The sequence below is a fragment of the Miscanthus floridulus genome, chromosome 5, assembly GCF_019320115.1.
Source record: "Miscanthus floridulus cultivar M001 chromosome 5, ASM1932011v1, whole genome shotgun sequence".
NCBI lineage: Eukaryota > Viridiplantae > Streptophyta > Magnoliopsida > Poales > Poaceae > Miscanthus > Miscanthus floridulus.
Window position 1 is genome coordinate 89,824,199 of NC_089584.1, and position 71,473 is coordinate 89,895,671.

Sequence of the window (71,473 nt, forward strand, 5' to 3'; positions counted from 1 at the left end):
AGGACTCTCGCCGCTGACTGCGAACTAAGGCGACGCTGCGCTGGCACTCGCGTGTCGTTCAACGGTTGAGTCCCTAGGCCATTGGGCGCACTGGTCCTGCGTCGATGACGCTGCTTCCCCCTTGTAGGCACCGGATGGGAACCCCCACGGCGGTTGCGCCCTGCGTCACGTCTGGAGCCCCTGCCCGGCGGTGGAGGTGTGGCCGGGAGAGCCCTGCGAGCGGCGTCCAAGTACGACGGATGCCTGGCGGAAGAAGCGAGTTCGTCGTTAGAGCTGCCCGCACGTGGGTCTTCCTCCCAACGCTGGAACTTACTCCTGCCAGCTGACTGACGGGCGGGGAAGAAGGGAGGGGCATACGTGGAGAGGGGGGACGGCGAGGAACTGCCCGAACGTGCGGCATCCTCCTCCTTGTCCTCATCTTCCAGGACGTCCTCGACGATGACCGGCGTCTCGTCCACCATCCTTCCATCCGTGGAAGGCACCGGTAGGTCGGTGACGGATTTGGGCCCGGTAGGGGTGGCGCACGGCGGCGGTGGCGTCGCTGGCGTTGAGGGAGCCCACAGCGGCGCCCCAATGCCGGATCCCACACCAACAGAGGAGGCTCGGGGAGGCTGGGTGGCCACTGGTGCTGGGGTGGCGACCGGCGGGCTAAGAGGGGAGCGGGCGAGGTGGGGGGAGCGGAGACGTTCCGAGGTGGCGGCGCAACCCGAGGAGGCGAGGTCTACTGGGGTGGACGCAGAGGGAGTTGGAGGAGAGTCGGACTTCGTGGGGGAAGCCGGATCTGTGGACGCAGAGGTTGCCGGGGAGGAAAGAGAGGTGGAGGAAGGGGCCACAGGCGGCGAGCTGGCAGCTGCCGGCGGCGGTAGCGTGGGGTGGGGGAGCTGCCCGGGGCTGGCCACGGACGACCCTCGCGACCTGGGTTGCGGGAACCTAGAGCTCCGAGGTTTGGGCAGGAGTAGGGGTCTTGGACCCATCGGTGGAGAGCCTGGACGATGGGGTGCCGGATCTGGGCTCAAAAGTGGCGGGGCTAGGGTGGATGGAGCGGATCTAGGAGAAGGATTGGAGTTGGGAGGAGGAGGCTCAGGGGGGTGACGAAGGGGAGGAGCGGGTCTCCCATCGTACAGCTAAAAATATGAGCAAACTGTTCGGCTGATGTTTTTTTCAGCTGACAAGCAGGGTGCCTTCGGTTGATGTTTTTTTTCAGCTAATAAGTAGGATGAATAGGGCGGAGATCTTTATGAATGACTTTTTGGGATGGTGTAGGGTCGGGGCAAACTTTCTTCTGTTCCTTTCGGACCCATGCTGTACCTACGATTTGATGCTGTGCGCCCATTGTACCCTGTGGCATGGAGACAGCTTCATCATCGTTTCGTTTGGATCCGAGGACACCAATGGGCAATGGCTGAAACGTGGACGTGTCAAGCGGCTTTTCAAGCCGCCAGGGGCGCAAGTTAACGCTGCGTGGTCACTTAGGTGCTTATGTCACGTGTTGAGTGCGTGATAGCATGAGTTGCGTGGTCACCGCATATTGCATACACCATTTGGAATCGACTTATCGACGTCGACTTGGTGGCACTAAAACCTCCAGGAGCCGTAGCAGGTTGGTGTATCCTTCTTCTCTTGGTCTTGGTCTCTTCTCCGCGGTACCTTTCTATCGTGTCGATATCATTGTCGCATATGCAGTGATCGTGATGGAATTTACTCGCCGGCTTTACCATTTGGATTGGTCCGCCCCCACTGGATGTTCATACTTGTGGCAGTGTTTCCTCCGTTCATAAACACTTTATAAGTGTCTATAGGACATCAAGACAGATTAAGGAGAGGATAAATATACAATCGTCTCTTAACTAGTACTTTTTCCATCCCAAAATAAATGGTGTTTTAGGTTTATCTTAAATTAAATCTTTTGAAGTTTGACCAAAATTATACAAAAAAAAAGCTACTATATTTATTACTTAGCTATTACTTAGACGAAATAGATGTTTAGAACAGATAAAGACCAATTAAACGGAAGCAACCGTTTAGGTGAATAGGGTTCTTAACCAAGCATCAAGATTACATTACATAAACACAATAATGCTTGCCTATTTAGGTCAATTCCAATAGATAGCTTTTATAGCATTAATTAGGATGCTAAGTAGATAAAATGTTGATGTGACATTAGAATCTATATCTCTTATAAAGCTAAACCCACTATAATTTTTATCTCAACATGCGAGACATCTACATCATTTTCCACTATCTATCCATATCACCTCCCACTAATAGCCATGTCATCCCACTACTTTTCAATCTCTTAATGCAAGCTGTTCACACCATCTCCACTAAGCGCAATTTATTTTCAATATATAATAAATATAGAGGGCATTCATATATTGCCATTTGTTTTGCCATTCCATCGTCTTATAATTCGATCTAATTCTGTTAGTTTTTTTATTGGATTCTTTCATTGCCTTGTCTAATTTTAGTAAGAATAGATGTAAGAACATATAGGTTTAATTCATATATACAATAATTTTATTTCTAAGAAAGTTTCGCAGCAACGTGCGGGGAATCCTTCTAGTTAAGGAGAAGAGAGAAGGAAATAATTTCTTATATAAAAAACTATGACTTAATTTGGGTTTGGATAAATTGAGAGTGGGTAACTTGCGGTCAATGGTATGGTGACCCGCCCTCCCTCTAGTCTCTAGTATCATCTTATCATTTGATTAACGTCTTTCATTTGCGGCATCAATGATCTAAGGGTGGTTTTGATCATAAACTATAAGACAATTTTCATACTTGTCATACAATACATGGAAACTATATTAAATGGATATTTTTTTTCAAATTATTATTTGTTTTTATAAAATCATCTATCTTCTCTCCTATCACAACGTATGACAACTATTTCTATCTTTGTCAATGTGTAGACCAGATCTTCTTGCTAGAATATTTTGTTTGAGTGCTGCGTGAAAGTAAGAAGCCTGCTGCTGCCACGCTGTTATCCATTCGGCAATACGGTAAATGCTAAGAATTAAGAGAACAAATTATCTATGCATAATATTATTTCTCTAAAATTCAGTAAAGAGTTATATTTACTTATTTGTATCCTGAAGGATAAAGACTAGTATTCTCTAAAATTCAGTAAAGAGTTTTATTTACTTATTATAGTATCCTGAAGGATAAAGACTAGTACCCAGATATCGTTAGCGTGTCCCGTCACTTCTGTAAAGTTCAGCAAGGTGTTATATTTGCTGATTAGTATCGTGATTCGTGAAGGACCAGAACAAATATTCAAACATTGTTAGTAGTATCTCAGGCTTCTTTGTAGTTACTCTCTTTTTGTTTTTTGTTTTTTTGCGACAGCCTCTTTATAGTTACTCGTATCACATAATTTGTCTCGCATGAGCTCAAGTTGGATTAGACTCATTTTGTTTGGTTTCTTGTATTTGAACATCCTGACCGAGTAGATACATTGTTTGGTTATTCGAATAAGAATATGTTGTACTCCTATATGAGATATAATACAAAAGTAGTTATTATATTTATTATATATAAGTATGGTTTAGTAGTCTTATTTTTTTTTTCAAGCCTTACTTAGCTCTTAAATGCACTAACATCTCTTAATATATACTAATGTATCGTTAGCTAGGAGCGATCTCACATCCAGCGAGCTAGGCTCACACAAGACGGAATGGAGCTCGTTTCTGGGGAGTTGGCTGAGGGAGCTCTTTTGCATCTCCCTGTGACACAGGTTCATGCCTTTGTACAGGACTAAGGATGTCTTGTACCGTGCCTGTTGAACGACACAACATATAGTTAGGCCTCTCTTTGGCAGGATTTCAACTTCAAAAGTGATGAAATGGCTCCGACTTCTTTGTTGTTTATTTGGCTCTAGCTTGACGAGCTGTTTTTCGGTGTGCACGTTCAACGTATGGCGATATGGTGTGCCGTCTATACAGGCAAACTTAGTATATGTTTGAATGCCATAGGCTAATTGCTAGTTAGTTATTTTTAGTTTAAATTAACTCTAGTGCATCTAAAGGCTAATAGGTAGAGCTAATTTTTTAGCTTAATCTTCTAACTTATTGTTATCCAACAAGCTAGCTAATCATACCTAATTTAATCTAACTTTTAGCATCGACTAGTAACTGACTACATGTATTAAGGGTCTGTTTGATCCTTCTAAACTTTATAGCTCTAAAAACTTTAGAGCACTTTAGTTGAGTTTTAAGATCTAATGCTCTAATATGAGGTGGGCTAAAGTTTAGAGCTAACTTTAGACCATCTGTTTGGAACTTTAGCTCTAACGGTAATGCTATGAATCAGACGTCCATTCGTGGCTCCGCACCGGACGCCCCTGTTGGTGGATCCGATGTCCAGAAGGCTATTTATCCTATCCATTCCTATCCGCTCCCACTGCTCCCCTTCAGTCACCGTAGATTAAAAAAAACTCACGTATAACCGTGATTGTGCTCCGCCGCGCCTCCCACACGCCTTCCTCTCCACTGTGCCTCCCTTTGGCCTTCCTTTCCACCGCTACCGCCCCCACTTTGTCGGTGCAGCTTTGACGCGAGAAGTCACACCCACCTAACTGTTGTTGTTGGCTCCACCGTGGGCACCGCTCGTCGGGCCACCGCGTGTGCCCCTATCACCAGGGGCAACGCCGCTGCTCACCAGGGGTCATGCAGCCGCCCATCCGTTGTCATCCTCCTTCTACACGGCGACCGCACAGCCGAATCCTGCTGTGCAGTGCTCCGCCTGCCTGACTGTCAGGTTTTGCTAAAAGCGCATGTTGCAATTGTATGTTTCGTATTTTAGATGTTTTTGGAGGTATGCTGCAAGTGTTTCAGATGGATGTTGCAAAAGTAGATCGGGATGTTGCATATGTTGAATGGTTATACATGTATGTTGCAACGGTCTGTTACCAATGTTTCATCTGTGTATTCGGACGTATGTTGCTAGTGTGTATCTGGATGTTGTATATGTTTCATACATATGTTGTATGTGTGTTTATCTAGATGTTGCGTATGTTTGCAAAGATTTTCAAGTGTTTTCAGGTGTGTTTTTCAAGTGTTTTAGAAGCATGTTGCAAAGTGTGTGTTTCGAATATTTCAGTTGTTTTTAGATATATGTTCCAAGTGTGTTATCTGCATGTTGCATATGTTGTTGTGGCTATACACATATGCTGCAAGGATATGTTCACTACCGAAATCCTCAAATTTGCCGAGTGTTTTTATGTTTGCCGAGTGTATTCTCTCGGACACTCGACGAATAAGATCTTTGCTGAGTGCTGCGCTAAAAACACTCAAAAAAAAAAACACTCAACAAAAATATGGTTTGCCGAATGTAAAAAAAAAACACTCGACGAAGAGAAGGTTTACCGAATGTAAAAAAAACACTCGGCAAATAAATAAAATCTTTTTCTGAAAAAGAAGAAGAAAAAAAATAAAAAAAAAACTTTACTAAGTGCTCAGATTAAAACACTCGATAAAGAAATAAAATCTTTTTTCTAAAAAAAAAATTTACCAAGTGGCCGATCTGGACTCGGCAAAAAAAAAAATATGGTACAAAAGGTGCTGCGCTGTGGGCAAGGGATGGAACGGTGGGGCCCGGATGTCAGCCACAGTGAAGAAGCACAAAAGGTGCTGCGGTGATGCGTCCAGGTCAGCGATCCGCGTGATGGATTGTATCCAACGGTTGCTGGCAGTGAAGAAGCACAAAAGGTGCTGCGCTGATATTTTCCAAATCCCAACCGCTAAACGCGCAAACCCAGCTCCGTCAAGAACCGAACGCCGGATGCGGGGCCATGCGTTACCTCTACTTCCGCCCCAACGCACGCCATGCCCGCCCTCAGCGCCACCCACTCCTCACTCACCTCGATGCCTGGTCCTCGCGGGCCCGTCTGGCGGAGCTCCACGCCCGCCTCGTCCGCGCCCACCTCGCTCCCGACTCCGCCGTGGCGGGCCGGCTCGTCGCGCTCCTGGCGTCACAAGCGGTGGGCCACGACATGCGCTACGCTCGCAGGGTGTTCGACGGTATATCCCAGCCTAACACGGCCGTCTGGAACTGCATGATCAGAGGGTACACCAACCACGGCGCGGCTTCGGACGCGCTGGCGACGTTCAGGGCCATGCTTTCGAGAGGAGTCTCCCCTGACAGTTACACCATGGCCGCAGCTGTGTCTACGAGCACCGCTTTTGTCAACTGGCAATGGCGAGCTACTGGAGACGCAGTCCATGCCATGGTTCGGAAGATTGGGTGTGCGTCAGATCTGTTCGTCATGTCAGGCCTTGTTAATCTATATGGAACTTTTAGAAGCGCCGAAGATGCAAGGAAGGTTTTTGTGGAAATGCATGAGAGGGATGTGGTGTCTTGGACGTCGATGATCTCAGCTTTTGCGCAATGTGGTATGTGGGATGATGCTTTGAGGTTTCTTGCTCAGATGCAGGCAGACGGGATTAATCCTAACAAAGTCACAATTATTAGCCTGCTTTCTGCTTGTGGGCACGGGCAGGCTGTTGACAAAGGCCGGTGGGTGTATGGTCAACTTAGTGAATATGGCATTGAGCCTGATGCGGATATAGGAAATTCAGTCATTAGCATGTATGCGAAATGTGGATGCATGTCTGATGCCCTGCAAGTATTTAGGGCTTTGCCTGTGAGAAGTACTAAATCATGGAACATACTGATTGATGGATTTGTGCAAAATCAGAGGCATAAAGAATCACTAACAGTGTTTCAGGAGATGATATCAACTGGCATAACTCCAAATGCAGTAACACTTGTAAGTGTCTTATCAGCATGTGCTCAGCTTGGTGATCTCCAGCAAGCGAGGGATATCCATAATTACATAAAAGATCATGGGATCCATTGTGGTACCCTCCTTACAAATTCTTTGATTAACACATATGCCAAATGTGGCGATATGGCAGCAGCTAACGTGGCTTTCCAGACTATGAATCAAAGGGATGTTGTTTCATGGACAACTATGGTTTGTGGTTATGTGCATGGGCGTCAATTTACAGCAGCCTTCAAATTTTTTGAAGAGATGAAGATTGCAGAAATTGTAGCAAGTGAAATGGCACTGGTTAGTCTACTCTCTGCATGCTCACAGCTTGGGGCAATTGATAAAGGAAGGGAGATTCACTCTTATATAGAAGAGAAGAATGTGAGAAAAGATGTATGCCTTGAAAGTGCCCTAGTCGACATGTATGCAAAATGTGGCTGCATCGACATTGCTACTGAAATATTTAGTAAAATGCAGCATAAGCAAACCATCACATGGAATTCTATGATTGGAGGGTTTTCAAGCAATGGACACGGGAAACAAGCAGTCCAACTCTTCAACCAAATGCTAAAATTTGGACACCCCAAACCTGATGGCATTACTTTTAAGGCAGTTCTTGGTGCTTGTGCTCATGTAGGAATGGTTAATGAGGGGCTCCAGCACTTCTATTCCATGTCGAGCTTTGCAATTGTCCCTGATATCGAACACTATGGTTGCATAATAGACCTCCTAAGTAGAGCTGGGCTACTAGAAGAAGCATTTGAGTTCGTCAAGAAGATGCCAATAGAGCCTAATCCTGTAATTTGGGGATCACTTCTTTCAGCTTGTAGGTTTCATCACGAAATTGATTTAGCGAGGAGAATTGGGCAACACATAATTAAGTTAGCTCCTAATGATGTGGGGGCGCATGTGCTGATCTCAAATTTACATGCTGAAGGTGGTCAGTGGGATGATGTACAGGAAATAAGAGAGCAGATGGAAAGCAGGGGTATAGAGAAGTCTCCTGGCCATAGCTCCATCCAAGTAGAAACGCTCATAATATAGTTTAGCAGGAATATGATATCTGCCTGTAATACACGACTGACAGGAGCAATGCTAACCGGTGTAGTTTCTGATCTACTGGGCATGGGACCTCACATTTCAATTTCCATTGACCTGTGCACATGTGATTATTATTCTTGTATTATTTTGGGTTCAACACTGCGTAAAGCATTATTGCAGACACGTCTTTTAATAGCTGGATACTCGCACTCAACAATGTTGCGAGTTCAGCTGAATGTATCTGTGGTAGCATGACTTGGATAACCTTTACGTGCATAACTGAAGCTGTGACAAGAACAAAAGACATTCAATATGAAATTTAGAACATACCTGTTGTTCAATTCCTAGATAATCAAGGGTTCTGAGTTTTTACTTAATATATGTATTAGTAGTTCTCAATTCTCATCCTCTCTGTTATGCATATATTATTGAACAATCATGTTACTTTAATCCTTGTACAATTGATTTGTAAAGACTGTTCATTTCAGTTGCTCCAAATAAATTATCATTTGCATTTTCAACAATGGCACTGTTCAAGGCTTCAAGCAGTTCACATTCTTCCATTATCCAAGCTTACAAATCCAAATAAATGACTGCTGAAATTAGAGGCAGAGCTACAACCAGCACTCCTGTATTTTGAACTTCCAGAGTTGGCATTCTTCCATTTACCAAGCTGCACATTGAGGTAAGATATTTGCACGTATTTCATCAATCTCCAAATTTTTTATGTCGCTTATGAAGTGTGAGCTTCCATTTTGGATATTGGATTCATTTTTCATATTGCTGGAAACGGTACTTAAGCTTTCAGGAGGGCGAAAGCTGAGATTAAAGGCAGAGCTAATCAAGAGGTATGGGTTAATGAACCTCACATCTTTCTGGCAAACATCTCTAAGGTTTAATAATTTGTGATGAAAGTAAAAAAGAACAGTAAATTTCACAAACCTACCAATATTTATTTTGAGCTAACAGTGACAAACAAATACTTTGTGCCCATTTCACAAAACAACAGCTTTATGATTATTCTTTTTTTAATGGCACTAGGCCACTAGGGCAGTGACGTGTTCATGACCAGCTAGGCCCACGCGTCGAAGTGCCACTGACATGTGGGCCTGATTATTCATGAAAGAGAAATGGTCACAAAGTTGTTTTGTGAGAAGACAATCCAAAATAGTATCAGGTTTGTGAAAAGGGCACAAAGTATGGTAGGTTTATCACTGTTAGCCCAAAATATTTGGAGGTACGTGGAATTTACTCTAAAAAGAATTTGGACTCAACTAAACATGCATGTTGAAGAAACAACATCCGCAGAGATTTATAAGCTCTATTTCATATTCTGAGAAACTCAGGAATATCCAAACCTATGCACACGACAGAAGACAACTTTAGCATTTGCCTCACGTTATGTATACATATTCTTCTTTTAGATTGCAAATGGTATCTTATAATCCTGGCTGTCGCAGGCCGTGTACTCTTATGTGGCTGCTTACCGACCATGACGGATCCCAGATTCCTAGGCAAACCAGTCCCAAGTAAGCAGCTGGAGTTACTGAATTGTGCCGCTGGCAACTATATAAGAATTTTAAATTCCAGAGGGACATGACTCGAATCAGCTGGAGTTACTACATTCCCTGGATAATGTTCATGAACATAACCGAAGCTGTGACAAGAACTAAAGGAAACTGTTTGAAACAACTAAGGTTTGTATACCTAATTATAGTGTAAGAACAGAACACGCCTAACATTTACTTGATTCAACATTTGCATATGTGATTAGAACTTACCGGTTGTTAAGTTATTAGGTAAGTGTCGGCACGAAAATTCGTCTTGTGCCGGGCACACGAGCAAAGCTGGAAGGATCTGCTCGATGGAGCTAGAGATCCGCCTGGCTTCAACGCAGGGATGATTGATCCTGCGTACTCCTCCCGAGACATGCCAGTCAATTTGACTCTGCAATTGATAAGGAGAGAAAATTTATCAGTAATTTAAGGTAGAACGTGTCGGTCTGTGTCCAGACAGTTTCAAGTGTGCCGCTTCAGGAGCAGTCATACGGTAAGAGCGACTGAATAGCCGATCCGCACAGAAATCGGCTATTACGGACTGTAAAACTTATGGGTAGCGATTAATTTTATATTGACAGATACAGTACACGTATATGTAAATAGGATCATCAACTAGACAGATATTGCTAGTGTAAACCATTAAGCCGATGAATCTAATCAGGAAAAGATATAGCATATGAATGAATCGACTATCTGATACGAACGGATCTACAAACGCTCTGAATCTAATCTTTTACCACCAACAGTGAGGTTCGACCGGATCGATGACAGCTATGATGATATTAACAAACTAAAACCGAAGAATCCGCAAACACATCCGTACTTCGACAGGCTTTTCGAGAGACATGTTATACGTGAAGGCTCGGATGAATCGACTAAAATAGCCGATTCAGGTGAAAAGAACTACAGCGTGCGAACAATCGACTATTTCACACGAACAAACCTGTGGACACCATATACTCAACCCGCTATCCCTAACAGTGAGGTTCGACCGGATCGATGCAGCCGTGAAAAAGACGACGAATCAAGCCCTCAAAGCACACAGATCTATTCACGCTTAACAGAATCATGGACGCACACTGTAGGCGTTAACGCACAAGCGATCGGCTATTTAGCTGATGGAAGCATAGTAAACAGCTAAGATCATGCCTAACCAGGAACAGATCTACTAACTAGCATTCTCCAATATACAATGCCATCAATGGGGATCGACCGGATCGTTACAGCCATAATGGTGAACTATAAACCAGATTCAAGTAGCCAGCAAACCTCTTCAAGATTATTCATGCCTCAACCGCATACTATGCACAATCAAGATCGAAGTAAAAACAGCCGATGAAGCATAAACCGTCGTTCAAGGTAGATAACATCATGTTGTAACGAAACTAACGACAGATCTATAGGATATGAGGCCGATCTAATTCGATCTCGACTGGGCGCATTGATGTTACTGTAAACTAATAACAATGAAAACATCAGCAAGGTCGGTAACTTAATGAATCTACTCGAATGACGTCACCCTTAGATAGAGCCGATAACTTGACCTTAATCTAGTTCAAGCAGTGGAGGTCGACCGGATCGATGCAGCCGTACTTGAACTAGACAAGAATCGATAACTAGCTTATACCAGAGTCGCAGTGGAGGTCGACCGGATTGATGCAGCCGTACGAACAGAAGTATAAGCCATGACGGTACTTACAGACAAGCCGGAGGTCGGCCGGACCGATGCAGCCCTGATTGCTGAAGAACTCGCCAAGATCTACTCCTACTCCACTTCTAGGGATGGCTGGAGCCGAAAAAGTAAGTAACTTGTATTTAATTGATTGTGTGTCCTTTACAATAGTCGGGGTCCAATATTTATACCCGGAACATACGTATGAATCCTACTTAAGCACGACTCATTATAATGTTTTACCTTAGAGAAAATATTCTTAATTTAGGATAACTTGGATCCTAATCTTTTTCTTTTTGTAGAGTCCAACATGTTTTTCCTGGCACCGATTGTAGCTATTATAGTTATCTGCTGACGCTATCTGAAGAGAGCCGATTCCAGTGCTGCATTCGAATCAGCTGATACCGACATTTATGCAATCGATTCCTTGATGACATGATTTTGAGAGTTTTCGAGTTCATGCAATCCTTTTTCTAAATTCTGGTATAAACAGTAAGAAACCATCAGATCAGTTAGTTTTTTTTTTCCTAATCGTGTATGTACACAATAGTACTCACGGAAGCTCTGTTTTATCTGATTTTCTGCATGTTCAGTCATGTATGATTACTTTAGAATCATGTTTCAATCCTTAATGATTAGTACTACTGATTTGTTGTTTTATTAGATCTCTTTAGTTTACTTCGTGCAAGCAAAATACTAAGAATTTTCCTTATTCATACTTCTGCAATGTATTGCAGTTGGGGTTCTTCCAGTCTGCAAACTGCTCAGTGCCCAGAACAACTCCAAATAAAATAGGATGGTGATAAGGCTACAATTAGTCCTGTGTACTTCACATGCAGCGTTCTTCCATTCTCCAAGGTTACTCCATCAAAGTAAGCTATCATCTCAGAAATTCAAATTTGTTATCAGATCCCAAGTTGCTAATATTTGGATATTTCCAAGTTTGGTACTCACTTTTCAGCATTCTTTGCTGTCATACAATGGAGTTAAGAAAATCTCCATGGGTGTTATTTGTTTAATCTTGGGGGAAATCAGAGTTATTTGTGTACTATAGTATTATGATTGTGTAGTGGGTGATGTTTAAATTTCTTTACATTTTTAAGTTCCGCCATACAGTAAAGAATGTTGAAAAATGTGTACTTCAGAAGACAAATTTTTAGCACCTGCAGAATCTCGGGAACTTATAATGACCGGGGCCATTAGAGTCTGCATTCTCCTTTTACTTAATGATGAGACGGCATCGTATGGTCCTAGCTGAAAGCTGGACCATGTACTTGGTAGTGGCCACTCATCTGCCACGGTGAATCTGAGGCGAACCAGGCCTGGAACAGTGTCCCAAGTTCAGATGGAATCGCCGAATTGTGCCTGTGCCTGCGTTGCTACCAGGAATCTCCAATCCACGACTCATTAACATAGTGTTTGCCGGCGCAGTCAGCAGATGTTCTACATCCCTTCTACAGAAGGCAAATGGTCGCATTCTGGATTCATGCCCTTAAGTCTGTGCTGTGAAAAAAATGTTGCTGAACAGAGTTAGGACTCGAGCCCAACGTTTTTCTAGATTCATATTTAGTAAAGTCACTCTTGTATCCTAATAGCCAATATAAAGTACGTACTCTATCCATTTCAAATTATAAACTGTTTAGTTTTATTCTCAGTCAAACTTATCTAACTTTGGTCAAAATTATAGAAAAAAATTTGCACAATATCTACAACATCAGGCAAGATTCATTAGACACACTATAAAATATATTTTGACACTATATTTATGGTAAAAGTTTATAAAAAAATGCACAAACAACTACAATACCAAAGAAGATGAATTAAAGACACCATGAAATATATTTTAATAGCATATTTATTTGATAGTGTAGATGCTACCATGTTTTCTATGAGCTTGATTAAAATTAAATAAGTTTGACTTAAAACTAAAACAACTTACAATTAAAAAGTAGGGAGTATCATACTGCCTTGTTCAATTTGTCAAACTTTCATCTCAATAAGTGCACTCCCAATGCGTGAAACTATTAGCAGTTTCTATGGTATAGGAAATTGTACCAAGAAACTATCATTCCCAATACAAGATTTTCTATATTACGGAACATAAGTAGTGATAAAAAACTATATTTACTCTCTTAATGGGTTACGAGTAGTTTCTTGTCCATGGATAACTGTGAAGACCCAGTTTCGTAGTTAGCCCTTGTTTAGTTCGCGAAAAGTTAGAAATTTGGCTACTGTAGCACTTTCGTTTTTATTTGGCAATTAGTGTTCAATCATGGACTAATTAGGCTCAAAACGTTTGTCTCGCAATTTCCAACCAAACTGTGCAATTAGTTTTTTTTCATCTACAATTAATGCTCCATGCACGTATCGCAAGATTCGATGTGATAGGTACTGTAACACTTTTTGGGAAAACTTTTCGCGAACTAAACAAGGGCTTAGACTTGGTTTCTTAAATTTTTTCTCTCTCCTCATTAAATCACTTGTCACATCAGCAAATTGCCTACGTGACAGTATAATTAATATCTACTATCATAATTTCTATATTGTGAGTGCCCTAAGAGCCTCAGAGTCCTAGGCCCGTGATAGAGTGGACGCACTTTTCAAGTGAGGGAGAGTAGAGCAGCGTTGTGTTTAAACTGCAGAAATCTCACAAAAAAGAGTTCGGTTTTACAGAAAACACATAAAAGTGGAGGAAAAAAAATCTTTGATTCCCAAATTCCAAGCTTGGTGGCAATTGTACAGGCCAACTGAATTGTCAGACATCGGAAATCAAAGCTTGGTGCAAAAAGGGGATAGCCGGATAGATTTGGTTAACGAAAAAAAAAATCCAAAAGCTTTTTGAGTCTCAACAATAGATACTGATCTTCTTTCAAAGGGTGCCGCGACTTGCTTATCGATTAAGATGAAAAAAACATTCAGGAAATCACGATGATGGATAAAAAAGAGTGTACAACATTCCATGGGGTGCCGCGACTTGGCTTATCGATTGAGATGAAAAAACATTCAGAAAAACACGGTGATGGGAAAAAAAAAGACTGTACAGCTTTCTCTCTAAAGAAAAGGACTGTACAGTTACTTTGTAAGTTAGATTAGCAGAAAAATCTACTAAACCCAAACGTCGAGTTCTATTTTGAACAGATGCCACAACTGGGCTCATCGACCGAGATGGAAACATTAAAAAAAACACGCAATAAAAAAACACGACAGTGGACAAAAAAGGTGTATAGAAAAAAATAAAGTAAAAAATGGACTCGTCGACCGAGATGGAAACATTAAAAAACACGGAATAAAAAATAAAAAACACGATGGTGGAAAAAGAAGAGGGTGCATAGAAAAAAAATAAAGTAAACAAATAGGACATGCTGGTCGACCAGAAAAAGAGCCTATATATAAAAAAAGAGGCCATACATTGCAGGTCGAACAAAAAAAAGTGTAATATAGCAAAACACGCAAACGTTAAGGATAGGGCTTAGACATCCGGCCTCAGGCCTGCGTCCGGACATAGCTCCAATTCGATGCACCTGCTACGTCCCGTCTCGTCTCCTGCGTCACCATGTCGTGATGGCTCCCGTGCGACAGCGATGGCGTAGGCGAGCATGCCGTTGATTAGGAGCAGCGCGACTCCAGGGCCGCGTACACCAGCGCGGACGTCCTCCGGTGTAGCGCTGCCGTCAACTTACAGCAGATACCGTCATGGCTCTATAGCTCTCTCTTTCTCGCTCGACCATCCTACATCGATCGAGATCTATTTTTGCAACATTATACCCTAGCACACAATGAAGAAATTTAACCACGAGGCCGGGAGGGCATGCATGGATCACCAATTCACCACGAGCGAGAGACGTGCGAGGTTAGAACAATATGGTTAGTGGTGGTAAGCCACTCCTGTCTGCGCTGCACGCCGCTGCACAAGTCAAAGACAAAGCTCCAGCTAGCTAGGGGGTAAGAGTTAGGGATAAAAACGGACTGAAATGGGCGAAAAAACGCTTCTTCCGTTTTCATTTCTATATTTTTTAGCGGAAATGGGCCGGAATCGAGAAGAAAACAAAATTAAAAACAGATGGAGATATACAGAAATACAGAGATACGGATGGAGAGCCAGAAAATTAAGTTAGAATAACATGATCAAATATTCTCCATGTACAAAGTCATAAAACAATATACACATACGAAGTTATCGGTCCAATATTCACTAGCATGCCATGTGTTAACACGTTAACATGTATAATTGGTGATTAGTAGGTTTATGAACATATCAATTTCTAGGCATATCTCACATGGATAGAAAACGGGATGAAAAACGGACTAAATACGGGTCAATTCCAGATAAAAACGGGATTCCGCGGAAACGGATGGAAAAATCCTCTCTCGTTTCTGAATGGATCCCACAAATTCGGAAACAGGCGGAACAAAATAGAAAACGGAACGGGCCAGAACAGGATTTTTCCCGTCCGTTTTGAACTTGAGGGTCCGTTTTCAACTTGAGTAAGAGTGTAATATAGCAAGCAAAAAAGAAATGGACCAAAAGAGAGAAAAAAAAAAAGAAAAGTGGCCCATGCAGGTCTCGAACCTGCGACCTTCGCGTTATTAGCACGACGCTCTAACCAGCTGAGCTAATAGGCCAGTTCAGTATGAAACATTATACCATGCTATATATATAATATAACAAATAACTCTAATAACCAGGCATGCATAGATCGGTTTTATTATTTTTTTTGGAAACATCGATTCGATTGACACCCTCACCGCCGCTGGGTTAACAGCCGGCCAGCCGGGACCGGGGCAGACGGACGCAGGCCGCACCACCCGACACACGGACACACACACAGTATGGAGTCGGAAGGCTGTACGCGCTGAACGTGCCGTGGTCCACGCCGCTCGATTCAGAGCGCAGGGAGGCCCTGCCTCGCCAGTTGCGTGACGGCCAGCCCCCACCCAAGCTACCCGTCCCGTCCGTCTGCCATGCGCCGGGGAGTGAGTAGGGGAGCGCGCATCGGGTCGACCGGCACGTGAAGGCGGCGGTGGTCCGGCCCCTGCTACCACCTGCTCATGCCTCGGTAGCGAAGCTTTCTTTCAGCCGGTGCCGCTTTATTAATTCGCTGCGTAGTACGTCTAGTAGAGCTACGGGATACGTACGTGTACTAGGTTAGCTACCACGGCAACATGCGTTGCGTGTGCGTGTGATCCTCTGCTCTGTGTCTGTGTACTGTGTGGTTGCGATCGCGACTGACTGAGGCCCGTTCGCTTCGCTGAAAAAACAAACCAAAATACTCTTTCGACTGATTTGTTGTGAGAGAAAAATGTTTTTTCAATAGAAAAAACAAGCTGAAAAGTACGGATTACAAGCGAACATGGCCTGGCCATCGAGCGAGCATCCCAATTATCTCAAATCTCTCCCCATTAACAGTAGTTTGCTGTTTTTCTATATGGTTCGGGACTTGAGGCCGGCCGGGCGGCCGGTACCACGAATGAGAGAGACACATGTGAGCATCAACTAGTCGTACGGCGTGTTTCAGATACTGATGGTCTGATCTTGCCTGCGCACACACTCGGCAGGGCACGGCTTGCAAAGTTGCAAGAGGGGGTTTGGTTTGCACTTGCAGTCATGCACACTTGCACTTGTCGGGGACGCGCCTGACGTGCAGCCGCACCTAGAAGAATCTGTGACCGCCGAGCCCTGCCCGAGAGATGCCGTGCGCGTGTGTGCCGCGGGTGCGCAGCGCCACCACGTCTGCTACAGTCTCCTCCTCCGCTATCCTACTGTAGCAAGCACTTACTGTATTATTAATAATAATAATTTAAAGGCATATAATCGCTTGCGCCTGCAAAGCTACAACCGCTTCTGTACATCCGGGAGCTTTTGCGGAGGCACTGCACTGCAGGTGCCTCGCGTTGAGAAACCGGCTGGCCCGTGTTGTTTACTGTGTGGCAACAGAGCAACGGTCGTCCGCGCGCGACGACCGATCTGGCGTGTAGCGCAAGCATGATCGGTGCAAATCCAAGTGTCAACAGACAGAGTAGGGCAGAAAATCGACAACAGTGATTCGCCAGGGACAGTGTAGTACATCACAGTGCCTAGCGGTTTGAAATGAAAAACCAATTCTTTTCATGGAAATGCAAGCGCTAGTTCTGATCTGCAGCCTGTTCGCTTGCTCGTATCTGGCTGATAAGCCAAGTCATGACTTATCAGCCAACGAATAATATTTTTCTCTCACACCAAATCAGCTAACAGTACTTTTCAGTCATGGTTTATAAGTCAAACCAATCCAAACGAATAGAGCGCTGGTTTGTATCGTAGAATCCCTGGCATGGAACCGCATGGCACATCATGAAATTGGTATGGCTGTTGTCTTGTTGATTTTAAAAAAACGGTATATTTTTCTCATTCTTAACAGTGGTGATGATGAAACATATACTCGATGGGGTTCACGTATTGCTTGGTACCGTTGTCACGAGCTCAGAAATGCCACGGCGTCTTCTTATGTTCGATGTCTCAACACTTCAACAGGCCACGCAGACGCAGGAGGAATGGGGCGAGGATGCTGACGAGCATCCAGTCACGGCCTAAAGCTACTAGTTTCTCTAGAACAAATCCAGGGGAGCGCGCGAGGGAACAAGTGTTTCTAGAGCTTCCACGATTGCAATGGCGTTTTCCAGGGTGCCGTTTATTCAACTATGACGACATGCCTAACAGAATTTCATGTCATTTCAGCCTGCCATTTACGACCGATGCCATGGCAGGATGCCACGCTCTCAATCGAAGCATTTGGACCGCGCGCACCGAGATTCTACAGTAACCAACCCCGCTACCCTGACCGAATTTACAGTAACTACGATTGGGATACCCATGCCCTAGCTGCTGCAGCTGATATTGCTCTCCTCACTGGCGCTGCCGCTGCTCCTGCTCCTGCTGCCGTCCGCGTTGCAGCTGTCACTCTGATTGTTCTCTTCCGCCGCGCGCCACGCGGACGCCGAGAAGAGCGGCCGCCCGTGCCAGCCCAGTGTCAGGCACCCCTCGGCCTCCTCCACGCAGTGTCCTTCCCCGGAGAAGAGCCCCACCAGCATCCTCGCCTGCCGCAGCGCGTTGGCCCCCAGCGGCACGGCGGCCAGCCCCGCCCCCGCGCGGGGGCCCCCCAGCCTGTCCCGCCACCGCCGCAGCGGCTCGTGCCGTTCCCTGCGGTCCGCGCCCTCGCCGCACACGATGTCGCAGATCTCGCGCTCCAGGTACGCCTCCGCCGCCGCGTCGCCCGCGCCGCCGCTGGCGGCGTCCAGGGAGTCGAACACCGCCGAGTAGTAGAAGAGCGCCTCCGTGAACCGGTCCAGGAACCCCGGCTTGTTGTGGTCGGCCTCCTGCTCCACGACCGTGAACACCCTGGGCCGCACGGAGGCGACGCAGTCGAGGACGGCGTCGATGGGCGCCCGCGCCCGCGGCCGCGCGTCGTCGGACGAAGGGTCGTCGGCGAGGAGGCGGTGGAGCTGGAGCACGGAGTTGACGGCGACGGCCTCGCCCTGCGACACCTGCAGCATCCAGGGGCGCACCTCGTCGAGGCGGTTGGCGGCGACGCCGCGGAAGGAGAAGTGGACGCGCACGGAGCGCGCGAGGTCGGCGAGGCGGACCCCGACGTCGCGGAGGTCGTCGCGGCCGGGAGGGGAGGGCGGGCCAATGCCGGTGAGGCGGAGCGACGGCGGCCCGCCGGGGCGGAGCGCCAGGGCCTGGATCAGCGCGGGCCACTGGAGGCCCTGCATGAGGCTGAAGTCGATGATGTGGACGTGCCTGCAGCCCTGGACGGCCTCCAGGATGGCCTGGTTGGCCGTGAAGTGCGCGAACTTGAGGTACGGCCCCGCCTCGTAGAAGCGGTGGTAGAGGAAGGCTCCGTCGGCGACTTCGGCGGCGGGCGGAGGCGAATTCGTGTGAGGAGGGAGCAGCCGGCGGGACAGCGCGGCGGTGAAGTGGACGGCGACGCGGCCGATGCCGGAGGTGGGCGACACGGCGGCGAGCGCGGCGTGCGCGTCGGCCAGGTGCGCCGACGCGCCCGCGTGGTCGCCCGCCTCCACGGCGCCGGCGCAGCTCATGAGGAGGTGCACCAGGCGGATGCCCGCGGCCTCCTCCTCCTCCCGCCGCATCGCCGCCAGCGCCGCCGCGAAGTCGGGCAGCGCCTCCATGTGCTGCATCGCGTGCATGTCCGCGTAGTACGCAGCAGCAACCCCGGCGGCGTCGGGCACCGCGGTGGGCAGCGGAGGCAAGGTGACGTCGTCGAGCCCAGCATCCGCGGGCTCCTCCGGCCACTGGAAGGGGAACGACGCGCCGCCCATGGCCATGGGTCTGTGAGAGGGTGTGGCTCGGTGGCGTGCTCTGCTCTTCTGTGAAGCGGTCAGCAGAGTGACGGCTTCGCGCTTGGCGGGCGGGCGGTGAGTGATGTACTAGAGCCTAGGCTAGAGGGGAGTGAGTGAGGTGAGGGGCTGATGATGACGACCGGGTGGGTGCGGGGGCGGGGGCGGGTGCGGGGGCGAGGGGCGAGGGTTAAGGTGCGGGGAGGGAGGTCCGGAGGTGCGGTGACGTCGGAAACGCCGGGGGAGGTCGGTTACACGTGGAGAGGCGGGCAGGAGCACGGGGCGGACGGCCCTGCCTGCTCCTTCTGTCAATTCCTGTTTCCTCAACTTGTCTGTGGGGATCTCGCTCGTCTGTGACTAAGGGTGGCAACGGGATGTACCGGTCGCATATCGTCTGAGCATTCTCTTCCCGAATTCATTCCGTTTCCGTCTCCGTTAATTGTCTTGGGTATGGATTTTTATTCATCTTTGTACCCGTCGGGCATCGGTCGGGTAATAGATACCCGACGGGTACTGCATACCCAATAAACAAGGACACTTGTGATCGTAGCTTTACAATCGGAGACGTTTCTTCTTCACCCGGGTATAAGTGTCGGAGTCATAGAGATGCCGAGGAAAAGGAGCGAGGTTGCGAGGAGGATGAGCAAAGATGGCAGAGAGACCGAACTGAGGAAGCGAAAGACACGAGCGCTCGTGAGGCAGGCGTGCTTGTGCTGCTGACGGAGATGGTGAGGAAAAATTAAACTAGAGTTCCTAGAACACACAAACTATATATATGATTGTTCAGATTTGGACCAAAATACCTATGTTGAGCTTTTTTTTTTGCCTAATACTCGCATGACAGCTCAAATAATCGGGGTTCTCTAACGGGTAACGGGGATGGGTAAACAGAGAACGTTCCCGTACTCGCTATACCCGTCGAGGATGGATTCTTATCCATTTAAATGCCCGCAGATAAAGATACGATCACATGCCGTGGGACTAGGGAGGACGGATTTTACGACACAAACTGAGGACGAGAGACAGTACCCCGTGGGAAGTTTCCTCACTGTTTGACGCTCCACAACCTTCCTTCCCAAAGTATAGTAATAAGGGAAAAACGAGTGGCCTCAGCACAATGACGCGGCAGGTTATTGTTCGTAGATTTTTGGTTTGGCCTCGAGTCTATTCCCAAAATTTTGCAAAATTTTTCAAGATTCTCCGTCACATCGAATTTTTGACATATGCACAAAGCATTAAATATAAATAAAAAATAAAACTAATTACACAGTTTAGACGAAATTTACGAGACAAATCTTTTAAGCCTAATTAAACTATGATTGGACACTAATTACCAAATAACAACGAAAGTGCTACGGTACCATTTCCCCAAAAAATTGCCAACTAAACAAGGCCTATGTTTACATGCACATCAATGCCTTGTTTTATACTCCCTCCGTCCCTTTTTATGTGTCGTTTGCGCTTCCCAAGAAACAACTTTGATTAAATATATATTAAAAAATATTAATATTTATAGTACATAATTAGTATCATTGGAAAGATATTTGAATCTAGTTTTTTAATAAATTTATTTGGAGATACAAATATTGCACGTATTTTCTATAAATCGAGTCAAACTTGTGGCACGAAAACTGGAAACGACAAACAATAAGGGACAGAGGGAGTATCTAACATTAGAGAACACAGGTTTCGTCAGATATATTGATGCTTGGTTCGTATAGTCACATGTTCAGTTATATAGGGTCACTATTGTAGTGGGCACTTTGTTCTCTAAATTGTCTATCTAAACAGATTTGGTCATGGCAAAATTATGTTGGTGGATTGCCCAAGTAACCGAGTGGATCCATTGAAATGTTGGTAACTACTACTAGTATCCATGATAAGCAAAGAAATTATAGGCAACTCTTTACAGATCTTTGGCACGGCAAATCAATATTGGCAAACACTTAATGATGGTCATATCTTGATTTTCCTTAGGTCCAGAGGATATAATCTTATTGCCCCGCTTCACCATTGTTGTACCTCGAAGCTCTAGTAAAAGGGTAGAGACATCTCAAATCAATGCCAAATTAGATTCTTGAAATCGGCCTCCACTTCTTGAATCGAACTCCTACTCGCTAAAGTCGTGGATTTCTAAGTCCATGGCCGCTGAAAAACCTTGCCATTGCTTGTGGCTTCGAACCTGGAGATATGAGTTGAGGAAAGGGATGCAATTACAGTCGGAGAGAGGTGGGATCAGATTTGAATAGCCTGACATCTAACTACAATGTAACAGAATATAGCCAGACTCGAAACAATAAACACATTTCTTACCTCTTATCTCTTCGCAATGCATTAACGTTACATATCTTGAACCAAACGCTATCTTAGCTCAAGTGTGTCTGTAACTGTAAGACAATGAAAGGCATAACCAGTTAACCACTGTGAAGTGTGTATTGGTTAATAGTTGGTTAGATGGAGGCAAATATAAGATGCTAAACGTTTACGCTATGGTTCTGACAATCGATCACACAAGAAATTCGACTAGACACATGGCACATCAAAGACTTAATTTGTTTCACATCGAGCATAGAACATACTTTGTCTGATACGTGGATGTTTGTTCGCTGTAAATACACTTCCCTGCAACCTACTCAATTTAACTCCATCGTTGTTGTGGTGAGTGGTGACGAACATTTTATTTTTCAACATATTATCTAATTAATTTGATTTTGTCATGGAAAAGTTATGCCTATTTGAGACATTTTGACTCTATATATGTTCAGACAATTAATTGACTCAATTGTTAGCGAATAAAGGGTAGGCAATTATTTACAAATCAACAACTGCTTCGCGACCGTCCACCAACCTGCAATATAGTTTATAGACATTCAAAAGTTGTACCCAAATAGAATGGACTTTTTTTAGGGGTGTAGGGGGATATAGAAGGACAAATCAATACTGTACTTACCATTTATCAAACAATCTCCTTTACTCACGCATTCAAGAGGATGGCAACATCTATACAAGTGGAAATTAAACTGATTAGAAAATGAGGTGAGGTTATATGCATCTTTTATAATTTTTGTCTTGATCCGTCTCAAAATATCTTGTGAGTATATACTACATTATAGAACAAAAGGAATGTGTTATATTGAGATTATGCAATTTAATAAGAAGGAAAACAAATAGAAACGTTGGACAGAAATTATCATTAGATGAGATAGGAATATGCTCCATGGGAGTCCTAGATTATTGTAGAAACACAAGCATGAGTGTGTACCTTCTATATTGCTCAATCGGTCTCTTGTTTAGCAGCTCTAGTTCCATCCTTATCTTGAAAGTTAGTGACGACCGTACCCCGTGTTTCTCATCCACGCACTTGCCAATTTGCCATGACCCGTGGTTTGTCAAGCAAGTCCTAAGTCCACACTACCCACCAGTAGTGTGTCCCTAGAAGAGAAAAGCATTGATGTGCTCTTCTTTGACGTCGGCGGTTATTCTGTACAAAAAGCACTAAGACTGGTATGGTCAATTTGCTTCAGAGAAAGCTCAACGTGTCAATGACACATTCGTGACGAGTATCTTATCACAACTGAACCTTTTTTTTTAGATGATGATCAAGAGAAAAAAAAAGGTAATTAAATATTAAAGTTTGTGAGGTATTTGAAAGTTTATATTGTTCCCACACAAACAATATCTACGCATCTCCTAAATTTTTTTTGAGTGTAACGGGAGGCGTCGCCCCTACTGGGATTTTATTAAAATTTAAGTAGCACGTTACGTTCATTTTCTCCATAATAAGGATTAGGATTCCCGTTTTTCTTTTTTGCTGAGAGCCGCGGTCTTTGATACAGTAACCATCATACTTATTATAATGTTAAGAAGAGATCAAATACAAGAATTCACGAGTACACTTTATATCTAACGAGAGACCAGTAGTAAGACTAGGTAGGCAAACAGCGACGCAAACGCAAAATTCATCATGAATAGTGTTTTACGTCCCAAAATCACGCTCAACGGAGGACGCAAACAAGGTAGTCATTTTGCCTCGCAGGCGAATCGGAAGGCAAAAACGCGTCGTCTCTCTCGACGACGCAAAACACTGTAGACGGAGGTGCCGCCGCGTGGAGAGAGAGAGAGAGAGAGAGAGAGAGAGAGGCAAAGAGAGAGGAGGTCGAGAGTAGAGAGAGAGAGGGAGGAAGGAGGTGGAGGGTGAAGGGGCCGCGCCACGCCGCCACCGGATCTGGCTGGGGGAGGAGGCCCGTCTCCACGCCACGCTCCTGGACCAGATCCGCTGCCGAGGATCCATGCGAAGCCGCCGCCCCTCGGACGCCATGCTCGGAGGAGAGGGAGGGGTTGTCGTGTCGTGGTCGGAGGAGAGGCGCGGCCTAGATCCGCCGTGGAGCCGTCGGAGGAGAAAGAGGGTTTGCCAGTGCGGGCCGCGCTGCTCGCCGCGCTCTTGGGGCCGCGCACCACGCGGCGAGGGAGGGAGGGGCGCCGGGCTGGGGGCACCGTGCTCGCGACGAGGGAGGGAGGAAGCCGCGCGTGCCGGGCCCACCACCCGCCGAAGACAAGGGAGGGGCGCTGGGCTCCCTACGAGGGAGGGAGAGAGTGTGGAGGGAGGGGCGTCAGGCTCGCTACGGTGAGAAGGGAGGGGCGCGGCGATGGATGAGGGATGGACGTGGATTTGGGTCAAGATCTGTTGGAGAAGGCGAGATTAGGTTGCGTGACCCTTTTATTGTAGATGATCTATACTACTAAATGGGTATCGTGTGCTGTCGGAGACGGTCTATACAAATACACATCGGGTCTCCACTAAAAAAAATACATACCGGTCTTTTCCGTAATCCCCTTTTTGCGGGCCCACTGAGCAGAATTTTGGTCATGCGGGTCCAGGGTCACAGGAGGGGCGTTCAGGTCGTTAGCCTCGGATGCATGCAGCCTGTGGTCCAAAAGGGAAGGGCAGAACAGAAATGAGGGCTGGACTGGACCCATGGATCAGGTGGTCCGGACGCGTCGTTGCACAGGGGTACCCTCCCTGTAACAAGAATTTGGTGATAGGGGCGCATGCACCCGTACGTACCCCCCCTCCCCCTGCATCATCATCCCCTAATAAGGCTCACTCCTCTACCTTGCAGCACTGCCGAAAGCGCAAGCTCACCTAATTAAGCTCATGCAGGCTTGTCATTTTGGCACACACATAGACATGCCGTACCCGGGAGCACATGGCACCAACCGAATAATTTCAGCAACCGTCCATCTCCACATCTGGAAATCCAGTCACGGAAACAGAGAGCTTGCTTTCTATCTCTCGAGCGAGGGAGGGCGCCCTCCAAAAAATGTGAAACGTTTCCTCTTTATCTCTCCGTTTTCTCCTCTCCTCTGGAAAAAAAAAACAGAAAATGATGCTGCACGGAAGAGCAGCCGGCCGGTGGCAAGGCTGGAAGATGCTCCCGTCAGCGTCGAGCAGCGATGGTACCCGAGACCTTTTTTTTTGGCGTGCTGCATGGCCGGAACGGAACGGTCCTCCTTGCTGTTGCTTCAGCCAGTCGGTTGCGGCTTTCTATCTTGGACAGCGCCGGCCGTACGTGAAGATTTCCATTATTCGAGAGTCGAGCGTGTAGCAAGGGCTTGATTTGTAGTGCAAGTTTTCGGAGCAGGCCGAGTTAGGTGTGCTAAGTCTATCGACTTGCCGTAAAACCGTGCGGGCGCTTCTAACTTTGCCCGTGACTCCGTGAAGGGTCGCCATCGGTCTTGACAAAACGGAGAGCTGCTGCTGACTTTGATGAATTAGACTGTCTCCCACAGCAGACCTATTTTGGGTGTCAGGAGAGGTATAACATAAATCTGAGTATCCTCTCTCCTAAAAATTCATTTGTAGAAATTGTTCTCTTTTGGGTCTCGTTGTTGGAGAAGACGAAAAATGGATATTGAAACATTTGTCTGTAGCGCTATCAAACGTGAAATAGATCTTGTATTTGGGTGATATTCTTAAAAGGCGGAAACAAGAAAATCACCACCCACACGAAGGGAAAGCTACCTCTTCCAGACGTAAGAAATAGAAAAGCACTGCCGGAAAACGAAAGACCTCCATCAAAATTCAAAACACGGTTGCATTTGGGTACGTGGGAGTATATATGGGATTGCAAGTATTCCTTGTGGGTTCAAAAAGTTTTGTAGCGAATGTGGTGCATAACAAGCGGCCCTTGCCTTAAGGTGGTTCGATATTAATCAACATCGCCATTTCTCGTTTCTGTCCTCTGTCAACCAGCCGTTATAACACTAACCGCATATATAGTGCACTAGAACATTAGCTACGGACTACGGTGGAACAAGAAACTGAGTGATGGATGCAACGGATCAAGCAAGTGGATGTGGATGACACGGGTGCGGGTTCAACGTCGTAAACCAGACGCTCCTGTTGGGCTGCGTGCTGTCCGTGTCCCACTGCTGCTGCTAGTCGTACACTCGTACTACGGCATTACCAGAAACACCACCTCTACGGCGGCCTACTGCCAGCGGCAGGCACCATTCGCGAGCGGCGCGCCGGTGAGATAACCAGTGAGTGAAACATGACCAGACGAAGCAGCATCAGCTCGACTGTTGTGCTAATCCTGAATACGAGTAGTAGCAGTAAGCATCACTCAACCTGTCGTTACCGAGCTAAAAGCGCATGTCCTATCCGAGTGTGAGATCAATTAGGTGCCGAGTAGCGTCACGGCGCACGGCGCCATTGGTCATTGGTGAACTAGTCATCTATCCGTCCATGCTTTAGGCTAGGCTTTTGCCAAGAGATGTGACCTTATGTCGTCAGAGCAACGGTGTACCTGTCTGAGTTAGGCCCCATGGGTTATTCAGGCCTTCTTTGCGACGAACAAAAAGTGACGATACTGGTCGGATTTCATTGTTTTCTTAACAACGTAAAGGTAGCACGAGACATGTTAAATTTGTACTCCCTCCGTTCCTTAATATAAGCTATATAGGTTTTTAAAGAAAATTCCAAAATATAGGTACGTATTAGCTCCCACGCCGATTAGTTTGGAAACCTTCCCACCGTACATAGCACATGCCCCAACCAACCCCTTAGATTTAGGAAGCAATCTGATTGGGAGAGAAAAGATGGCTTGGTTTTTTTTTTCTCGGTCTCACATCCTTTCTCAAGCCGTGCGTTAATATTGATGCTAAAAACTATATGGCTTATATTAAGGAACGGAGGGAGTATTATATAGAAGAGTTAAAGGCCTAGGCCTTCTTAACGTAAAGCTAGCACGAGCCACGTGGGTTATTTCAAACTTTTTATACGTTTTGCACATGCATTACAAACATATATTTTTTTTCTCAAGTATCTTTGAAGTGGTACATTAGAATATCATAAAATCCGATTTCATAAATTTTCAGGGAATGTAAAAGGAAGTCTAAAAAAACTACTGCGCTGCCCCGTTTCCTCCTTGGGTCTTTTTTGACATTGCAAGAAACATATATGTGGTTCTAGGGCGGTAGCTTAGGAATATATCTTTCCAGCGGCTCCTTACGTGTTGTGGTAACTTTCTCTCTAGTGTGCTTGTAGATTTTGTGAGGGCGCAAACTTTTGGATTTGAATTTCTACCAAATCTAAAGAGGCACCGCTTAGGAGCTCTTCCCGTTTTGGAGCTGTAACTTAAAGCAGTGTCATTGTTGGGGGTTATCGTTGGAAGTTATGATTTTCTGAAGATGCTGAGAGGACATATTTGGTCAAGGTTTAAGGGGTACATGTCTTGCCTCCGCGTGTCGTGGTGTCATTTGGATGGAGGTTCCTCTTATTTATTTGTCTTTATGGAACACAAGCGTGGATCTAGTGTTAGTCAATATAACAACAGGGTCTTGTTGTCCTAGCCAATAGGTGTTCAATGGAGTTCTTGCCATGTCTTTCGTGTCCGGTAGGGCATGTGGTGCTAGGGCAAGGATATGGGCAACAATGATGCTAGTCGCTTTTTTTAGTTGGTTCAGATTTCAGAAGTGATGCAATTGTTGGAGAACAAGAAGTTGGAGGTCTTATTGTATATATGCAATGCATGTCTAGTAAATAACGTATACTCCCTTCATTTCAAAAAAGATTGTCAATCAATTTCAAATCCAACCAAATACAGAATAAGTAATCATGGAATATATATATATATATATATATATATATATATATATATATATATATATATATATATATATATATATATATATATATATATATATATATATAGAACTACTATCCTGTAGCTGGCTACAGAATAACTTATTCTGTAGCCACTTTGAGTTATGATAATTACTATGTTAATTTACGAGATTATAGTAACTCCTTACTAAATGGTTTAATATAACGTTATGGTAAATATCCCCATGTGTTATAGTAACCCAACTATCGTAAATATGTATTGACATTATAGTAAATTAGTATATAAAATTATAGTAAATGGAAGTGGCTACAGAATAACTTATTTTGTAGCCGGCTACTGAATAGTCTCTCCCTATATATATATATATATATATATATATATATATATATATATATATATATATATATATATATATATATATATATATATATATATAGGGAGAGGCTATTCAGCAGCCGGCTACAAAATAAGTTATTCTGTAGCCACCTCTATTTACCATAATTTTATATACTAATTTACCATAATGTCAATACATATTTACAATAGTTGGGTTACTATAACACATGAGAATATTTACCATAATGTTATAGTAAACCACTTAGTAAGGAGTTACTGTAAATTAACATAGTAATTATCGTAACTCAAAGTGGCTACAGAATAAGTTATTCTATGGCCAACTACAGAATAGTAGTTCTATATATATAGAACTACTATCCTGTAGCTGGCTACAAAATAACTTATTCTGTAGCCACTTTGAGTTACGATAATTACTATGTTAATTTACGAGATTATAGTAACTCCTTACTAAGTGGTTTAATATAACGTTATGGTAAATATCCCCCGTGTGTTATAGTAACCCAACTATCGTAAATATGTATTGACATTACGGTAAATTAGTATATAAAATTATGGTAAATGGAGGTGGCTACAGAATAACTTATTCTGTAGCCGGCTACTGAATAGCCTCTCCATATATATATATATATATATATATATATATAGTAATAAACATATCTAGTGATACAAATGTTGATACTATCTCATATAAACCTAATAGTAGATAATCTTGTGATTGATTGACTCCATAAAAAACAAAATTTTACATCTTGTTTTTCAAACACAGGAGCGTATCTATTTGTCTTTTTACAATAATAAAAACCTGTAGTATGTGATATGAAATGCCGATGGATGGATGCGATGTGACGATGATATAAGAGTATATTAATGAAACCGCACGGGGCTGCAATGCTAGTAGTATAATTTTCCATTGAATGTGACATGTCGAGGTCGGACAGTGGGATTAGAATTAGATTAGTACTACTAGTTGAAAGAGCGGGCATTAGGAGTGTCGTGCGTATTCACTATGTGAAAAACAGTTCGTAGCAATGGGATAAATTTTTTGTAGGAACGGCTTATGATGGAGCTGCCCCTACAGTAACGTGCTCAGAAGCCATTAGACCAACCGCCCCTACAAATAGCACAGTAAGAGCGGCTAATAATACGAGCCGCCTCTACAAATAGGGTCGATTTATAGAGGCGGCTCACTCACCAGCCGCCCCCGGTGTTACGATTTATAGGGGCGACTCAATCACCAGCCGCCCCTACAAATCACTTGTACAACAAATATCTCCCAGTCGCCAGTCCCCAGTCCCCGGCCCGGTTCCGTTCCCCTCTGATCCTTTCCCTTCTCTCTCTCTCTCATCCCCGTCGTCGCCACCTCCGCCGTCTCTTCCTCCCCTACACCTACGCCGCCACCGCACCTCCCCTCTTCCTCCTCCGCTGCCACCATCCCTCCCCATCCCCCAACCACGACGGCTCCACGGAGGCCGAGATCTAGGCATGGTGGTTCGTGAGTCCAGCGGTCGCCAGATCAGGTAAGGGGCCGGCTCCCACGAAGCCCGGTTGATTTAGAGAGGCCCTCCATGGCCTCACCTTCGCTGGCGTCGCCAAGGAGGCTAGGCGACCTCGGTGGCACGCCCCCAGATCCGGCGAGGCCGCCTCCTACAAAGCTGCTGCGTATCGGATCTAGAGAACTAGCTCTCGCTCCGCCGCCCCCGCTACTCCGCAGGGCGCTGTAGAGCCACGACCCAGACTTTCCAGGGGGGCGCCGCCGCCAGCTACGCCCGCGAGATGGAGCGCCTCTCCGCCAAGGAGTTCCTGCTCCTTGCCGTGAGCTCTTGCTCTTCCTCTGCTCTTCTCAGTCCCTCGCCTAGTACTACTTGCTGACCTTCCTGTGCGGTGCCTGCGGGAGGCTCTTGTCCCCACACCGTACCAAATTGTAGGCGATACTGTCAAATTCTAACCTGCAATTTTAATCTAAATTTCACTTTGATTTTTTTCTCTCAACAATCTCAGCATGGAAATGATATTTTTCCATGATTGTGTGTCCGACTTGTGAAATGACAGCTAGTTGATACTGAACTTTTGAGGCATTTCTCAACTAGGGTATGTGAATTTCTTCTTACCAATTTCAGTTTAAAGATGCTGGGGTTTTTGAGGCCTTGGTCAGCGGGAATTGTTGGACTTGAACGCCTGAATCCGACACCACGCCCCACAACGTAAGTGTTATGGCTAACAAAAAAACGTATTATGTGTTGTATCTTGCTTGAGATAATTTTCATAGTAACCCTATGATTTAAGCACTAAGATGAGATGAACTTTCTTTCATTCTGACCAAAAAAGCTTTTCTGTGTAAGCATATTACATTAACTTGAATTCCTTCTATTTACTTTGCAGGTCGCCGTTTCTGGAAGGTCGATGGGGCTTTGAATGGTTTGGTGATAGCAGTCCTGGAGCATTTGCGGCCCGTCTTTTGTTTGAGTATGTCCCTGTCGCTGTTTGTTGGGTGCAAGTTATAATTTCAATATTTCATTTGACTTGAATTCATTTTAAGTCAAGCTTCTCCTGATAGCATGTGTGTTCTAATTTGAAGGAGGTCACCTACAGCTGTTGCACACTTTACGGGACTTGATGTGTCGATCAAGGATGGATACTCCAAGCTCTCATCTAACCTCAAGTTTCTAAATACGGTAATGCCAGAAGATTTTAGGAGTGTACCTACTATTTTTGTATAGTTTATGGGATCCATCTTTGATTCTTAAGTTTATTGGTTCTATATGGCATTTATGTGCCTGGCAAGTCAGTATCGCTTACAAGTTACAATATGCAGGATTCACCTTTTATAATAAAACCAGTCTGTGTCTATATCTGTGTTAGTGACAGATTGTGCGCAAAAGCTTCCATAAGCTGAGGATACTTCATAATTATGCTGAAGTCATTGGTATCTGTATATTTTTTTTTGAAATTAGTACACATTAGTATCTGTATTATCTGCAAGCTGAATGTTTCTGTGTGATTGGGGATTATTTTATTGTTGCACTGCCATTCTCACTATTTAGCAACTTCCTTTTTTATGTTTCCAGATACAAAGCAAGTTCCTATTAAATTGATTTATTTTCAGGGGAGCTGATTGATAATTTTCTGTAGACCACTGCTAACCAGCTGACTGTCTATGGGTATATTTCTAATAATCTATGGTTTAAATACATGTTCTCAATTGTATTCTCATTTATCACATTGTCAAATTTCATTGTCGCAGTCTCTTCTGTTTACAAGAGGGACTTAACGAAAGTGAGCTTTGTGTCTTCTTCCGTAATTTGAGTACTTGAACTGGAGCTGTCTTTATTTCTTTTGTATATATTATTCTGCAGTACAACGGAAGTCTATATCTCCTAGCAACTGATCAAGGTTTTATAAGCCAAACTGATTTGGTATGGCAAAGGTTGATGAGGTATGTTAACTCCTGTGATTGTTTTAATTCTCGTTTGATTTCAAAATCTTTACTGATCTTTTTCATTCTCAACTGGCAATCATTAGGTGAATGGAGATGGGGTTTTTCTTACCAGCAACTTCACACCCTTTAAGGCCGAAACTCCAAGAAATGATTCAAGGAATGAACAGCAAGCTATGACGAGTACTGCTGTATATATAACATCAATAAACTGCTGTAGTTGTTATTAGGTACATTAATGTTAACTAGTTCAAATTTATCTTTGTTCACAGGATTATCTTGCTCAATTTGACAACACTTCTGGAAAGTATGTTCTTCCTACCTGTTTTTCTCAATGTGCTTTATTGTTGTGTGTGTACAACATCCCTAGTTTGGATTTCAGCAACCATGTGAATCTTGTATGAATGGTACTGTGCAAAAATGTCTGTCAGTAGGGCTATAAATGATATGCTAGTTGAAGCTATAGATTCTTTTCTGATCTGTTGATTGTTGCTGTTAACCAAGCGCAATAACTTTCTTGAACTTCGACTATTTGATGGTTTTTCTGTCATTGTGTATTGGACTGTCGGCTTAGCATGTACTTGAATGACCAATATATGCCTTACTATGATTTTGAATGTGCTCAACGTGCTGAATCATCATAGATGTGCGCTCCTGAGTCACTTTGCATATGTTATCTAAATTCTAACGCTACCACATTGGCCCTCCTATGCTTGTAGCTCTGATCTAGAGCTAGCTATAGCACTTCAACAGCAAGAGTTTGAGCGGCAACCACAAAGGTTTCAAGCTCCACCACCACAGCAGCAACAACAACAGTAAGTATAGGAGCCAGGGATTACATATGTCCCTGTGAAGTCTTAATTATAACATCAAAGTTTATATTGCATGTTCACTTGTTCTGTAAATTTATTGTGTGTTCACTTGTTCTGTAATCCATAAATATCACCAAAGTTTATATTGTGATACTTCCTGGAATATCATACCAACTGTATGCTAAGCACTATGATATCAAAAAGGAAAAATCATCCATGTATCTCAGTATCATTTTCATGTCTTTCATATCATTGTGAAAGTGCTAAGATGAATAACTGTATGCTAAGCAGCCCTTCCGTCGAATTTGAATTGTAAATTTAATTTTTTTGGTAGAAAAATGATTTGTAGGGACGGTTGGTACTGTAGTCGCCCCTACAAATCGATTTGTAGATGCGGCTGGTGTTCCCAGACCGCCCGTATAAATTGATCTGTAGGGGCGGCTACAGTACCAACCGCTCCTACAAATCGATTTGTAGGGACGGTCTGGGAACCGCCCCTATAAATACATAATTTGTAGCCACCCTTTCATAGGGATGGCTGGCAAACCGCCCCTACAAACAGTTACCAGCCACCCCTAAAAACGTTTTTCTACGTAGTGATCTCTGCTGGCCTGACAGCAAGATGCGTACTTGCTGCTGCCGTTCCCTTTTTTTTTTTAACTCTCAGCTTTCAGGTAGAGATGTCGTCGATGCAGATTCTCCGGCGGAGATCAGATCATCATTGGTGATGGGCCTGTTGACCGCCCTGAAGACCCGTGCAGAATAATCGTCGTCGCGGCCTGTGTGTGCCGGGTCGAGCGAGGCGCATAAAATAGCATTAGGGCACTGGCTGATCGACCCGGCAACCCATATTCCGTGGCGTGACGCGCTTGTTGCGTAGCCGGTGGTGCCGCTGCCGCGCGACGCGCTGCGGCCTCCCAAATCCCCGAACCCTGTCTGTCGGGGTCGGCCGTACGTGTATGTATTCGCCCATTGAGAGATCACGCGATTCTACTCCACTCGAGTACTCCATATGGAAGCTTTCCTTCACACGCCGTTGTATTTGTTTTGAGGGAGGGAAGCAAAGGTTGGCAGTTTGCATCGGCAAGCTGGTTGGTCAAGTCCCGGACGTCTGATCGGATGGACCCACCGATCGATCTGGTGTGCATGGCCGCGTACCGTCCGTCCTATGCTGACTGCTGAGCAAGCAAGCAGCGTCGGCGCCGGGCACTGGCATGGCATCTCGTGAATGCACAGGGTTTTCCTCGCAGGGAAACCCGGACCCCCGTAGCGTCACAGGACACGAAAAGCATTCACTATGCAAATGCAATGCACCCAGCACCCAGCTGCATGCAGACGCCGTGCTTCAGGGTTCAGAGCTGAGACCGAGGACAGTGGCCGGCTGGCCGGCGGGCATCGCTAGGCTATATGCGGCTGTGCTGAACTTGAACAGCTCTCGATCTTGACAACTTGTCCTTGTGCACTGCAAAACTACACAGGCTGTCCACGGCCACGAGTACCGAAACTGACCGAGTGTGCTCCACCAGAACCACATGACACTCCAACTCTCTCCTAAATAAACGTTTCCATGACCAACACCTCGGGGCACAACTACTCACTCTAGAGTATAATTCTCTATGACTAGGGAGGAGGAGAAAACCCAGCAGGTAGCCAAGTTTGTTTTTGCTGGGAGGACAATTGAAACGATGGCATTGGCATGAGTGAGCGATGAATCCTCTCGTGATACATGAAAGAAAGGCCAAGGGTCCGTCCAATCAGGAGGCAGATGCATGGGTACCCTACCCACTGCCGGTGCCGGGGTAGGCAGGGGCCCTAAAAAGCGAGGAAGCCCCCGTGATCGATTCACTCCACGGCAGGCATACTGCTGGCACCACGGAAATCGCGATTTCGCGAAACAGCAGCATGTGCACACCGCACTGCACCACGGAGCAGGATCACACAGATTCACAGCGCCCTGAAAGCTGAAACAAGGGGCGGGCGTGCCGCATTCCACTTGGGCGGATGGGCTGGCATGGCAGCGTGTCGAGCGGGCCCTTGCGTGTCGCAGCGAAGCGGCCCACGGATGATGGCCCGCAATTTCTTGCGTCGTGGGAGGATCCGCCGGTCCAGGAGATGGGCCTGGACGCCTAGGGTATGGGCTATGCCAGATCACTGGACCGGCTCCGGCGCTACTACACTTGGCAGGGCCTAGGACCCAGGTAGCTGCAACCAAACAAAGTGGGCTGGAGAGACGATCCCATAATCCCATTCCCACTGTCCGATGCTGATTTCAGATAGTGGTCCAGTCTAGTCTATATGGGCCAATTTCTCTGTGGGGGGCTTAACTCGACTCAAACTAAGGGCCGACATTGTAAAAAGTTTCAACTCTGACCGAGCCTGCATTAGCTAGAACTGGCTCAGGAACATTGCCATGCGCGATTAAAACCCAAATAGCCAATATGGATTTTATTTGGGTCCAGTTTTAAGCTTTATTATTGTACATTCATTGCAAATTTCATTTATGTGCTACGGATAGTTAACCTTTGATCCAAATTACTATAAATTGTTCTGGGTATGTATGTATGTATGTATCTTAAAAAAATCAGAACGAAGGGAGTACAACTAGAGAGGAAACACAAATAACAGATAGGCTCTTATTGCAGAACGTCGGAATGACTTATAATTTAGAACAGCGAGTACCATTCATTGACGAGCGAGTTGCTAGCGTATTGCAAATTTCATTTATGCGCTACGGATAGATAAAAACATGTACTCTTCCTTTGTTCAAATTACTACAAATATAATTTGGAACAAAGGGAGAGTATACGACTAAAGAGGAAACACAAATAACATATAGGCCCTGTTGCAGATCTATAGCCCATAGGCAAGGGAAGCAAACTTGCGCTTCCGCACAGTTTTCCAATCCAATCCAATTAAAAAGCATATATGGTCGATGGGAACCACACCTTCCACTCCCCGTGATAAGTTGACTTGGTAGCAGAGGATGATGCTCTCGTCTCCTTCTCTCAACAAAAACACACGTGGGGCCCACACCAGGTCCTAACCCCAGGCAGACGAGACAACAGAAGCCGTCAATCAATCCTACGTGGAATTGATGGGTGGCCAAGAGGACCCGGCCGGCCGACCAAGACATCACATAACAAAAAGCTGTAGCCATCGATCGATCCTCCTAACGCAACTTCAGTGGAGGAAATTAGGTCCCCTTTTGGCACAACGCACCTTGACAGCAGCACCTTTAAGGCAAAGGGCTGGGCTTAAACAAGAGCGGCCAATCGGGCAGCGAGATTCCACATCCGCTTGAGCTCAGCGCTCGCCTTCCACTTGAGCGATGGATTTGCTGCAAGTCCACACCCTAATCCACTAATAAGTTTATGTTCTGAGCAACATATGCATGAACCTGAAACCTGATAGCCCAACCTTTGCGAGGTTGTCCAATAAATTTGGCGCGTAGGAGTACTAATTGGATGATTAAATAGTGACCCCGGGCCTTTCTTTGACATCATCGTGGACGTTCCAAATCTAATTGGCACGCATCAACCGCAAATCAGTTTCCATCGGCGCGCATGCTTGCTTTTGTCATCAGAGTTTCTTCTCTTTCTCTACGAAACATTTTTTAAAAGATGATGTTCTGTATAGTGTATAATACATTCCTGTCACTATCTTCAGAGTGTAGTATAGAACAATAAAAAGGAAAAGAGAGGAAAAAAAAGCACTGTCGCGTGCAGTCTTTCGCTTTCTGTGTTCTTTCGGTAAAGAAACCATTTCACTCCGCAGTTCGGGTGAAGTGACTGCCGCCGTCGTTTGGTTTGGTGCCCGCATGGGTTAATTTGGCCCTCTTCTTGGAGCTGGAGGCCATGGTTTCTGACTGACTCCTCAGGCGGTTTGGGTCCCTAATTAACCTGGCCATCCGTGTTGTCTATTGTGTATGTTGCGACCTCAGATACCTGTGGAGAAAGTTACACTATAATCACGGCGAGTTGTAGTTATACTATGATTCCGTCCATTGCGTTGGAGCTACTTTGTTGCCTGAAAATTACACTATGATTCAGAATCACGGCCGAGCTATTTTAGTCTGTTGCTGATGAGAAAGACAACTGCTCCGTGCACAAACTGAACACGCATACAAGATACTGACGGATTATATTGTCCTAACTGCTACTTATAACTTATTTCACTAGCTAAAAAGGGGTTTAACCTGGCTGATCATGCCGTGGCAATTTAGCTAACATTCACAGCCTTGATGCAAGATTTACAGAGGTTTGCATGCGGATCAAGCTCGGCTTCTCTTACAGACAGAGCTTCAGCTTGCTCAGGGAGCGAGCTAGAGGCGCGCACAAGGGAAGCATGAGAGCATCTTCAGCTAATCTTTGACCATAATCTTTGGTTCGCTTATCTTCGTCAAAAGTTGCAAATATTTTTGGGCCCCGGAACCGTACAATCAGGACAGCAAAAGCTATGCCGATCTTATTACCTGATATAAATGCCATCCGCTCAAAAAAAAACATGCATGAAGCTATACTTTAATCTGTTTTACCTAACATATCCATTGTAGCTCCGTTCGCTTCTCTTATAATCCGTCTTTTTCAGCTTGTTTTTTCAGCTGGACTGTATTATGTATATGCTGACATGCATGAAGCTATACTTTAATCTGTTTTACCTAACATATCCACTGTAGCTCCGTTCGCTTCTCTTATAATCCGTCTTTTTCAGCTTGTTTTTTCAGCTGGAACAGTGTTTTTCTTTCATAACAAATCAGCCGGAACAGTGTTTCGGCTTGTTTTTCAGCGAAACGAACGGGGCCAGTATGTTCTCTTTCAAAGTTTCTTGGTTTATGTTAGTTTCAGGAGGCAGTTAAGTGACGCCGTCATCAGCTAAAAGGATGCGCATCACTGTGATAATAAGGGGGTGTTTGGATCAGTGACTAAAATTTAGGAGGTGTCACATGAGGGTGTCGCATGGGGTGTTCGGATACTAATAAAAAAATAAATTACATAATCCGTCAGTAATCCATGAGACGAATTTATTAAGTCTAATTAATCCGTCATTAGCAAATGTTTACTATAGCACCACGTTGTCAAATCATGGGCTGATTAGGCTTAAAAGATTCGCCTCGCAAATTAGTCGCAAACTGCGTAATTAGTCTATATTTAATACTCCATACATCTCTCAAACATCCGATGAAACATCGACTAAAGTTTAGGAGGAGGAACAAACAACCCCTAAGAAGAAATATGATGTCCTGTGACGTCCAAATGACTTTGTTTGTATATGGTCACAATGAAGCGCAGGAGCTGATGCCTAGAAGTAGTTAAGTTAATGCTGGAGCTAGTTTCAATTATTGAGCTGTATAGTTCCACATAATCATTGAGCATCCAAGCACGAGCTCATGGTCAACCAGTCTGCGGATAACATGAGTCTTGGAAACCTTTGTTATACTATACATTAAAAAGAAGAAGGCTTGGAAAATAAATTAAGCAGTAAAAGAATAAAAAGAACAGTTGCTTGGACATAAAAGGATTCCAGAGCTCCTGATATATAGGAGTAGCTTGCTTCCTTGCAGAAGAGAAATTCTTGGCTCCTCACTCCATGGCGCCTTAATCGATGCATGACTGAAAATGCAATGGAAGATCGAATGTGACTTTTCCTCTCTCCTTCCCATCTTCACGCACTCACACACAGTGTTATTATTCGGCCTGTTCGCTGGTTGATTTCTGGGCTGGTTTGGGCTGGCTGGTGCTGGTTTATTGTGAGAGAAAAACACTATTGCCTGGCTGGTTTGGGCTGGCTAAAACCAACAAACATGCTGATTATTGGAATCCTCTACGTACTTGTTTCTAATATAAAAAGGGGAGAAAAATAGGAAAACTGGGAGAGGCCCTCGCTGACGTCCACTATAGGATCTATCAGTATGGTTCCATACTGAAATGAGATAAACTAAAGTGTCACAGACTATGAATGCGTGTCAAAGACTCACGGGCTCACGGCACAACCGTCGCTTTTTTTTTGTGAGCGGAGGCTGCGCGGAGAGTTTGTGTTTATGAATTGTGATGGCTATTGTTCAAGTGGTGTGGCCACTCTGTTCCGGCTAGAACATCCTGGTGGAGTTCGGTTTTCCCTTTGCTAAATGGAAAGTGATCATTATATGTACTGCTATACATAAAATATCTAATCAATTCTAAATTTAAATACATTTATAAAAAACACTGTCAACATTTATATCATCTAGTGATACGTATTATATATTATAGATATTGGTAGTTTTTATATAAGTTTAACTAAATGTGAGATATTTGACTTCTTAAGACAATAGAGAGGAAACCGGACGATGCGGTTCATGCCGTTCATGTGGTTTGAGTATTTGGATCGGCCCCACATGGAGTACCTCCATGATAGAGAACCAGAATTTCGGTTATGTTTTAATTTTCCGTACTAATACTTCTTGCGAGAGAGAATCAAGTAAGGCCGTAATAATAAAAACGATCCTTACTTGAGCATCAAGACTAAGTAATTATCTTGCACGAAAGGCACGGTGGTAACCTGCGAGCTGATTTGCGCATGCGTTGTAATTGCTAATACTAACTGTTAGGAAATGATGGGCTTGAACAGTAAGTTAGAGCAAAAATAATACCTCTCCTAACCGAGAATTCTACTTATTTTAAAAAGGCCCCTTTTATAAATATAAAAAGTACACGATGGTGTATTGGTGTCACATAGGGCCTGGATCATAGGATTTTCCTGTGTAACATTTGAATTAACATGCACAGGCAAGTAAATTAAATCATAGGCATGCATCACCTACAAAGGCGCTGTTTGTTTGTCTTATAATCCGTACTTTTTGACTTATTTTTTCAGGTGGAATGGTGTTTCTCTCTCACAATAAATCAGCCGGAACAATATTTTGACTTGTTTTTCAGCGAAGCAAACGGAGCCAAAATCATGCATATTAGTGATATCATGCACCGTCCACCAAATAGAAAAACCTACTAGAGTGCCCTACAAGCACACCCTTTTCATCCCAACCACAAAACGGGAAGCAACAAAGAAAAAAGAAAATCCCCTACCCCCTTAAATCCCTAGAAAATGCAGATTTAGCTGAGCGCACGTGATAAACAACCACAAGACTCCAAGAAAAAAAACCGTCTCTCTGGTCCGTATAAAAGGGCGGCGCCACAAAACTTTTCTCCCAAACAAGCGAAGCCCAAAAAACTCCGATCCCAAGCAGAATTAAACCTCACCGAACCCCCTCCCCCCTCCCATGGCCGACCACCCCCTCGCCGGCGAGCACCACGACCCATCGCCCGCGAGCTCGGCCGCCACGGCGCTGGGCCCGCTTCTGCTGCTCCCGTCGGAGCTCCTCCACGAGATCCTGCTCCGCCTCGCCGTCCCGGAGCTCCTCCGCGTGCGCTCCGTGGCGCGCCCGCTGTCCAGCCTCATCTCCTCCCCAGACTTCCGCCGCCTCTACCACCTCTCCTCGGCGTCCTCCGGCGTCGGCGGCCCGGCCGCCGCGTGGCTGCTCCTCTTCAAGAAGCTCCCGCCCCGCGACGCCGCCATCAGGGGCTTCCACGGGCCCTCGGGCCGATGGCTCCGCATCCCCGTCTCGGCCATCCTCGCCCCCGCCGTGCCACCGGGCGAGGACCTCTACTTCCTGGCCGCGTCCGCCAGCTCCTTCCTATTCGCCGCCAACGGCCGCCGCGAGCTCGTGGTCGTCGACCTCACCGCGCGCGCCGCGCGCCGCCTCCCGCCGTCCCCGCTCGGCCCACGCGGCACCTCCTCCTGGCGTCGCTTCGGACTCAAGCTCGTCGCCGATCCCCCCGGATCGAACCGGTTTAGGTACCTGTCCTTTTCTTACGGAGAGGGTCTTTCTTATTACGGAAGAAAATAGAAAAAACTTCCTCGCTCTCGGTTCCCAGTTTTACCTTTACCACGCGGGGATTCTCAATTATTCCTCGTCACTACTAAACGGCACATATAGTACGAGAAATTAACAGTGCCCAAGCAACAGTTAACCCGCAGTAAAATTCGATACGAATCCATCAATGTCGATCTGACGTCAGTGTAAAAAATGGTTGCTTTTCCCTGCAAGGTTTCTGTTTGCCGAGCTGGTGAACAACACGCCATTCCTCTTCGAGTACCGGTCCGAGACGGACACGTGGCAGGAGTCGGAGGCGGTCCTGGCCGAGGGCGAGGGGGCAGAGCCGGCGGCCGCCCCAGACGGAGACGGCGGCACCTACCTCTGCGCGGCGCACGCCGGGCCGGACTGCGTGATGGTGTACGCCGGCCCGCGCGCGGACGACCGCCCGGTCTTCTTCCGCCCCCGGTTCCCGAACGCCGCCGCCGCCGCCGCGGGACACGGCGGGGACCGGCTGCACGTGTACGGCGACGGGAGCGCGGCCGTGGTGCGGTCTGCGGCGATCGACGACCCGACGAGCCGGACCCGGGTCAAGGTGGTGACGGGCGTGGACCTGTACGGGTTCGGGGCCGGGGCCGTGGGCGGCGACTGGGAGCTGCTGGCCAGCGTGCCGGGCGACCTGGTGGAGGGGTTCCGGAAGCCGTACGCCGTCATGACGGGGCTGCTGGCGGAGCGGGAGGGCGTGGTCCGGCTGGTGCTCATCTCCAACTGCTGCGGCGCGTGGGACCTGGTGTGGCTGTCGTACGACCGCGCGCGCCGCGAGTGGCGGTGGGTGCCCGTGCCGGACTGGGGCAGCAGCAAGGGGCTCAACATGGCCGGCATCGCCGTCTCGTCCACCTTCTCCCGACTCTGGCCGCTGGCCGCGCCGGCGTCCAGCAGCAGCAGCCGCCACCAGTGAAGCGATGATCCGGGAGCCCCGCGTCGCATGCGATGCGTGCGCGTTGTACGTACAGGTACACGTGTGTGCGTGCGAGAGTGGGCGAGTGCTGGGGGTCCAGCGCGCGCGGCCGTGTCCCCAGTCCCCACGCCACGAGATGTGAGCGGCGGTTCGTCGCTTTTCCATGCGGGGGTGGAGCCATGGCGTGGCGTGATCCCGCATGATAGCTTCGCCGATGGGGACGAGTCCGTGAGAGCGAAATGTTTCAGATAAGGAGTGGCTAGTGGTGTGTCATGCGTGCGTGCTTCCATTTTGTATAATACAGCTGCTATTACTGCAAGTTCAAATGTGCTATATACTTGCGTCGTCAACTTTAAATCGCGGCAATGTGCGACAACACGTGGCAAAGCACCTTCGTCTCTCCTACCTATCCTCCTCCAGTCTCCGCTTCGATCCTGCCCTGTGGAGTTGACTGTGGCTAAGAGGGAAGCTCACTTTAGCCTCTTTCCAGCTGCATCACTGCAGCCTTGCCTTGTCTTTCTGCAACACTAGCTGTTTTTGTTTTCTTTTTCATCAATGTTCGCTGGAATATTCAGCGGTCCTATTCTAAAGAAAGAAGGAAGAATTAATCAAACTAATTCGATGGTTCATAAAGCCATCATACAAGAGGAGGTCAACTTCAGGCCCCAGGGTTTTTTCTGGACTGTTCCGATGGCTATTGCCCTCGACGTCGCTACCTAAGTACACGGATTAGTGAGAAAGACCGGAGGGAGAAAACGGGTCGCATGCTTTATGCGATCTCCACTCCACCGGCAAACGAGTAAAGCACAGGTACAACAGTTGGACACACAAGAAGAGCGCTCGCTTAAAAGCAACAGAATGGGGGTGTTGTGCATCCATCCGAATGTAGGTGGTCCGTCCCCGTCGATTTGCATCTTTAGCTTCTGATGACACAAAAGCAAATACACGACTCTAAAGTTCTGAGCTTCAAACCCCAGAGTTTTATCCACTAATTGATAGGCCAAATATTGTGAAGAACAGAATGCAACAGTGGCATTCTGAAGAAACAATCCAATTCTGTTTTGGAAGAACCCAATCAATCACTTCACCAGGTAAAGTGGATGACTCCCTTCGATCGACCGAGGCCTTGATTAGTTTCTTCACCTAAAGTTTACTCCACTATCAAATTAGATGTTTGATATAGCTGCATGTTGAATTATTAAATATAACTTAACAAACTAATTGCACAGGATTGCGGACTAATTTGCGAGACGGATTTTTTAAGCCTAATTCATCTATGATTTGACAATGTGGTTGCTACAGTAAACATTGCACCTTTTGCCCTCCTCAGCTCTCGGCCGGTCGGTTAGTGCATTTCCGAGTACCTCTCATGGCAGCAGTGGAAGGGTGAGAAAGTAAAGATCGGATAATCAGTTTGATGTGATCCATGCTCGAGCATTGGCAACAACAAAATCAGCCCTGTATCATGATGCGCCCTGGAATGAGCGGTGGGAAAACGCGGTCCACCCCTCATGGTACAAGATTATTCTCGGCTCCCAGTTTCAATTTCAGATCATTTCAGATTCTTTTCACCTCAAATAGTTTGGGTGGCATTCTTGGTTATTTTCATCAAGAATCCGAAGTCAAGCGGTTCCAAACAACACGCCTTGTTGGATGCGTTGTGTTTCAACTTTCAAGGCACACTTATCGTCTCCTGCTGAACATTCAGCTGATACTACTGAAGAGAACCTTTACCGCGACATGATTCAATTCAAAACACACAATTTATGCATTTGACGTCGGCACAAAGGGTCAGGGCCATTTCCAGAACGGCATTCACTGCCGGCTGTCAAAATTTGCTCATGTTACAAAGAAAAATTACCAGCAGCTTGAAGCTGCACACTGTTACAAACTTGAAAGCCATGAATTATTTTAATACCAATTACTTCTGCTCACTGTAATCACTCTCCTAACTACAACTTCTGATGATGAAGCTATTGAATGGGGGATGAGTTCGACGGCGAGCTCTCTATTCCAGTTGCTTGGCTCGTCACAGATCCATTTGTCTGCTCCACCAGTACATCATCAGTGCCTTCTGCAGGCGCCTTGAGTAGCGAGGCTTCTACTTTCTCTTGGGCAGCCTTCTCCTTCTTCAGGTCTTCCTTAGCCAAGCTCGAGAACTGCTTGTCCAATGAGCTCGCCGCGCCTAGCCACGCGAGAACGATGACCAGCAGTATACCGCCAAGGTATGGAGTTGAATTTGCAAGGGATCCGAATGTCAGGATCATGAATTGTTGGATAAGTGCACCACCGGATTTGCCCAGTGGGTTGCAAACAACATCAATGGCCGCTTTTCCTTTTACCTGCAAACAGAGGGAACTGGAGTTGGCATGTGCAGTATAACGGTGCAGACAGTGGGACATCAAGAATCATTGAGCCACCCACGAATGATTCTAAGTTCAAGGACAAGACATTTCAGAGATATTTGGGGAAAACGGTACGACGTTCACAAGACCTGATTTAATTGAAAAGCATTAGTTATCGTATCTGTCATGTAGTCACACATGACATAAGCAGGAAGATATAGCTAATGCCATTTTTTAAGGTACAGGACCACGAGAAGTTACATTTACATACGACATTTAACAGGCTTTAGAAAAGATCATATGCATCGTCAGAAATTTTGAACAGGCTAAAAATAGCTGCACATATAACTAACTCGCCAGTCAACATAGAGCTTTTTATCAATTAAATTTGTTGGTCCCCATTTACCAATTATGAAAGAAGGAACTATATAAATTTATCTTTACACGATTAGATGAAAGTAAGCATCACAAGAGAACAAAAGATCGGCAAACAAAATACAAAATCCTGTTAAAAATACCTTCAAGTCACACGAGAATAGTAAGAAGAAAGATATAATCTGGAAAGATTAACAAACCTTCATATCTTCATCCAAAGGAATATAAGCCATTTCCTTGCATGGGTCAAATAAACTGTACTTTGCACTCTTGCTAAATATGTTTTGCAAGGCACCCACATAAACGGCTGCCAGTAGGGGGGTCATACCCATCGTGGCAAGCATAGGAGTCAGTGGCTGTCCAAACAAAATCAGAGAGAAGAATCCGACACCAGTCAGCAACAGAACGGTGGGCGTGATCATTGCAGCCACACCCCAGCCAAATTTCCGTAGTATAATACGTCCTAACAGCATCATTGTGAAAGTTGCAATTCCAGTTGCAGTCGAGAAATCACCCATGAAAGATGAGTATTCATTTGGACTAGGGAACTGCAGTGAATAAGGAAAGTGTTACTGAATACTGAAAATAGATCACTGTAGGAACAACGCAATATGAAAAGAACATATAGTTGAGAAAGATTACCTGTGCCTTGAGTTTTGATTTCCATGTGACTTCGACAAGATTGATACTAATGCCATAAGCAACCACTAGGGTAGCCAGATCCCTCACATACCTCGAGGAGAGCAGAACCTTCAGACTCTCTTTCATGCCAAGTTTAGGCTTTTCCTGTTGCATAAATCGTTACTAGATAACTTTGAGTAGCAATAAAAAGGAAAAAAAGGGAAGCATGATAAACCACAGCTACCAACCTTTTTCTTCTTACGACCAGACTTTGGAAGTGAAGGATCATTCAAAACAAACTTGTTCACTCCCCAATAGATGGAAGTTATGACAAGTCCAAGAAGTACCACTATGCTCATCATTCCTTTCAAAGATACTTCCCAGCCATCAATTCCAGGACCCAATGTCTTGCGCAAATTTGAGAAATACTTCACAGTACGCCCAGAAAAGATAAGGGCAATATTAGCCCCAAGACCAAATAATGGGTAGAATTCTTTTGCTTCATCAACTGTGGTAATCTGGAAAAAATATGAATCAGATAAAGCTGGAGCCCAAAGGTTCATCATTTGATGAGAATTTCAACAAATGTGAATATATTTTTTTCTTCCAAATTTCAGACAGCAGAATGCCATATAGACTGCAAGGTACATGTTTCAGTTGGTCGGTTCTCTAATGACAGCCCAAAAACTTAATCAACAACTCCACGGGAGAACTCTGCAACCAAGAGCAGCAGACACTCCTCCCCTCCCCTATACAGCTCACCTGTTAACCAACTCTTGAAAATGGATCCATCAGTCAACAAGAGGGGATAATATGAATGCTCGTGTGCAACATCTGGCTGACGTGTCCATACTCTTCAAAGGCGCAACTTATTCAAACACTCAGATGATGGCTAATGCATTTAAGATGTCAGTCTGTGGGCTAAAAAGCTGTGAATCACTTGTCGCCATTGACATTCTATGGTCTTCGAGTTTTAACTTTGACCATTACTTTTTTCCTATTCCCATAATATAGGGCAGATTTTGCTACAGGACACTATTCTTTTGTGAAATTGCTGTGGGACACTGTACTTTTTTTCTTTGCTCTAGGCACACTGGGCGGTGTCCTACAGCAAAGAAATTAGTGTCCCACAGCAAAGAAAAAATATTCCAGTGTCCCACAGCAAATTTCACATAAGTGGAGTGTCCCACAGCAAATTTTTTATAGTTATAATATCTAATAAGCATGATATTATGAAGATGGCTTTCAAGAAAAAAACTACACATGATTTTTTATGTTTCCAAACTAAATATTCTGAAAACTACTGGCAATCAAAATTTTAACAGTTTGACCGTATCTTGGTCAAAGCCTCAAGTATTTGTAACCAGAGGGAGTAGTATCTAGCTGGAAACTATCTCTCTTAGACTTGTGAACAGTTGAACACTCTTAATAATACTCCCAGTTAGAGACCTTCCCACCAAGCTAATGAGGGGAATTCACGGGAAAGAAACTCCCACAAGAGTTTGATATGGAGGTAGAAAGGTTACATACTAGCACACATATGAGATAATAATAAGGTTGCAATAAAGGGCGTACCCAGTGCAGAGAGCTCCCGCTCTGTGCGGGGTTTGGGGAAGGGTGTTAGTGGCAAGCCTTACCCTCGCCTGTGCAATACGAGGAGACCGCGACTCGAACCCAGGACCTTCCGGTCACAGGCGGTAAGACTCTACCGCTTGCACCAGGCCTGCCCTTTTGCAATAACTAGAAAAAAAATATGAAATCAACAATTATGAGCTTAATGCTCTTTAAGGACACATGGTTGATAATCTTATTGTTTTTTTGACGTTGAGATAATCTTATTGTTGACAACTTCAGATGCTCAATGGAAGATACAGTTGAAACACATGCTGCCATGTCCTGGGTGTACTTGGTGATTTTACAAAGAAAAAAAAAGTCAACCAGAATGTTTTATGATTGATCGGCGCGGCGAGAAGCTTGTCCACGAGCGCGGTGGGATGGATGACATCCCTGAGCGGGTAGAGCACGAAGGCGAAGGCGAAGGCGCCAAAGAAGGCGATGAAGGGGAAGATGACGGTGTAGAAGAGCGCCTCCCGTGAGAGAACGTTGGAGAGCTTGGTGTAGAGGAGCATGAATCCGATGGCCATGGGCAGGTTGACCCAGGTCTTGAGAAAGGGGATGATCTCGGCGCTGCTCCCCTTGGCGGTGACCACCAGCATGTCCTTGGTGTCCCGCAGGATGGTGTAGTTGAAGAGGATGCAGAAGAACATGAGCCCCAGCGGCACGATCTTCTTGAGTGTCTTCACGTCGATGCCGAGGAACTTGAGCCAAAGAGTTGCTTCAAGGTCTTCAGTAGTTGAGCCGATCTCACTCAGATGCACGAAAGTAAATAAGGAATCAACCAGTCATGCTACAAGAGTGGTGCCGTTGTGTCACCTTTTTGAAGTGTACTGTTAGTCGCTGAATTCTTACTCTTGGTAGTAGCAGAATTCTTAATCTCATCGAGAGAGGATGACACTAGGAGTTGGGGTAATTTTCTAGTTTATTTCTCACACAAATATTATACCAACCTGAGGGGTTGGGGATACATATTTATAGGCTGCTAGCCAGCCAAGCATATGCCAAGATGTTAGTCCTAGATGCTGTCCTAGATGCTAAGATACTGTCCTAGATGCTGTCCTAGATGCTAGTCCAAGATGCTAGTCCTAGCTGCAGCCCCACACAGAGACTTATCCATCATTCTCCCCCTAAGTCTTGTGCGTCGTCTTATGGGAAAGTTGAACCATCCCGGTCCTGAAGCAGAGCTCAAGGAACTTGATCCTCCCAAGAGGCTTGGTAAGCAGGTCCGCAAGCTGGTCCTTGGTGTTGATGTAGCTCGCCTTGATGCTCCCTTCCTCCAAACAACCTCGGATGAAGTGGTACCTCACCCGGATGTGCTTACTCCGTTCATGGAAAACGGGGTTCTTTGTCAGGGCCAGAGCGGACTTGTTGTCCATCCTGAACTCCACCGCTCTAGTGTCTCTGCCGAGGAGATCACCAAGCAGTCGAAGCGGTGGAGGCCGCTATGTACTCGGCCTCGTAGCTGGACAGGGCCACCACCTGCTGCTTGACCGACTGCCAGCTAACGAGGCACTTGCCGAGGAAGAAGAGGATCCCGCTCGTGCTCTTGCTGGTGTCGATATCGCCGGCGTGGTCGCTGTCGCTGTACCCGACGAAGTGTGCCGCCCCAGGGCACCTAGGGTAGTAGAGGCTGTGGTCGAGAGTCCCCGCAACGTAGCGGATGATCCTCTTTACAGCCCGCTGGTGCTCCGTCGTCGATCGCTGCATGAACCAACTAACGTAGCTGACGGAGAATGCTAAGTCCGGCCATGTGTGGACGAGGTAGCGAAGGCTCCCCATAAGACGCCGGTACTGCATAGCGTCCACCTCCTCCGTCGTGCTGTCGCGGCTCAGCTTCAGCCTCTCCTCCATCGGAGTGAGAGCCGGGTTGCAGTCGGTGAGCCCAGCTAGCTCAACGTCGCGCTTGGCGTAGGCGGTCTGTCGAAGCGTGATCCCGGAGTCATCCTGGTGCACCTCGATTCCCAGGTAGAAGGAGAGAGGCCCCAGGTCACTCATCTGGAAGGTGGCCTTCATCTCTTCCTTGGATGCCGCTACGTCCGCATCCTTGGTGCCGGTGATCACCAAGTCGTCGACGTAGACACCCACCAGCAGAGCATTTTCTCCACTGCCCCGTCGGTAGATGGCCGCCTCGTGCGGGCTTTGCTCGAAGCCCATCCCCTTTAGCGTGGGATCCAACTTGGCATCCACGCCCTCGGTGCTTGCCGCAAGCCATAGAGGGCCTTGCGCAGGCGGAGCACCTTGCCCTCCTTGCCGGGGATCGCAAATCCCGGCAGCTGGTGCACGTAGACCTCCTCTTTAAGTCGCCGTTAAGGAACGCCGACTTGACGGCCATGTGATGAACACGCCAGCCCTCCTGGGCAGCTAGCGCAAGGAGGAGTCGCACGGACTCCATCCGTGCCACGGGAGCAAAGGCGTCGTCGAAGTCGACCCCCTCCTGCTGCACGAAACCTCGTGCCACCAAGCGAGCCTTGTGCTTGACGATGGCGCCGGCTTCATCCCTCTTCAGCTTGTACACCCACTTAAGGGTGATCGCGCGGTGACCACGAGGAAGGTCAGCAAGCTCCCAGGTGCGGTTCTTCTCAACCGCATCCATCTCCAATTGCATCGCGGCGCGCCATGCCACGTGTCTCTCGGCCTCTGCAAACGACCGAGGCTCGCCGTCGTCACACGCAAGGTGCAACTGCGCCTCCAGGTCGTGAGGCACCAGTCCCGGCATCGGCTGGTCGCCGAGAAGGTTCTACATCGTACGGTACCGCAACGGCTCGCCGTCGTGGTACGCGTCGATGCGCTTCTCGTCGTGAGAGAGCAGAGTAGCGAGCTCAACTGGGCTGTGTTCGACACGAGCTGGTGTTGGAGTAGACGTGCCCGGAGAGGTGCCTGTCGGTGCTAGAGTGCGTGGCGGTGCCGGCTGTGGTGGAGCCGGCGAAGAACTCATTGTAGTCGAGGTCCTGGCTGGAGAGCGTGGTGCTGTCAGAGTAGCAGGCGCCGGGGTCGATGGAGGCTCGGGGACTGGGGTAGACGCGCTCATCGAAGAAGAGCTGTCTACTCCCCCAGCTCCCTCGAAGTGGACGTACTCGACAGTGAAGTCGTCGTACGTCGGAGCCGAGCCGTCGTCCACCGCCTTGTCCCACGCCCATCCTCGCCCTTCGTCGAACACAACGTCGCGCGCCGTGCGCACACACTGTGTCTTCGGGTTGAGGATGCGGTAGGCCTTCGAGCTCTCCGCGTAGCCGATGAACACTCCTGGAGTGCTCCTGTCGTCGAGCTTGATGATATGGCCAAACTCCTTGGTGAACGCGAGGCAGCCGAAGACCCGCAAGCGGGAGACTGCCGGCTTGCGCCCATGCCAAGCCTCGTACAACGTCCTGCCGTCGAGCGCCTTGGTAGGCGAGCGGTTGAGGATGTAGACGGCCGACACCACCGCCTCTCCCCAGAAGACAGCCGGCATCCCCCTCTGCTTGAGAAGGGCCCGAGCCATCCCCACAACCGTCTGGTTGCGCCGCTCGACGACGCCGTTCTGCTGCGGGTTGTATGACGCGGAGTAGTGGCGCTGAATGCCCTCATCAGCGCAGTACAACGTGAATTCAGCCGCTGTGAATACGCCGTCGTTGTCGGTGCGCAGCACGCGCAGCTTGCGGCCGCACTCCGCCTCCGCAGCAGTCTACGAGCGCCTGATGGCGTCCGCAGCCTCTCCCTTGCTGCCGAGGACCATCACCCACATGTAGCGGGAGAGGTCATCGACGAGCAGCAGGAAGTAGCGTCGTCCTCCCGGTGTGGCCGGTGTCACCGGGCCACACAAGTCCTCGTGCACAAGCTCGAGCCTCTCCTTGGCTCGAAAGCTCGCCCGCTGGGGAAAGAGGAGTCGCCTCTGCTTCGTCAACACGCAGACGTCGCAGAGCTGCTCCACATGGTCGAGGCACGGCAGGCCTCGCACCATCTCCATGGCACTGAGCCGCTTCAAGGCCTCGAAGTGAAGGTGCCCAAAGCGCTCGTGCCACTGCCACGCCTCGTCATCCCGACGAGCAGCGAGACAGAGGGGTTGTGCCACCTGCACGTTAAGGACGTAGAGTCGATTTGCGCTTCTCGATACCTTAGCGAGAAGGCGGCGACGGCGATCCCAAATCCTCATGACTCCATCCTCAACCACCACGCGCGAACCGTTCTCATCCAGCTGTCCCAAGCTGATGATGGAGTTCCTCAACGCGGGGATGTAGTAGACTCCGGTGAGCAGCCTGTGCTCACCAGACACGGCGGTGAAGATGACGGAGCCGACGCCCTTGATCTCCACGCCGGAGGCATCCCCAAACTTGACGGAGCCTTGGACGCTAGAGTCAAGCTCGGTGAAGAACTCCCGTCGACCGGTCATGTGATGGGTGGCGCCGGTGTCAAGGCACCACCCGTCAGTCTTGTCGTTGCCGGAGCCGTCGCCGAGGAGGGCTTGTGCTTTTGGCTCGTCAAGGTGGAGGAGAGCCGCTGCGGCCGGTGCCGCTGGAGGTAGCTCGATGCTTGCATGTGCCATGAACAGAGCCGGCTCCTCCTCCGCTTGTGCGACGTGGGCCTGGCCGCGTCGTGGCTGTCGACAACCCTTGGCCCAATGGCCAAGCTGGCCGTAGTTGCGGCAGGTGTCGTCTCGTGCCGGCTTGTGCTTGCCGGCGGCGCCGCCCTGGGCTCCTCCGCGGGCATCACTCTCGGCACGTCCTCGCGCCCCGACCTGGGCGTCTCTGTGCACCTTGCATGGCTTGCCACGCTTGCGGCCGCCTGTCGCGGAAGAAGGCTCTCCCTTCTTCCGGTCACCTTGGTAGGCAGTCCACTGCTCCCGAGTGAGAAGGAGCTTCCCGCCAGTGGTGATGGGCCCTGAGAGAGACTGTAGCTCATCGCTGTCAACGACCTTGAGGCGACCTATCGCCTCCTCGATCGACATCGTGGAGAGATCCAGCAGGGACTCGATCGAGCGAGCCATCTGCTTGTACTTCTCGGGGACGCAGCGGAAGAGCTTTTCGACAGCTCTCTCCACGCCGTAGGTGTCATCGCCGAACTGCACCATCTTCTGCAACAGTGTTGAGACGGAGAACAAAGTCATCAACGTCCTCACCTGGCTTGAAGGCCAGGTTCTCCCACTCCTTGCGAAGTGCATGCAGTGTGGACTTGCGGGCGTGGTCCCTGCCGATGCGTGCTGCAGCGATGGCGTCCCAAGTCTCCTTGGCAGTCCGCTTGTTGGTAAGCGAGAACTGCATCTCGGACGGAACTGCAGCGATGAGGGCATCCAGCGCCCGTCGATCCTGGTCGTAGTCGACGTCGCCGTACCGGACTGCCTCCCACATGTGCCGCACCTGGAGTTTTACCCTCATCACCATAGCCCACTCGACGTAGTTGGTCTTAGTGAGGGTAGGCCACCCACCGCCGGGGCCGACGTCCCTGACAACAGCCTGGAGCCCGTGGTAACCACGGTACCGATCCGGGAAGAGAGAGCCACGCTGCATGTGAAGGCCGCGCTTTCCATCGACCCGTCCGCCACCGTTGTCGTGCGCGCCTCCTCCAGGAGCGCCACCGCTGTGCGCGCCTCCTCCAGGGGCGCCACCGCCGTGCACGCCTCCTCCAGGAGCGCCGGCGGCGCGTCCGCACCTGTCTGGGCTGCCGCCGCGCTCGTGGGCGTGCGCGGCTGCCCACTGCGCCGCCCGCTGCTCGCGTTGCCTCCCTCCCCAGCAGCTCGAGGTCCGCGTCGGCGCTGTCGTTAGCAGAAACGGAGCTGCTGATGCTGCCGCGCAAAGCCTCGACCTCTGCTTGCCGCCGCACGCCACGCCTCATCCGCCGCCGCCGCTGCTTCTGCTCTGGGCTGCTGCCAGCTCCACCGCTGCCAGCCTCGACGCCCTTTGCCGCCGCCGTAGCGGTCTCTGTCGCCGCTCGCTCGCGTTCTCTGCCGCGGCAAGTTCGGCCTCCTGCCGACGTCGCGTGTCTTGAGGCGACCGAGCGCTGAGACTGCCCTGCGGACATGACGCCGCTACCGGGGGGCTGTTGCGTGCTCGTCTGCGCAGAGGAGAGGAGTGTGAGCCGAAGCGGCCGGAGTTGCTGCTGCTCCTAGCTGGGGCTGTGTTGCGCGGCTGGGAAAGGAGATGAGCAGGAGATGCTCAGGCTACAGGATAGTATGGCTCCGATACCAGTTGTTAGTCGCTGAATTCTTACTCTTGGTAGTAGCAGAATTCTTACTCTCATCGAGAGAGGATGACATTAGGAGTTGGGGTAATTTTCTGGTTTATTTCTCACACAAATGCCATGCCAACCTGAGGGGTTGGGGATACATATTTATAGGCTGCTAGCCAGCCAAACATATACCAAGATGCCAAGCATATGCCAAGATGTTAGTCCTAGATGCTGTCCTAGATGCTAGTCCTAGATGCTGTCCTAGATACTAGTCCAAGATGCTATCCTAGATGCTAGTCCAAGATGCTAGTCCTAGTTGTAGCCCCACACAGAGACTTATCCATCATGTATTGTGTATTGACTTATTATCAAGCTGATACTCAATGGTTGTTGTCTTTCTTTACTACGCAGCCAAGCTTATTCCATGTTCTGATTTCCCTTTTTTTTCTTGTTTTGAGCCTTTTTCACTATGCATTTATTCTCTTGATGTCAGTATGTCACAGTGAGGCTTCCCCTATCATATCCCTCGTAACAAAAAATGGTAGTCGAATAAATAACAGACGCATATACCAAACCAGGGCCCTTCCTTTCTGGCCATAAAAGTAGCCCTAAGACAGAGACACGTTAGATTCGCAAAAGTCTAGATCCATTTCTTTAGAAAGGAGTTATAATGTGTGAACCATATCCAGCCAAGTTGTTCAATGTAATAGACATCCACAACCAATTTAAGGCTGACAATAGCTCAAACCTCATTTATATCATGGAAAGTGAACAATAATGGAGCCCAACATATTCATAAAAGAAAGCAACGAGCACCTAGATTTTTTAAGCCTGAAAGTTATGCAATACAATGAGCCAAGCTACAATGCAGGGCCTACTAAAAACCAAAATGTTTTATTACCAACCCATTATCCGACGAACAAACCACTACCTGCCTAAACTAACCTGATAGAGACAAGTTTTACCCTTGCATCTTTTGTCAGTGTCCAATAACCAACCATCCAGTCAAATCATTATTAGCTATGAGATGGTTCAAAACAAGTTGTTTCACTATAATCAAAGAAGGTTTTTAACATTACATGGCAATATTGATCCAAGAATCCAAAGTTCAGACTAACCTGATTCGCGAACCCCCAGAAGAGCACAGAGATGACGACGCTGCCCCAGAGCTCAGCCATAACATAGAACAAACAGAAGCTCCAAATCCTCAGTATCGCCACCGGGCCAAGGAAGCTCGGGCCGAGCGCGGCGAGAAGCTTGTCCGCGAGCGCGATGGGATGGATGACGTCCCTGAGCGGGTAGAGCACGAAGGCGAAGGCGCCGAAGAAGGCGATGAAGGGGAAGATGACGGTGTAGAAGAGCGCCTCCCGTGAGAGAACGTTGGAGAGCTTGGTGTAGAGGAGCATGAATCCGATGGCCATGGGCAGGTTGACCCAGGTCTTGAGAAAGGGGATGATCTCGGCGCTGCTCCCCTTGGCGGTGATCACCAGCACGTCCTTGGTGTCCCGCAGGATGGTGTAGTTGAAGAGGATGCAGAAGAACATGAGCCCCAGCGGCACGATCTTCTTGAGCGTCTTCACGTCGATGCCGAGGAACTTTTTAGTGGACTCCTCCGGCTGCGGCGCCGGCGCCGGCACCGCCGCCGAGGCCGCCGCGGCCTGGGCGCGGAAGGGCACGTCACCGCCAGCGCTGGCCGCTCTCCGCTTCAGGAACCCGTTCCCCAGAACCGCATCGTGCCGCGGGAGGAAGGGGCCCCTCGACGCGAGGAGCGGGGACTGGAGCGCGGGCTTGGCGGCGGGGGAGAGGGAGACTGCCCGCGGGCGCGGGAGCGGGAGAGGGAGGCGCAGGCCGGCGTGGGGAGGGAGGTGGGCGGTGGGCCGGGCGTGCAGGAGGGGCGCGCGACTCCATGGATGCCGTGCCGTGCCTTCGCCGGCGGCGGCGGCGGCGCTCGGTCGCTCGGCGCAGCGGCCCCTGTGGCCCTGTCTGCCCGCCTCCGCCGGGTGGCTGGTCCAAACCCCGAGACGCGAATTGGGGGGGGGGGGGGGGGGGGTGCGGGGGAAGGAGTAGGTCGCGGCGTGGAGGAGCGTTTATTAAACGCGATGTCGCGTTCGTATGGCGATCCGATCGGCCGTTGGTTTGCGGGCCGGAAACGATCTCGTCGGTTGATGCGGGAGCGGGGTTGGTGGTCGGCGGAACGAGACAGCGCCTGGCCGCCGCCCGACGACGCAGTTTCTTTCGAGTCAGCACCCGGCAGCGGCGGCCTGGCTCGGCCACCCGCCGCGGCGCCGTGCCCGCCCGTGTGCTTGTCCCCCGGTAAAAGAAGTTTGTTTACGACTTCCCATGCTATCTATTCGTCGTAAATAGAGAGGCTCGTTTTCGACTTTTCACAAGCCCAAGTACTTAGCTACGAGATATACAATAGTTATCATTCTATTTATCTACAAAAATTTCTTTATTATTATATATTTTTATTCTCTTTTCTATTTCTCCTCACATATCTTTATTGGGACCCACCACTATCTATGCTTTCATGAGAGCTAAGCTCTCTTCTCTCTCATCCTTCTCTCTTTCACATGAGCAAAAATATTGATTACCTAGCCAATTGTTGTACTTGCTCTCACAACCTGCTCTTCCTTGTAAGATTAATCATTTGTATTGACAGTGGTTTATAGTACCGCCAACAACTTTATCAATATTTCATCTCAATAGAGTGATATTGGTGGCCACCAATACTGTTTTCTTAAATTATTAGAAGAGTTGTTGTAGCATATCGCCAATAATCTCTCCAACTAGTTGTAAGTTTTCTTCTTCCTCGTTCTTTCTCCACTCTCTACTTTCTCCAGGCAACCAAGCACGGCCTTCGGTCACCGCATGCCCTGTCGGCACGGCCTCTAGGCAACCGCGCATGGCCAGGTCAATGCACGCCTTGCCGGCGACCATGGCTAGGTCCCGCGACCTCCAGTGATCGTGGCCATGGCCACCACACGGCCTCCCATGGGCTCCAGCGACGGCTTCCTCGGTCTCGACTCGGCCGGCCCCGGCCGCGCTGGCCTCTCCGCCCCGTCGCCGGCCCTCGACATCAGGCGGAGCCGGCCCTTGCCGCCGCGAAGGACGGGAAGGGCTTGTCCCACGAATCCCTGCCCAGCTGCGTGGAGAAGACTCCGTGGACTCATTCGAGATCCTTCCGTGTCCGCGCTCCGCAACGGCGACGAGGTCCGCCGAGACAATGATGAACTCCCAGCGACAACGAGCGCACAGTCCTGTCGATTTGGACCGATGATTGATGTTTGGTGGTCGAACCCCATATTGGGGAGATATAATTCCCCCTCCATTTGAGGGGAGCTAGGGAGAGATTTTGGTAGCCACCAAAAAAGGGGATTGTATTGGAAGAATATTGGAGCACAAAAATGGAAAAAAGTTTTGTGTGGACCCTGGGTCCATCTCCCTCCCGTGTGATCCCTCGTCGCGTGGTGCCCAACAAAATCATACGGCCGATGGGAGCGGTGCCTCCTCCGTAGCATCTCGGCTCCCTTCATACACACGGCTCGCCCGTAGCGCGACTCCTAGCTAGGTATTTCTTGTAACGTCTGATCAGTTGGGATGCCACGCAGCAACCATCTAAGGCCTGAGCGCACTAACGGGAGTTTGGACCCAGGGTCCACACAGAATTTTTCCACAAAAAGGGGTCATCTTCCCGAATATGGTAGTTTTATGGGAAGGAGGAGTGATATTGGAGACTGTTGGAGATGCTCTTAGAAATGACTTTTTCTTACGTATGGCCCTTTTTTTTTAATTTGAATCCATATAACTAAAGTTAGCTGTTATTAATTACCTCTTTGGAAGCCAAACAAATTAGCTAATAATCTAGCTGATAACTAACAACTATCCTATTAGTTAGGCTAAACTTTCAAACCAGCTAATAGTTAGCTATTAGCTACTATCTAGCTAATGGGATCTAAACAGATCTAGTATTGAAGAGTGAAAGAGTGAGTTTTTTTTTCTTTTGCACTCCCCCCTTCCATCCCACGGTCCGTTTTCTCTTTTATCCTTCTTGCTTGAAATTTGGAGCTGCAAAACTACTCATGTCATGGCTTGTCTATGGTCTACACAACAAGCTCATTCGTGTCGTGGCGTACGTGTGACTCTTTTTTCACCTTTCTTAGAATTACAGCAGGTGAACACAATAACCTAGCTGAGTCAATATGTATTATTTCTTTATTGCGCTAGCATTTATTATGGACCTTACAATTTATCTGATTTGAGATTAGACCAAGTCTAATTAGATAGTTTATCTTTGTTAAATTCACAACAGGCTAACATCACGTTACCATTATCAAGAGCACCACACAACAAATTATACATCTCGTTGTAACGTATGAACACGATTACTAGTTAACATAAATATAAATCCACTTCTAATTTAACCTAATTTCCCAGTGCATTTCGTTGTATTTCATTGATCAATAGTATTTGGTCACATATAAGAACTTGCGAATATACCATCGCAAAAAACCCCGGTTTTATGATGCAAAAAGTTTGGACGTTCATTAATAATCTATACCTAATGTTGAGGAGCATATTGTTTCTTCTAACTTGTTTTTTCTCCTACATTTTTTAGTTTCCAAATTGTCCTCACGTACATCATATCTCGTATGTGATCTGAATTTATGACATATACGCTGTTAGAGTACGTCAGGGGCCTATTGGGCCTAGGTTGGCTGTATAGCCCATTAGTGTTAGGATTAATTAGAAATAAGGGTCGCTTACTTAAGAGTCAAGTAAGCCTTGCTTGGGAGTCAAGTAAACCTCTCTATATAAGGAGAGGAGATGTATCGATTTAATCAAGCAAGAATTAAGAAGGAAATCCCTTCCCTCTTGTCCGGCCGTGGGCAAACGCCCCGCGGCCGGCTCTCTCTCACCCTCGCAGCCCTAGCCGTGAACAGTATCACGACACTGTAGCGCCACGGGTACTGTAGCGTGTCAGCCGCCGTCGCTCCCCTCGACTCTCTCCTCTCAATCCTAGCAGCCACATAACAATCTGGTATCAGAGATCTCTGGTTCGATCATGTGGTTCGATCATGTCCACCCGTCGTCCTCCGCTGTGGGCGTCATGACGAACGAGCAGTTGACGGCGGCTGTCCTTGACCTCGGCAAGATGGTGGCCGGGATTCATGGGTTCCTGCTGGGGCCGCAGGCGAACCCGCCGCCGCTGTCCCAGCAGCAGCTGCTGCCGTCGCCGCCACCGCTTCCGGCTTGGATCGCCGGTTTGTCGAAACCCATCTACACGGCGCCCAGTACCCAGCCGTACCTACCGCCGCTCCCGACCACCGGAGCTGTCATGGCGCATGGCGGCGCCCCGGCTTCGGGCGTCCTCTACGGCGGGGTGGACGGCGGCAGCCTGATGCTGACGCTCTCTGCCACGTCGCCCTCGCTGGACAGCACGGGCGCGGCGCCCTCGGCCTCCTCACAGGACCCGCCGCTAGTTGCGCTTAGCTACGCGGAGGACCTCGATCTCATCCGCTGCATCGGGGATCTCGGGCATGCGGTTTCCCCCATGGGCGGCGGGCATGCTATTTTCCCTATGTGCGGCAGTTGGGAAGGCGCATCCCTCCACCTCGTTCTCCATCGGAAGCCCTCCACTCTTCTCTGTGCGGTGCAGACCAGCAGCCGTCTAGCGGGGAGAAGGTGTGGGGTCACCAGCGAGAGCGCACCGTGTAGCGCCGTCGCATGGTCGCTGTTGCGACCACTTCCAGGTGGCCATACACATGCACCCCTTTCGTCTAGATGGTGTCCATGGGATCCAGGAGGTTGTACACATGCAGGTTTGGCGTGCAGATGGTGTCCACCTTATGTTCAGGAGTCAAAAATAAAGAGTTCCAGTCGATTTTAGGTTGAGAATAATAAAATAAGCCAAGATGTAAAAGGCTTGTTTTTTAGGTGTTAGGAGTCGAGTCAACGTTATAAGTTCGTTAGGTTGTAGCTCGAGGACGAGCTGCATATCCAGGTAGGGTGTAGTGTTAGAGTACGTCAGGGGCCTATTGGGCCTGGGTTGGCTGTATAGCCCATTAGTGTTAGGGTTAATTAGAGATAAGGGTCGCTTACTTAAGGGTCAAGTAAGCCTTGCTTGAGAGTCAAGTAAACCTCTTTATATAAGGAGAGGAGATGTATCGATCTAATCAAGCAAGAATTAAGAAGGAAATCCCTTCTCTCTTGCCCGGCCGTGGGCAAATGCCCCACGGCCGGCTCTCTCTCACCCTCGCAGCCCTAGCCTGTAGCGCGTCAGTCGTCGTCGCTCCCCTCGACTCTCTCCTCTCAATCCTAGCAGCCACATAACATATGCATATAAGTTGGAACAACTCGCGTTATGTAATGATACAACATATATCTATTGGGTTCCATGCAATACACGAATACATTTGTTAGCAATAATAATAAAATAATATAGGTTCGGATGGTTAGTAATTTTGAAGGAAGCATAGCTCAATGAGGACCGAGGGAGGGAGGGTGGAGAAGCATGCTTTGGACTTCCAGCCTTCTAGTCTAGGGGTAAAATAACCAAAGGGTCACCACTCGTGGTTATTTTATCTGCGAGTACTTTAGGACTAGGATATACAGTGAGCAACTTTGGCAATTGTAATAATGTCAAAAAGAAAGAACTTATTTGGCAATTGTAGTCCTGCAATAGTTGTCTGAAATAAGGTGCTCTTCTGCACTCTCGGTCAAACCCAGTGATGGTACGATGTTTTAAAAACAAAGGTTGATTTATTTGAAGCAAAATGTTTGTTGGTCCCGAGATCTTCTGCACGGGTAAGCCGACCATTCATCGGTGTTCTCGCTCACACACTACGACGGTAGGTAGAAGAGGGAGGAAGAACAGAGCACGCACACACACAGCATAGGCACCAGTGTTGGCCGGAGCTCTATAGAGGAGATGGCAAAACTGAACTCTCTCTCTTCACTGAGTTGCAGTGGGAAGCTATATATACAAATCTATTCATCTAATTCTAATACACAGACATGCTAGGCTGCCATGCTGCTATAGTGACTAGATGTGACAGCAGGGCTGACTTTGGCGTCTGCCCCTGCTGTGACTACAGTACGACAGGGGAGCCTTTCGACGTCTGCCCCTGCCATGGCTACAGTGCAGTAGCCGGGGAGCCCTTTCGATGCCTGCCCCTGCCGCGTGTATAGAGGGAGAGCAGCAGATTACTTTATAATTCTTCTCCTAATCATGCTGCTAACCCTAGAACCTCCACCATGCCGATCATCTTCTTCAGCTTCGTAAACCAAAGACGGCCAAGCGGCTTGGTGAGGACGTCTGCGAGTTGTCGACCAGTTTCGATGAACTTGATGACGATCTACCCTCCATCGACATAGTCCCTGAGGAAGTGGAATTTAACGTCGATGTGCTTGCTCTGGTCATGGAGAACTAGATTCTTCGCGAGGGCGATGGTGGGTTGGTTGTCCACCATCAGTGCTGATGGGTTTGCTTCCACACTGGTCAGCTCGCCTAGCAGCTGATGTAGCCACATAGCTTGGCATGACGCTGTGGCTACCGCCACGTACTCTGCCTCGCACGTGGATAGTGCCACCACCTTCTGTTTCAGCGACAGCCATGAGATTGGAGCCGACCCAAGGAAGACGAGCACTCCAGAGGTGCTCCGTCATCCGTTGATGTCCCCCGCCATGTCTGCATCGCTGAACACAGTGAGATATAGCCCACTTCTACCGGTCTTAGGAGGACGATCACCTGATCCACCGTCTCCTTAACGTAGCGCAGTAGCCGCTTCACCACGGCCTAGTGATCCTCTCGAGGATCCTCCATGAAGCGGCTGACGTAGCCCACGACGAATACAATGTCCGGTCTCATGTGGACTAGGTAGCGCAGACCGCCAATGATGCTCTAGTAGAGTGGTGCATCTACCTTCACCGCGGTACTGGTCTTTGTCAGCTTCAGCTGCTGCTCCATCGGAGTCACGCACGGCTTGCACTCAGCCATGCCGCTCCACTCCAATAGCTTCGAGGCGTACGCGCTCTGACCGAGCGTGAGCGCCTCCTTCCCCTGTCTCACCTTGATGCCGAGGTAGTAGGAGAGAGCGCCGAGATTGCTCATTCGAAAATGAGCTGCCATCTCGTGCTTGAAGCTATCGATGTCCTCTACACGCGTGCCAGTGATGATCAAGTCATCCATATACACACCGATGATGAGCTCCTTCTTCCCCCATTGCTAAATGTAGAGCATGTGCTCAGTTGCGCACCGCATGAACCCAAGCTTGCCCAGCATGGCGTCAAGCTTGGCATTCCAGAGCTCGTAGGGCCTACCATAGCCCGTAGAGCGCTTTGTGCAGTCGGAGCACCCTGTGCTCCGCTCCCTTGACAGCGAAACCCAGAGGTTGCCTAATGAAGATCGTCTCCGCCAGCTCATCATTGAGGAACACTGATTTTATGTCCAGGTGATGGACACACCAGTCCTTCGCTACTACCAAAGCCAGCAGCAGTTGAATAGACTCCATGCGCGCTACCAGCACAAAGACTTCCTCGAAGTCGATGCCCTCAAGCTGGACAAAGCCTCGGGTGACGAGGCACGTCTTGTGCTTGACAATGGCGCCGCGCTCGTCCCGCTTGACCTTGTACACCCACTTTAGACCAATCGGATGGTATCCTGGAGGTGGATCGATGAGCTCCCAAGTCTTGTTTTCCTCTATCGCCTTCATCTCCTCTAGCATCGCCAGTCGCCAATTTGCATCGCGCTCGGCCAGCATGAATGTGGGTGGTTCCTCCACACTAACGAGAAGCAGCTCTGGGTCATTGAGCAGCCGACCCACCAGGCCTAAGGACCCTGTGCGGCTATGCCACCGACGATGTCGTCCAGCCTATGGAACCGCACCTCCTCATCGTTGTGGAAGGGATCCATGAACTCGGTGATGTCGCTTGGAGGTGAGGCGAACTCGATCGGCATCGATGGAGTCCCCTGTTCCTCCGGAGTGGTCGGCACAACACTTGGAGTGCTCGGCACTCCAGCTATAGTGCTCGACACCACTCCTAGATCGCTTGTCACCACTCCTGGAGTGGTTGGCACCACTGTAGGAGTGCTCGGCACCAATCTTGGAGTGGTCGGCACCACTGCAAGACCTCTCGGCTCCGCTATGGGAGCGTTTGACACCTGCCCTAGAGTGGTCGGCACCACTGTAGGACCGCTCGGCACCACTCTTGGAGTGCTCGGCACCACTGGAGGACCGCTCGGCACCACTGGAGGACCGCTCGGCACCACTCCTTGAGTGCTCGGCATCCCTCCTAGAGTGCTCGGCTCTATTGCTGGAGTGGTCGGCACCTCCTCATCAGCATCTCCACCACTGTGGATGACCAAGTGCTCGATAACGAAGGTGCTGGTGAAGCCACTAGCTTCCCCTATGCCCAGACAGTCCCAGTCCCAGGCTACCTTCTCATAGAACATGATGTCATGTGAGACAGCCACCTTGCCTCCATGTGGGTCAGAGAGCCGGTATGCCTTGGTACCTTCCTCATAGCCTAGGAGCACCATCGGTGTGCTATTGTCCTCTAGCTTGGTGAGGACTGGCTTCGTCTTCCTGACGTGGCCGATGCAGCCGAATGTTCAAAGGAAGAACACTCTCGGCTTGCGCCCATACCAAGCTTCAAATGGCATCACGCCCTTCAGGGCCTTTATGGGTGTGCGGTTGAGGATGAACACCGTTGTGGTCACCGCCTCACCCCGGAACCTTGCCGGCATGCTATTGGCCTTCATCATGGATCGAGCCATGTCGACCACCGTCTAATTCTACTGCTCCACCATGCCATTCTGCTGTGGTGAGTATGGCGCGGTGTGGTATCACACCACACCCTAATCCACGCAGTACACAGCAAACTCCACCAAAGTGAATTCGCCGCCACGATCAGTCTGTAGTACGCGTAGCTTCTTGCCGCTCTCTGCCTCCGCACGTGCCTTGAACTTCTTGATCGCCTCCACCGCCTTGTCCTTGCTCGTTAGGAGTTGCATCCACATATAGCAACTACAATTATCCATGAGCAGGAGAAAGTACCGTCGACCACCATTTGTGGCTGGCGTGATTGGCCCGTAGAGATCGCTGTGGATGAGCTCGAGAGCGTCTGCCACGCGATACTTGGCCGCCTTTAGGAACGGCAGCCTCCTCTGCTTCTTGGCCAGGCAGCTGTCACACATCTTGCATACGTGCTTGATGTGGGCAGCCCTCGGACCATGTTCTCCAGTCGACCAAGCACGTCAAAAGCTGAGATGTGGCAGATGCTTTCATCAGCATACGTCATCACCTAATCGGACGCACCTCCTGCATGTTCGGTCCTCTTTCTTCTCAGCGTCTGGTTAAAGGACCGAGGGCGGCCTTCACTGCGCGCTACTAACCGGACACAGGGTCAGAGTCCGGTCACTACCCAAGGCAGAGTCTAGTCAATACAAAACTCCTCCTTTTGACCCTAAACTTCACCACCCTTGATCAAATGTGTCAACCACCAAGTGTATCACCTTGTGTACGTGTGTTAGCATATTTTCACAACACATTTTCAAGGGTGTTGGCTCTCCACTAGATCCTAAATGCATATGCAATGAGTTAGAGCATCTAGTGGCACTTTGATAATCATATTTCGATATGAGTTTCACTCCTCTTAATAGTATGGCTATCGATCCTAAATGTGATCACACTCACTAAGTGTCTCGATCACCAAAATGAAAAAGCTCCTATCAAGTTTCACCTTTGCCTTGAGCTTTTTGTTTTTCTCTTTCTTCTTCACCAAGTCCAAGCATTTGATCATCACCATGGCATCACCATCATCATGATCTTCACCGTTGCTTCACCACTTGGAATAATGCTACCTATCTCATGATCACTTAGATGAACTAGGTTAGCACTTAGGGTTTCATCAATTCACCAAAACCAAACTAGAACTTTCAATCTCCCCCTTTTTGGTAATTGATGACAATCCTTACACAAAGATATGAATTGAAATTTAATTGAATCCATGTTGCTTGCCCAAACATATTTACCATGTGTAAAAGGATATGGACAAGTTTCATGAACCCCAAATGGTAGCAATTGCTCCCCCTACATATGTGCTAAGTGTTTGGATAGTAGCTTGCACATATGTTTAGATAGGAAATGTAGGAGTCAATGTCTACCAAATGATGCTAAGGTATAAGAGAGGACCTTTGAAGCGTGATACCAGTCGGAGTGCACCAATATACCATCCTTAGCACCATGAGTAACTAGACATCCACAAAAAACTAGAATACCTTGTGAGATCAACATTAGAAGTAAGGGTCTTGTTTTCATAATATGAGCATGAGTCTTGTTACTTAACCTATTCATGCTAGTTTTTCATTTCATCATTCAAACCTACAACTAGCATACACCACACAAGCATGGATATTGAAATTTAAAACTTGTGCCATGCAAGCAAATATATGAAATGCACATTCAAATGCATCCACCAAGTTTATGAGCTTGCTCCCCCTACTAGTGTGCTCAAAATTTTAATTGATCCCTTTCTTTGTCATATCTCTCCCCCTATGTCAATTTATCCCTCTTTGTTATCTTTTCACTATCTTTGTACATTATTTCTCCCCCTTTGTCATCAATGACCACAAAGGTTTAATTTTAAATAGGTTGAGATTATCAATGTCAATCAATGGGGTGAGGACCATTTTACCAAATTTGGTTCAATCTAGAATACTTGCCAAAGATATTTAACTCGGTTTGATCCAAGGAAAGCTTCTTCACACCTCCAAATAATGGTTATCTTGTACCATGTTGAGTTAAACACTTATAGCTCATTTTCTAGATCAAACACTAGGTTTACAAGCCCACAAACATGTCATATGCTACCACTTGATCAAGTCAAGCATATAAGTAATAGTGGTACCGTACAAGCATCAAATTTATTTGATTTTCATGAATGAGCCTATTAAAAGTGAAAGATGACTAGATGCACTAAACATGTCCTTAGCAAGGATGTATGCCATGCCAATCAACTTTTACCTTGGATTGCTCGAAGGAGAGGCATGTCATATAAGTGGGGGGAGGGTGCATCAATACATATTTGAGAAATCCAATATATTCAACTCATTCCTTAGCTTACAAAACCTTTTCTCATCTAATGGCTTGGTGAATATATTGGCAAGTTGATCTTCAGTGCCCACACTCTCAATGCAAATGTCCCCTTTTTGTTGGTGATCTCTTATGAAATGATGGCGGACATTAATGTGCTTTGTTCTTACATGTTGAACTAGGTTGTTGGTTAACTTGATTGCACTCTCATTGTCACATAGCAATGGCACTTTCTTGAACTTGATTCCAAAGTCATTCAAAGTGGCCTTCATCCAAAGTATTTGTGCACAATAACTACCGGCGGATATATATTCGGCTTCGGTGGTTGATAATGCAATACTATTTTCCTTCTTTGATGACCATAAAACAAGTGATCTTCCCATCAATTGACATGTGTCTGAGGTGTTCTTCCTTTCGACCTTGCATCCCACATAATCCAAGTTAGAGTAACCAACTAGCTCAAACTTTGCTCCTTTGGGATACCACAAACCAACATTTTGTGTATGCTTCAAGTACCTTAATATTCTCTTTGTAGCCTTCGAATGACTTTCTCTTGGTGAGGCTTGAAATCTTGCACACATGCATACACTAAACATGACATCCGGCCTTGATGCGATCACATAGAGTAGGCTTCCAATCATAGACCGATACAATTTTTGATCCACCATATTGCCACTTGCATCACTATCCAAGTTGTCATTTGTCCCCATTGGTGTGCTAATGGCTTTGCTATCACTCATGCCAAACTTCTTGAGCATGTCTTTGATGTACTTGCCTTGACTCACAAATGTACCATTCTTCAATTGCTTGATTTGAAGACCAAGGAAGTAACTTAACTCTCCAATCATGAACATTTCGAACTCATTAGACATCATCTTTCCAAACTCTTCACAAAATTCTTGACTGGTTGATCCAAATATGATGTCATCAACATAGATTTGCAACATAAATAAGTCTTTGCTAATCTTCTTGGTGAAAAGAGTGGTATCAACCTTGCCCATCATGAACCCTTTAGAGAGTAGGAAGTCCCTCAATCTCTCATACTATGCTCTAGGTGCTTGCTTCAAGCCATACAATGCCTTCTTCAACTTGTACACATGGTCAGGCTTCTTGTCATCTTCAAAACCGGGAGGTTGCTCAACATATACTTCTTCATTGATGTAACCATTGAGAAATGCACTCTTGACATCCATTTGATAGAGCTTGATATTGTGGGCTAATAAGATTCTAATTGCTTCCAATCTAACAACCGGGGCATATGTTTCTCCAAAGTCAAGACCTTCAATTTGTGTATATCCTTGTGCTACCAATCTTGCTTTGTTCCTTACTACTATTCCATCTTGATCTTGCTTGTTTCTAAAAACCCATTTGATTCCAATCACATTGTGTCCCTTTGGTCTCTCTACTAATTCCTATACTTGATTTCTTGTGAAGTTATTCAATTCTTCATGCATAGCATTTACCCAATCAACATTCTTCAATGCTTCATCTATCTTTTTTGGTTCAATAGATAACACAAATAAGAAATGCTCACAAAATGAAGCCAATCTTGATCTAGTTTGCACACCTCTTGAAATATCACCAATGATAGTGTCCAATGGATGATCTCTTACAATATTGGTTGGTTGGAGTATTAGAACTTGATTGCTTGCACTTGCTTGATCATTGGATTGAGATGATGTGCTAGCCACATGATTTTGTTCATTGTCATGAGAGCCATTTGTACTAGCTTGATTTGTATTATCTTACAAATTTGTGTTAGAGAGCACTTGCACTTGATAATCTTCATCATCATTCATTTGCCTAGGCCTCAATTCATCAACATCCATGTTCTTCATGGTTTTTGAAAGTTGAATGACTCTAACATCTTCCAAGTTCTCATTCTTATCTTGGGAACCCTTGGTTTCATCAAATTCAGCATCATGAACTTCCTCAAGAGTACCACTATCTAAATTCCAAACTCTATATGCTTTGCTAGTAGTTGAGTATCCAAGTAGAAATCCTTCATCACATTTCTTGTCAAACTTGTCCAATCTAGTGCCTTTATTCAAGATATAGCATTTGCAACCAAAGACCCAAAAATATGCAATGTTGGGCTTTCTACCATTCAAGAGCTCATATGGTGTCTTCTCTTTCAATGGGTGACAATAGAGATGGTTGCAACAATAGCAAGCCGTGTTGATAGCTTCATCCCCAAAAGATTGACTCATGTTGTACTCACTAAGCATAGACCTTGCCATATCAATGAGTGTTCTATTCTTCCTCTCAACAAGGCCATTTGATTGTGGAGTGTACTTAACCAAGAATTGATGTCTAATTCCAAATTCATCACACAATTCATCAATTCTAGTGTTCTTGAACTCACTACCATTGTCACTTCTAACTCTCTTGATGGTTGTTTCAAACTCATTGTGAATGCCCTTGACAAATGATTTGAATGTTGCAAACACATCACTTTTGTCCACTAGAAAGAATACCCAAGTGTATCTAATATAATCATCCACTATCACAAGGCCATATTTGTTTCCCCCGATGATAGTGTATTATGTTGGCCCAAACAAATCATGTGCAATAACTCAAATGCTTTACTAGTGCTCATTGTGCTTTTCTTAGGATGGGTGTTTCCAACTTGTTTGTCCGCTTGACAAGAGCTACAAAGCTTATCCTTCTCAAACACAACATCTTTCAAGCCTCTAACCAAGTCATGCTTAACCAATCTATTCAATTATTTCATTCCAACATGACCAAGCCTTCTATGCCATAACCAACCCATGCTAGACTTAGTAAACAAACATGTAGATAATTGACCTCCACTAGCATTGAAATCAACCAAGTATAGATTCTCATATCTAAAGCCCTTGAAGATCAAGTTAGAGCCATCTACACTTATGATCTCTACATCATCTACCCCAAATATACATTTGAATCCAAGATCACACAATTGAGCTACGGATAGCAAATTGAAGTTCAAGCTCTCTACTAGCAACACATTGGACATGCTCATGTCATTGGATATTGCAATCTTACCAAGCCCTTTGACCTTGCCTTTGCCATTGTCACCAAATGTGATACTATCATAACCATCATTGCCATTGGTATTGATTGAGTTGAACATTCTTGCATCACCGGTCATGTGTTGAGTGCACCCATTATCAAGAACACAATTCCTTCCTCCGACTTTGTAATTGACCTACAAAAGAAGATCAATTCTTTTTATGTACCCAAACTTGCTTGGGTCCTTGAAGGTTAGTGACTAAGCTCTTTGGCACCCAAATGGCTTTCTTCTTTGAGCCCATCCATGGTGTACCAATGAACTTAGCTTTCATGCCATTTGTACCCTTAGTAAGCACAAAGAAAGAATTAATCTTAATTGAGGATACATTAGCATTTTTTCTCTTATTCTTGCACTCATGCTCTTTATGACCAACTTGCTTGCAACTAGTGCAAAACCGACCATTGTTCTTTACAAAACTAGTCTTGTGAGGAACAAAGGCCGCCTTGCCTTTCTTGGGGATATAGCCCAATCCCTCTTTATAGAGAGAAGCTCTTTGGCTATCCAAGCACATAAGCAAGCGGTCCTCACCACCATAGGCGTTAGCCAAGGTGTGAGTGAGCTCATTGACCTCCTTCTTGAGAGTCTCATTCTCAACCATTAGTGAGGCATCACAAGTGAAACCATCACTACTAGATGAGGTAGAAGTAGAAGTGCTAGAAGAAGGGTTAGTGGGAGCAACAATGATAGGCTTATGGAATGATTCATCAATTATATCACAAGTTAAGCCTACATCACATGTCTCAACATGCTTCTTCTCATTTTACTCATTAAGCAAAGAGGAATGAGCTTTTTCAAGCATCTTGTGAACCTTGCCAAGCTTCTCATGGGCTTCCTCTAGCCTCTCATGAGATGCATTGAGCTCATCAAAGGCTTGCTTAAGGGCTTTTAGTTCCTTACGCAAGTTTTTGCATTCCCTTCTCTTAATGTCAAAGTGTTCTTTAGCATCATCTAGCATGTCAAGTAATTCATCCTTAGTTGGTTCATCATCATCACTATCACTTTCATTTTCATTTTCATTATCAAGTTCCTCATCACTTCCATCATCACAAGTTTGTACCTTAGTGGCCTTAGCCATGAAGCATGATGAAATGTTGAAGATAGCAGGCTTCTCATTAATAGCAATGCTTGCAAGTGCCTTCTTCTTGGTGGTCTTGTCATCATCACTATCATCATCATCACTTGAGGAAGCATCACTATCCTAAGTGACTACATATGAACCACCCTTCTTCTTCTTCCTGAAGGTCATCTTGTCCTTCTTCTCTTTCTTTTCCTTCTTGTCCTTCTTCTTGTTCTTCTTGTTGTCATCATTATTGTCGCTATTGTATGGGCATTGAGCAACAAGATGATCTTTGCTTCTGGAATTGAAGCACCTTCTTGACTCTTCCTTATTCTTGGATGAAGACTTCTTTCTTCTAGCACGGTAGCCCTTCTTCATCATGAACTTGCGAAATCTCTTAATAAAGAGAGCCATCTTCTCATCATCCATCTCATCAAAGCTCAAGTCTTCATCTTCACTTGATGTATCTTGCTTTGCCTTGCCCTTGTATGATGTGGCCTTGAATGCCCCACACTTCTTCTCATCTTTCTTCTCCTTCTTTTCTTCCTTCTCATGATCATCTCTATATGTATCATCGGTCATTATATCTCCCAACACTTGATTTGGTGTCATGGTGTCCAAATCACTCCTCACTAGAAAGTGACCAATGTGCCAAATCTTGAGGGTAAGCACCTCAAGAACTTATGGGAGAAGTCCTTGTCCTCCACCTTCTCACCAAGTGCTTTGAGATCATTGACAATCACTTGTAACCTATGGAACATCTCCGGAACGCTCTCATCCTCCATCTTGAAACTAGCAAACTTCTCCTTAAGGATATATGCCTTGGCACCCTTCATGGCTTGAGTGCCCTCAAATGATTCCTCCAACTTCTTCCATGCTTCATGAGCCATCTCAATGTTCTTGATTTGCTTAAATGTTCTCTCATCAATAACATCATGAATGGAACTAAGAGCAATGTCATTGTTTTGGAGAAGCACTTCTTCGGCGGCGGTGGGGTTCTCTGGATCCTCTATCTCAATCTTGGTCTCTACCACCTTCCAAACTTTCCTATTGATTGACTTGATATATGTTGTCATCTTAGCTCTCTAATAGGGATAGTTTGAGCCATCAAATTGGGGTGGCTTCTTGGTGTTGTTGATTTGAGCCATTTTTACGCCGAAGGTTGTTAAGCCTCAAATCATGGTGACCATGGCTCTGATACCACTTGAAAGGTCCTAATGACTAGAGGGGGGGGGGGCTGAATAGCCTATTAAAAATTTCTACAACAACACTTAGCAAACTGGTTAGACAAATATGAGGCGAAGCGAGTGTTGCGCTAGCCTACTAAAAATGCAAGCCACCTACCACAATTCTAGTTTCTATAGTCTCTATCCACACAATGGCTATGTCACTACACTAAGTTAGTGTGCTCTCAAAGGCTAACTAAAGAGCCACACTAACCAAACTAACAAGCTCTCACGACTAGCTACACTAAAGACCTTGACAACTAGTTTGCGGTAATATAAAGAGAGAGAGCAAGATGGTTATACCGCCAAGTCGAGGAATGAACCAATTAATCACAAGAATGAATACCAAAGAAGACTAATCACCTCGGAATCAAATAATGACACAATGATTTTTTATCAAGGTTCACTTGCTTGCCAGCAAGCTAGTCCTCATTATGGCGATTCACTCACTTGGAGGTTCACGCGCTAATTGGCATCACATGCCAAAACCTCAATAGGGTGCCGCACAACCAACACAAGATGAGGATCACACAAGCCACGAGCAATTTACTAGAGTACCTTTTGGCTCTCCACCAGGGAAAGGTCAAGAACCCCTCACAATCACCATGATCGAAGCCGAAGACAATCACCAACCTCTGATCAACATTCCTTGCTGTTCCAAGCCGTCTAGGTGGCGGCAACCACCAAGAGTAACAAGCCAAACCCATAGTGAAACATGAACACCAAATGCCTCTAGATGCAAACACTCAAGCAATGCACTTGGATTCACTCCCAATCTCACAAAGATGATAAATCAATGATGGAGATGAGTGAGAGAGCTTTGGCTAAGATCATAAGGTTGCTATGTCAATGCAAATGGCCAAGAGAGTGACCTAGAGGCAGACATGCCTTATATAGAGCCCCCAATGAAATAGAGCCATTGGCTCCACAATCCTCTGAAATTTAGGCTAATCGGACACGCCGGTCAGATTGACCGGACGCAGGACCCCAGCATCCGGTCCTTAGATTTTCACCACGTGTCCCTAGCTTCAAATGCGGATCGTCCAATCTCAATGGTCATCAGTACACTTAAGTTGTGACCGGACGCACCACGCCTACGTCAGGTCCTCACGCGCCTGCACACCAACACCCGGTGATCGGATGCACTGATGGAATGACCGGATGCTCCAATAACATGGAGTCCGATCACTTCTCTAGAGCATCCAGAGCCACATTTTCTTAATCGGGCGCGTCCGATCATAGGTGACCGGACGTGGACCAGAGTCTGGTCCTTACTGGCCTATTTAGATGCTTTCATCAGCGTACGTCATCACCTAACCAGACGCACTTCCTACGTGTCCGGTCCTCTTTCTTCTTGGCATCCAGTTAAAGGACCGAGGGCGACCTTCACTATGCGCTTCTGATCGGACATGGGGTCAGAGTCCGGTCACTGCCCAAGGCAGAGTCTGGTCAATATGAAACTCCTCCTTTTGACCCCAAACTTCACCACCCTTGATCAGATGTGCCAACCACCAAGTGTATCACCTTGTGTATGTGTGTTAGCATATTTTCACAAACATTTTCAAGGGTGTTGGCTCTCCACTCGATCCTAAATGCATATACAATGAGTTAGAGCATCTAGTGGCACTTTGATAACCATATTTCGATACGAGTTTCACCCCTCTTAATAGTACGGCTATCGAACCTAAATGTGATCACACTCTCTAAGTGTCTCGATCATCAAAACAAAAAAGCTCCTATCAAGTTTCACCTTTGCATTGAGCTTTTTGTTTTTCTTGTAACAGAACCGACCAATTATACTAGATTAAGTAAGGAAATCTTCCGCCAAAGCAGATAATTTAGCAAACTTAAGCCCATATAACCCGGTTGTCTGTGAAACCACGAAGGATTTCAAACCAATCGACATACAAACCAAGATCGTACAAGTTTAGCAATCACCGTCACATGTTACATAAAGTTCGCAATGACAGTTGGATACATCGGAGTTTAGAACATAAAGTTATTACAACCCAAGTTCAAACTGAAATAGTG

The 71,473-nt window shown here is 47.1% G+C and overlaps 4 protein-coding genes and 1 non-coding gene across 5 annotated transcripts; 2 read left to right on the top strand and 3 right to left on the bottom strand.

Annotated features, from left to right (window-relative positions):
* The first annotated feature begins 5,753 nt into the window (after nt 1–5,753).
* LOC136452575 (pentatricopeptide repeat-containing protein At3g22690-like) lies at nt 5,754–8,221 on the top strand. Its single transcript, XM_066453183.1, has one exon. The coding sequence runs from the start codon at nt 5,792–5,794 to the stop codon at nt 7,814–7,816; it is 2,025 nt and encodes a 674-aa protein (XP_066309280.1). The 5' UTR covers nt 5,754–5,791; the 3' UTR covers nt 7,817–8,221.
* A 7,372-nt stretch (nt 8,222–15,593) lies between these two features.
* Nucleotides 15,594–15,667, bottom strand: TRNAI-AAU (transfer RNA isoleucine (anticodon AAU)). The gene has a single exon. It is a non-coding gene; the product is annotated as a tRNA-Ile (tRNA).
* Nucleotides 15,668–17,653: 1,986 nt separating this feature from the next.
* Nucleotides 17,654–19,917, bottom strand: LOC136452576 (protein SLENDER RICE1-LIKE 1-like). The gene has a single exon (XM_066453184.1). It carries the CDS (start codon nt 19,361–19,363, stop codon nt 17,897–17,899), a length of 1,467 nt encoding a protein of 488 aa, XP_066309281.1. The 5' UTR covers nt 19,364–19,917; the 3' UTR covers nt 17,654–17,896.
* A 19,444-nt stretch (nt 19,918–39,361) lies between these two features.
* On the top strand, nt 39,362–41,253 carry LOC136450213 (uncharacterized). The gene is made up of 2 exons (XM_066450578.1): nt 39,362–39,936; nt 40,190–41,253. The coding sequence occupies exons 1-2, from the start codon at nt 39,362–39,364 to the stop codon at nt 40,911–40,913; spliced, it is 1,299 nt and encodes a 432-aa protein (XP_066306675.1). The 3' UTR covers nt 40,914–41,253.
* A 1,402-nt stretch (nt 41,254–42,655) lies between these two features.
* Nucleotides 42,656–54,043, bottom strand: LOC136450212 (ADP,ATP carrier protein 1, chloroplastic-like). The gene is made up of 5 exons (XM_066450577.1): nt 53,128–54,043; nt 44,503–44,772; nt 44,276–44,419; nt 43,834–44,181; nt 42,656–43,255 (listed from the first exon to the last, which is right to left on the bottom strand). Exons 1-5 carry the CDS (start codon nt 53,551–53,553, stop codon nt 42,887–42,889), a joined length of 1,557 nt encoding a protein of 518 aa, XP_066306674.1. The 5' UTR covers nt 53,554–54,043; the 3' UTR covers nt 42,656–42,886.
* Nucleotides 54,044–71,473: the final 17,430 nt, after the last annotated feature.

Bases quoted from the DNA above. Each gene is read 5' to 3' on its own strand.
- LOC136452575 (XM_066453183.1), top strand. From the start codon at position 5,792: ATGCGTTACCTCTACTTCCGCCCCAACGCACGCCATGCCCGCCCTCAG.
- LOC136452576 (XM_066453184.1), bottom strand. From the start codon at position 19,363: ATGGCCATGGGCGGCGCGTCGTTCCCCTTCCAGTGGCCGGAGGAGCCC.
- LOC136450213 (XM_066450578.1), top strand. From the start codon at position 39,362: ATGGCCGACCACCCCCTCGCCGGCGAGCACCACGACCCATCGCCCGCG. The intron at 39,937-40,189 runs GTACCTGTCCTT...TTTCCCTGCAAG, and splicing joins CCCGGATCGAACCGGTTTAG to GTTTCTGTTTGCCGAGCTGG.
- LOC136450212 (XM_066450577.1), bottom strand. From the start codon at position 53,553: ATGTTCTTCTGCATCCTCTTCAACTACACCATCCTGCGGGACACCAAG. The intron at 44,182-44,275 runs GTAATCTTTCTC...TATTCACTGCAG, and splicing joins AATCAAAACTCAAGGCACAG to TTCCCTAGTCCAAATGAATA. The intron at 43,256-43,833 runs GTTTGTTAATCT...CTCTGTTTGCAG, and splicing joins CTTTGGATGAAGATATGAAG to GTAAAAGGAAAAGCGGCCAT.